At 39.3% G+C, this 72,089-nt stretch overlaps 3 protein-coding genes across 12 annotated transcripts in view; all 3 read right to left on the reverse strand.

The window, feature by feature from the left end:
* Window positions 1-2,776: 2,776 nt before the first annotated feature.
* PDCL2 (phosducin like 2) lies at window positions 2,777-19,065 on the reverse strand. Of its 2 annotated transcripts, none has more exons than XM_042470150.1 (6): window positions 18,970-19,065; window positions 11,364-11,484; window positions 7,187-7,277; window positions 5,620-5,763; window positions 4,396-4,604; window positions 2,777-3,007 (listed from the first exon to the last, which is right to left on the reverse strand). In XM_042470150.1, exons 1-6 carry the CDS (start codon window positions 18,973-18,975, stop codon window positions 2,886-2,888), a joined length of 693 nt encoding a protein of 230 aa, XP_042326084.1. In that variant the 5' UTR covers window positions 18,976-19,065; the 3' UTR covers window positions 2,777-2,885. The 2 variants fall into 2 exon arrangements, with proteins under 2 accessions (XP_042326084.1, XP_042326083.1); XM_042470149.1 differs by having other exon boundaries at window positions 18,937-19,061.
* Window positions 19,066-20,109: 1,044 nt separating this feature from the next.
* NMU (neuromedin U) lies at window positions 20,110-42,993 on the reverse strand. Of its 3 annotated transcripts, XM_042469458.1 has the most exons (10): window positions 42,719-42,993; window positions 38,599-38,657; window positions 36,730-36,777; window positions 36,563-36,622; window positions 34,719-34,748; window positions 34,562-34,612; window positions 32,500-32,571; window positions 25,837-25,890; window positions 22,858-22,897; window positions 20,110-20,391 (listed from the first exon to the last, which is right to left on the reverse strand). In XM_042469458.1, the coding sequence occupies exons 1-9, from the start codon at window positions 42,921-42,923 to the stop codon at window positions 22,862-22,864; spliced, it is 615 nt and encodes a 204-aa protein (XP_042325392.1). In that variant the 5' UTR covers window positions 42,924-42,993; the 3' UTR covers window positions 20,110-20,391; window positions 22,858-22,861. The 3 variants fall into 3 exon arrangements, with proteins under 3 accessions (XP_042325392.1, XP_042325393.1, XP_042325394.1); XM_042469459.1 differs by lacking the exon at window positions 34,562-34,612; XM_042469460.1 differs by lacking the exon at window positions 32,500-32,571.
* Window positions 42,994-62,450: 19,457 nt separating this feature from the next.
* LOC121931065 (cyclic nucleotide-binding domain-containing protein 2-like) overlaps window positions 62,451-72,089 on the reverse strand; it is a 61,582-nt gene continuing 51,943 nt past the window's right edge. For 6 of the 7 annotated variants that reach the window (XM_042468311.1, XM_042468310.1, XM_042468314.1 and 3 more), the window contains 4 exons: window positions 69,689-69,738; window positions 68,233-68,292; window positions 66,216-66,263; window positions 62,451-64,329 (listed from right to left, as the gene is read on the reverse strand). In XM_042468311.1, coding sequence (XP_042324245.1) covers window positions 64,099-64,329; window positions 66,216-66,263; window positions 68,233-68,292; window positions 69,689-69,738 — 389 coding nt within the window. In that variant the 3' untranslated portion in view covers window positions 62,451-64,098. The remainder of the gene's footprint in view (window positions 64,330-66,215; window positions 66,264-68,232; window positions 68,293-69,688; window positions 69,739-72,089) is intronic. The other variant, XM_042468313.1, reaches the window with a different exon arrangement.

The following is a 72,089-nucleotide window of genomic DNA, read 5'->3' on the forward strand; positions in this document are numbered from 1 at the left end:
CACAATGTAGAAAACCTTAAGAAAGTGATCAGGAGCAGCCATCATGTAATAAATGCATCATCAAATAATGATTTTAAAAGAGAAAATAGCTTACAGTTAAAACTTTTGCACTGAGTACTTACTAGTGCATTCAGTCTTGCTTTGTTATATGCTATATTTTGTTCCTCCCTCCACACACAGACACACAGGTCATTGCCTTCCTTTACTTCTGCTTGTGAAGCATGGAAATGATTATACTCTGCACCACTAGTTATCATTATTGTTTCCTTGATTCTTTTGTCTTTTTTTTTTTAAAAAATCACTTTCACTCTTTTGCTGTTTATTTAAACTGGTACAGTATGTGGTTGCCTTCTGCACAGGACAGGGAACCTCTGGTGATAAAACGAGAATTTCAACAACAAATGAGGAACAAAACACACCGCAATGTTTTTAATAATACAAAAACATTGCAAAGCCTTTGAGATTGTCTAGTCAGATTAGAGGTCTAACAGGCATAAGCAAAGTTATCTGGTTCAATATGTTCTTTTGTGAATTGTTCTATAGCTATTTTAGAAACATTGGCTTGGACTCTGAGAACCAAGTTAATTGCAGTCTGTTTGTGGAACATATCTTTCTCACCTCCTTCCTTTGCCCCTGAAAAGCCTCTTTTGGTCTAGGACAGTGCTACTTAAAGTTCTCATCCATGAACTGGTGGTGCTGGGCCATGAGCCATCAGCTGCTGGTCCTGGAGAGTTTCCAGGAAAGAAATAAACAGTTCCACTGAGTGGGTTCAAATGCGGAACAATGAGGGGGAAAAGTTGTTGGTTCTGTTAGCATACCCAACACCCTACACAGGGACGTAGCCAGGATTTTGGGAATGGGGTTCCAGACTAAGTGCCACCATTATAATGGGACTCGAGTGCAGCAGCGCGGCAGCGCACACCATTCATTGTATCTAACAGAAGGAGGGTCCGTACCCCCCCTTGGCTACGTTCCTGCCCTACGCACTACATATGGAATTTCATATTTTTATATTTTGATATCTAGAGCCAGGCATGTTTTAAGAGGTCATGATGACCTTTAGAATACTAGGAAGATTTCCATGGGAAAGGCACATTGACCCAAAGACATATGGAGGATCTAGGTAATACCAAAATAAAAGATACATGGATTTGCTGATTGCTCCATTCTCCCCGTAGGCTTTCTGCATATCCTCTCAGAGTAGAGACTGAGCAAGGCTCATCACAAAATAGTTAAAGACTATATTTTCTTTTTAACCTGAGCTGTGTTCCTATTTTCCTCTTTCTATCCCACCATCCAGGGGTTGACTCAAATTCTATCAATGTTTTGTCACTCTAAAGTTAAATTCCATCAATTGTTCTGGAATTCTATTGTTGATTTACTGGGAAGACCAACAGATCTTCATTACACTGCAGGATAGCACCAAGTATCCTGCAAGGCTAGGAAAGCAAATATAAATATCGGCCCCACACATAGCTGATTTGCTACTACAGACTGTTACAGGCTGTTGCACACCAAGGCTCTGTCACACAGACTGGAGCTCCACTCTTTTTATAGCCCTCAGACACTATCTGAGTCTGGCTCCATTTCTGATGGAAATCCTGTTTCAGGACTGGTAATTATCACCCCCTCTAATTCCTGATTTCTTGCTATCCAGCCTTTCACACCATTCTTTCTGTTAGCTCGGTATGGTTCTTAAGGTTTCATTAAATTTGTGTGATTGTGTGCATATTTGCAAATTTCTAAATAAAACTCCTTTTATTCATCAAAACTGGAGTCTCTTTGATGTTAGTACTGGTATACATAGATGTAAAAGATTGCTAAAGTTACCCAACCTCTCACAGATCTCTGTTTAGCTAACAGAGTTCACCAAACTATCAGGAAGATGCTGTCGTTATTGGTGCGGACCCCAAGTCCCTCCCCACTTTTTGGGTAAAAGTCCTCCACATAAGATTGTTTAAACTGATTTAGGGGACTGAGGTGTTGCTGGGAGGCATTAAATCAGTGGAAAACTATTCCATAAGAGGAAGAGTCTCCCAGTTGTATGCTATACTCAGTTGTATCCTAGCCATTGTATACACAATAACCCTGTGTACCTCACTGCTGGAACAAAATTGTGTTTTGGAAAATGGATTTGATGTTAGATACACAACCTCAGAATTCTTCCTACTGGTCCAGAAAATGGACACCCTATCCCTAGCATGTGTACACACCCCTTTTTAGAGCATGCTGAATCATTTTTTCATATACCCAAACTAGAATGCTCCTTACATTAGAAACCAAAATCTTTTTTTCAAGTGGCTTTTGGAAGAACTGTAATTTCAAGGCTTTAAGAAAGTGTGAAACCTGGCTTTTCCAAAACATTCTTTGGGAGTGTGAGACCATGAAATTCACCTTCTTGGCTAACCTTGGAAAAATCTCCTTGGTTGAACTACTGCTCTCTGAATCCATTGGCCATTATGACTCTGCAATTGTGGAATTTCTAATCCAAAACAAACACAAAAACCTTTTCCAAGCTCTGCTTCTTGAGAACATTCTGTAAGTGAATGAATATATGTACTGGGGTGAAAGAACCCTGGAAGATAGCTGGACTAATGTCTGAACAGGTATGTACATCACTGTAGTACACTGACATTCTTGCAGGAGCTTCACATACACATTGGGAGGCACTGAGAACATCATGTTGATGCAGAAAATATTTATAACTTGGGTACTGATGATATAGCAAAGATATTCAGCGTTAATCAAGCTGTAATTTATTTGTTTAGCAGTGTAGATTAAATGCTATTTGACCCAATATAAATGATTGGTTGTCAGCTCCTTCTTTCAAGTATTTTTCCTGCATAAGCAGCATCTGTCTCATTGCAAGCCCTAGTACTTCTTGTCTAGTTATAATTTATAGAGGCCTTTCTGAGTGAAGAAGCCAGCATGTCCACAACATCCTTCTTGGGCTTTTCTTCTAAATCAGTTTTTACAGCACCAACCTCTGCCAACTTCCATTCAAGTTCTGTAGAGAGAAAACGTGTTCAGACAAATGGGAAAAATTGTTTACTTAATATATACATATTCCATTTTTTTATTTACAGAACCAAAATGTGTGTATATGCATGCAATGTGCTAGAATAGGGATGGAGAACCTTTGGTGCACCAAATGTTTTGGCCTACAGCATCTATCAGCCCCACCCAACTGTTCAGTGGCAAAGAATTATAGCAATTGCAGTCCAAAACACCAGGAGGGCCAGAGTTTCCTAAATAAGCAGAACTTCTAGTGCTATTTGGTCATATCCTCTAAACCAGGGTTGGGAATTATGTAGCCCTAAAGATATTGGGTGTATCTACACTGAAGAAATAATGATGCTACTTTAAGTGCTGTAATGCCATCCTATGGAATACAAGGTCTTTAGCCTTCTCTGCCAAAGAGTGCTGGTGCCTCATAAAATTACAAATCCAAGGATTCTGTAGGATGAAGCCAGAACAGTTAAAGTGGTGTCAGACTGTATTTGATACATCCATTGTTGGGCTGCAATTCCCACTATTCTTCACCACCGCCTGCACTGTCTAGGGCAGTGATGGTGAACCCCTTAGAGACCGAGTGCCCAAGCTGAAAGATGTTCCAACACTAGATGTTACCTAGTTCCAGGGGCAGGACTTCCAGGGGGGACTTCCAGGGCAGGACTTCTGCCCTTCTGTTATGGGACTTCTTCCCCCCTGCCTTCAGCTGCCTCTCTGGAGGTGTTCCTCCTTTCCCCCACCCTCCATGTGTCTTGAAAAATGGGTTTTTGTGCCATCTCTGGCACATGTGCCATAGGTTCACCACCATGGGTCTAGAGCTTCAAGGATTTGTAGTCCAACAATATTTGAAGGGTGATGTGATTCCCACACCCTCTCTAATTCCAAGAGTTGCTGGTTACCCTTGATTTGTGACCTAAGCTACATGGGTCTTAGAGAGGTTCAGAGCAGACAGAAGGCCATTATGACTACACAGCAGTGAGAGGAACTAAAGGGGCCCAGGAAAGTGTAAAGAAGAAAGAAACCTGAAGAAAAAAATGGGCAGAATTATAGGATCATAGAGTTGGAAGAGACCAGAAGAGTCATCCAGTCCAACTCCCTGCCATGCAGGAATACACAATCAAACTACCCCTGACAGATGGCCATCCAGCCACTGTTTAAAAACCTCCAAAGAAGGAAACTCCACCACACTCTGAGTCAGACTTTTCCACTGTCGAACAGCAGTTACCATAAGAAAGTTTAGGTGGAATATCTTTTTCTGTAGCTTGAATCCATTGCTCCGTATTAATGTTAACGTAGCCAAGAGAAGGCTGAAGTCCACATGGCTTTGAAATAACCAACAAGGTGTTTTTTTTGTTTGCAGTTCACTAATGTTTTGGATATTACCTTCAACTGTAAGTTGTGTTCCTCCACATTCTGCAATTCCAATAAACTTGGCCTTTACTTCTCCATTTTTATATACAAACAATGTGGGTAGGCATTTGTCATGGTAGTTTTCGATACAGCTGTTGGCAATGGCCTTCACAAACTTGGCTTCTGGAAACTTTGTGGCCAGCAAGCTGAGGTGTCTATTAACCAATAAACACGCTGGAATGCTAAAAATAAAAATGTTGAAAAGAGAAACTGTGTTTGATCATTAAACTGTGACACAGAGAAGAAAAGAGTAGAACATTAAATACTCCACTAAAGATTAGCCATAAATCCAAACATGCAGTTCCATATCAGAAGTACATCACATTAGCATCAACTTGACTGTTGGGCTTTACTTCAATTGTCTCCTTGTTAAGTTCAGCATATATCAAAGAGGATGGAAATGTTACTTTCTTGGGCTACAGCTCCCAGAAGTCAGTAGCCATGCTGGCTGGGGGAATTTTGGGTTTTGTAGTCCAACTACAAGAAGGACATTTCAAAGAAAGATGGAAAAGAATGGTTAAATTGGGATATTCTGTACATATTCAGAAATTATAATTTCTTAGCATACTACAAATATTTATACCTACAAGGTCTCATAACTACAATCTAAGTAAAGAATTCTCTTCACAGGATTCTCTAATACCAAGGAGATGGTAAAGAGGTTTATTGCTTTCACTGTACTACAGACCAGTTATTTGAAAGAGCTAGATTATTTTACACTACTCTTTCAAACCTGGATCACGATTTGCATCTTTTGATATCCTACAGTATTACATTCTGATCCCATTCCCACAGCTATGTAGCTGTACTTAAATACATGGGTTGTGATAGTATATTTCAGTGTGTCTGAAAGAGTGGATTAATATTCCTGAAAGCCTATGCTTAAATAAACAATCTATGACAGTCTAGCACAGCTATCTCTTTGGAAACTAGATGGATATATGTTCTGTGCATAGCACTGGCCCACTGAGCTGGGATTCCTTTAAACATTGACACCCATAATATCAGATGGATCCTTGGCAATCCATCTCTTGCATGTAGGAGAGTACCTTGTCTTCCTTCAGGACTGCTGATGAGAAATTTTGGACTCAAGTGTGCCTTAGTTATTCAGTACCCATTACAGGATGCATCCCTGCCTATATTTTAACGGACAATGTGCACGCACATGCATGTGTATTTTTAAAGTAACATTATTACCTTGATCTGTATAGATGGATGACAACCCATACGTCTTTTGGTGCATTTGTAACTTCTTTCACATACTGCTGTCCAGAAATTTCTATAAGTTCTCCATATCTTTGCCTCTTCTGTAAAGATTTTAATTCTTCTAAACGTTGTCTCCTAATTTGAAGAAAAACTTGAAGTAAAACTTCCTGCCATAATCATTAAAAAAAAAATTAGGAAGAAAATTTGGATAATGTTCAACGAAAGCCTATGTTATCAATGTGACCCATAATAATTGAACCACTCTCACTGCGGTGATCCATAATAATTGTACCATTCTTATTCAAGTGATCCATGGTAATTGTACTACTCTCATTCTTCAGGGATCTGGAGAAAGGAGAGTTGTGAGGTATGGGGAATATAAGCAGAGTGACATTCCTTTTTAAAAAAACAACTCTAAACTTTCAGAATCCCTCTGGAAAAATGGGATTCTGGAAGATGTTACCAAAAAGTAACTTCTCCAAGGTCTCAATGTGAATACCTTCAAATGTGTAGTTATCTAGATAGGCAATCATTTCACCACCACAGATCATTAGCTTATATTCTCTCCTATGCCTGAATTTCTAATACTTTGCTATTAATAATGACACCTCTCCTATTCCAAACATCAAGATTATAATTCTATTTATTTCTGAAGTTTAAATCTAAAACAAGAGTTCAGTACAACATACATGACCCTGCTATTATCTTACTAAATTGCTTTTTCTGCATCCTAAGTATGTGTGCCATGTTTTCCACAAGATTGTGGTAATTTAGGCCTGTTAGCAAAAGGTGTCCCCTGGAAATATTTTTATATCTTATTTTACTGTTTTCATTTATATAATTTAATGTCTTTATCTTGATAATATCTGTACAGAATTTCCATATAAGACAGAAAACCTATTGTTTTTTCCCCTCAGAAATATTGGGTTTGTGAAATGTAAAAAGATTTGAAACCACTTCCAAGTGTCATCCAACACATATATACCTGCAGCTCCACTGGGGCTTACTTCTGAGAATTCACTATTTCTATGACAGCAAAAGTTTAGAAACCATAAGGCATGTGAGATCCAAAAGAAGAAAGTAACAAAGTACAAACCATCAAGTACATGTTTGAGTAGATGGTGGAGAGAATATGAATTTGCAGAATTTGCAGAAACTGAGCAGAGCAGTGGAAGACAGGGAATTTTGGAGATGTCTCATCTACAAGGTCGCCATGGGTCAAGACTGAATCAAGGGTGGATAACAACAACAAATAGGGAGTTCTAGCCATATCTTTATTTATATCTATCTATCTATATATATGTACCACACACAGATACATATATGAATATGAATGAAAACACTAGATGGCACTAGTTGCCTATGAAGTTCGTATAAGTTTTAGAAACAAATGCTTTCCCAATGACTGAAAGATGTTAAATGCTTTGCTCATTAGCAAAGAAGTCAAATGTGAGTAAAGATCATCTAGTTATTCTACATTTAATCCTCATTTTGAGATCTTTGTCCTTCTCATGTAATATTGCTCTTGAATATGCTCACCATATTCAACTTGGCATACCTGTACTTTTCAACAGCTTTCCTATCTTCTTCATCAAAGTCATCTTCAGCTTCTTTGAGTTGTTTCAGATTCATTCTTTCATATGGCTTCACTGAGCAAGAAAATGAGTTGATCAAACATTAGAAGCTACAAAAAATGTTGTTTAACAAAAGGCTAAAACAAAATTCAACATCTGTATATTTTTGGAGCCTAATGAGTTGTTCTTGTTATTATTATTATTATTATTATTATTAACCTTTATTTATGAAGCGTTACTTTTCAGAAGAATTAATATAATGGCATGGTAAAGCCATCCTTAATGGAGAAGTAGGTTGATGTCACAGAGCATTTGTCTATCGTTGCTCTGTCATAGATGGCTTCAGCATGCCATTATTATGATCACTTGCCAGAATCCTATGTCACCTTTTACTTAATGTAACATTACATATACTAAGCTAAGTAGCAGAGGCACAAAATTCTGTGCAAAGGAATCTTGCAGCAGCTTTGAGACCAACTGAGAGTAAGACACTGAGTTCACTTTATCAGATGCATGGAGTGAAGTACCTAAGAACAGACACGAGTACCAATGAATGAATAGGTTGTATGTGTGTGAACAGCAACAGAAATGCAAAACTTGTGGATATGGTGATGAGGTGACAAGTTCAGTTTTATCTATGGTTGTTAGGGGACAAAGGCAGGAAGGAAAGATTTTGCCTAAAACTAAGCTGAGTAGATAATCATATGAGTGTGGTGGAGAGAGTTATTGGAATACAGTATGATGTTGTCAGGGAAAAAGAAAGGATATGTAATAAAATAGGCAAGTGAACCCTCATGAGACTGGGGTTTTAACAAGTTTTAGAATATGTATAATGTTCTAGTGGGTGTCTGTTTAACAGTTTGTGAATATATTCCAAATCTATTTTTCTCTTTCCAATCTTCCTTTGTGTTGTTGTTGTTGTTGTTGTTGTTGTTGTTGTTGTTGTTCAAGGGCTGCTGGATGAAATGTCCAAGAACACTGAAGTGTTCTGCAACTAGTTTTTGTGTATTTCAATTCCTAATGTCTGATTTATGTCTATGTATACTTCGGTGAAGAAATTGGCCTGCTTGTCCAATATACAGTGCTGAAGGGCAGTTGACAGAGGAAGGCATATATCACATTAGAGGATGAGCAAGTAAATGTACCTCTAATGTTGTGGGTGATGTAATTAGGTCTTGTGATGACATTTCTCAAATAGATGTATGGGCAGAGTTGGCGCCTGGGTTTGTGGCAAGGTTTTGGACATGTCTACGCATCTCTGTTGTGTGTCGTCCTGTAGGCAAGTAAAAGGTCTGCTTGTTTGTCCCTAGGCACTTCACGCCATGTATCTGATGAAGCAGACTTTGTCTACGAAAAGTTATTCTCCCAATTTCTTTCTCTCAGTTAGTCTCAAAGATGCTACAAGATCCCTTTGCATACTGATCCAGACAACACAGCTATATCTTTGAATACTAAGAAGCCCTGGTAATGAATTGAAAACATGTGTATTGGGACACCGGCAAGAGTGCCCAATGTACATTGGGACCAACACATATTGGAAACCGGGCACTTTGCTGGCTCTGCTACATAATAATGTAACAGCAGCCCTCTGCTGGATATGGACATCACAAAACTGACCAATTTTAATTCCTACATACATAAGTCGTCTTACAAAGATGTAACTCCAGTACAGAATTCTGGCCATTAAAAAAAACTTCCAAGATCTATTTCTGGGGAAACAGTGACTCATGAGTACAAAGGAAAACTTGGCAATCAACACCACGTCAGTGGCTACAAGTGTAAGTCGACAGCCAAGGATAACCAAGTCAAATCTCACTTATCCAACCCTCTCCTTTCCAGTTCCATTTGCCACAGAATAAAATAGTCATCAGAATCTTATTCTAGAAGCAGGGAGATTTGGATTTCAATATCTATGGCCACAAAGCATGTTGAGTGACCTAGACCAATCTTTAATCTATCCTACCCACAAGGTTGCTGTGCAAACAAGATAGTGGGAGAGAATCTTGTTTACCACAGGATTCCTTGAAGCAAACAAACAAACAAACAAACAAATAAATAATGTTTTATTTATATGCTGCCTTTCTTGTAGGATCAATAAATGCATAAGTAAAAAATCTTGTGTGTGTGTGTGTGTATGTATGTATGTACTTAAGTGGTGCATGCCAGTCACCCCTGAAAAAGGATGTTATAGAACTGAAAAGATGAAAGAAGGACATCCAAAATGGCCAAGTAGCTGTAGAAAGTCCCTTGAGGAAAGGTTACAATGTCTGGTGATTTTAACTAGCAATAGCAATAGCAATAGCAATGGCAAGTTCATTTCTATACCGCTTACCAATGTACTAAGCAGTTTACAAAGTGTAAGCTAATTGCCTCCAACAAGCTGAGTACTCATTTTAGCAACCTCGTAAGGATGCCAGACTGAGTCGAGCCCTGGCTGATACTGAACTCACAACCTTGTGGTTTGTGAGTGAGTGGCTCCAGTACAAGCATTTAATCACTGCGCCACCAGACCTCCTTGAGCTCAGAAAATGGCAACTAAGAAACAATACAATTAAGTTAGACAATCTGTAACAAATTTAAATTAAGGAATTAATAATAATATGTTTAATTAAAATTCATATATGAATAAGGAGAAACAAAAAATAAAAGAAAACCCTTATATGTGCTATTAATCAGTAATTGGTGCAAAGTGACATTCAGCTCTCATATACAGCAAGTCAAATGCTTTTGAAGTCACTTTTACATTTATACTTGCATTTCAGCTATGTTTAAAGATAATGTTATGGACAATATCAGAAGTGAAATGAGTTAACATCATTTACCCTATATAGAAAGTGGAAGATTTGGAGGTCAGAGAGAAGAAAAAAAAATCAAATTTATATGTAAAGGAAGCAACGAGATGTTGAAGTAGAAGTGAAATTTTATTCACTTTGGAAATTTTGAATAAAAATATATTTTTTTTAAAAAAGAAAGTAACAAGTAAGTGAAGATACGACAGACATATATATGTAAAATTATGCGCCGTGAGGGGAAAGAAGGCAAGGCAAAGGTTTACTTTCTTCCTCATAAATCTAGAAGCTGGCATAATACAGGGAAGCTAAAGGGTGGGAGAGTCAGTGTAGATAAATGAATTTCTTTACACAGTGCATAGTTAAACTGTGGAATTCACTGCCACAAAATGTTGTGATGATTGCTAGTTTGAACAGCTTGAAACTGGAATTGGAAAGATTCATGGATCTTAAGGCTATGACTGGGAACTAGTCAAGACACCTACAGTATATACCACCTACAGTATCAGATGGAGCATGCTCCTGTTTATCAATTGCTGAAAACATGACTGCGGTTGCAGTTGTGTTTGTGTCCTGCTTGGGGAACTTCCCTTTATGACAACTGGTTTTCCCACCATGAGAACAGATTCTTGAACTAGATTGGCCTTTGCTCTGATCCAGCATTGCTTTTCTTATAGTCTTGCGTAGAAGCAACACAGTAAGGTCTAGGTTATTCATTGTGTTTTTATATGGATTTATTCACAAGCCATCTTGAGGCACTTACTGAAATGCAGGATATACATGATGTAAACGAAAACAAAAAATTAAATTAAATTTAAAATTAATTTCTCCAAGATATGTCCAACGCTAATTCTAAATAAAAGCCCTGTGTTTACAGAATTCTTTTTCATAGCTATTAAGTGTAATAATCCTCTGCCAGATGTTATTTCCAGATGTGGTCTAATTATGTCAGCGTTTGAGCTGATCTGCTAATTCAGAGTTTAGAAAATATGGTTTCTCATTTTTCTGTGATCAGACTATTTTAAAACATAGTGGTAAAATATATTGTGTGGGTGTTTTCTTTGTATTAAAAATTGCAAGCTTGCATAAATCAGAGGAAGGAAAAGTTGGGCTTGAACCCAGCCACTTTCTCCAAAGCATTTTTAAATTTTTGATGAATTCATGCATATGGTTTTTCTCATTTGAAATGTCAAGTACTATACTGTCCAGGAAAGCTATACAGCGCTCCTTTTTTGAATGTACAGATCAGCCTTAGTATCCTTCTGAAGACATACAGTGAGACAGGATTGTATTATTGTGCTTAGTTAGTATATGCCAAAATGAAATTATCTTAATTTTAATAATTGACAGCACTATGTTAGCAACCCCTTACCTTCAGCTTCTTTTTGTAAACGTAAAACCATTTCTTCGACTTCATCCTTAACCTCTTCTTTTGGGGGCAGAATCCCAAAATCTCTTAAAATGTCATTCCATTCTGTATCTTCATTTGGATCCTTTTAAAACAGAAGTCCAACGTATCACTAAAATTAAGTATGCTGCCTTGGATCCAAACAAGTGCAGCCAGCATTGTGATCAAACAACATAGCTGTCAGTCTGTCCCAACATGGCACTGCTCAAGCCAAAGAAGAGATGTTTCACCTGATTTCGTACTTTGAACCAACAATATTCCATGTTCATGTTTTCACATATCAAGATATGACAGATTTCAGAACATTTCTATTACTATATGTGTGCTAAAGAGTGTAATGACATGAAGGCTAGACTGGGATTTCAAAAGACCAGGGTTCAAATCCCTGCTCAGATATGGAAACTCACTGGATGACTTTCAGCAAACTCTGAAAATGTTGACACCCTGAGACATCCTTAATCTCATAGTAAGTACATCAGGGGCCCATTTTGCTAATGGAATTTAAGTTTCCTGGACTTTAAAATGTTTTCTTTCCCAGTACCACATGGGCAGAAGGAGGAATGGCCTGCCTGCATAGATATCCCTCCATACTCAGAACACAAACATCTTGACAAAATGCAGGCTTGTGACTAACATCATGATTTTTCCCTATATTATTTTTAACATCTTTGCTTGATGAAGAAGCCAGTGGAGCTTTGAAAGCTTGCAACATCTATTTTATCCATTTTGGTTGTCCCAATAAAGGTATCACTGTTTTGTGGAGTTTCCTACAAAGCCAAGTCACACTCTGTTAGCTATAGAAAAAGAAATAGCAAACCTCCTCTGAATAAACCTTGCTAAGAAAACCCTACGATAGGATTACCATAAGCCAAAGTCAAAGGTACATAACAACATGTGTAGTAGGCACATAACAACATGTTATCGTAAATAGAAATACTAGGCTGAACTCTCTTGAACTGTCCTAGGATATTTCTCTTCAAATTCCTCTTAAGAGATTCCTAATACATTTAATTCTTCCCCTTGCCTCTTTCCCCACCCCCAAAGATACTCATGTACAGCATCAATGAAAGCTGTTGGCTGGAATTAACAGATAATGAGCAAATATAATATAAAGGCCTTCCCCCCCCCCAAAAAAATAACAACAACAAAACCCACCTTATTCACTTCAAGGCATGGATCTGCATGCCTGTGATACCAGTGGCAAGGGGCTTTTCAAGTGATTAGGGAAAAGATTAATTTGTTGACATTCGGTTTCCATACGGAGACTTGGCTTTCTTATATTAACTGATTGTAGCATTATTGTGTGCTCATGTCAAATGGGCTTGAAAGGAGTACAGTTTTTCTGACCATTTAAAGCAGAGATGAGCTCTTTTGGGGGGCTGTCTTGAACTCACTGCATAATTTCCCAGGTTTTTCCATTAAAAATACAATTTTGTGTGTTCCTTTTCATTATTATTATTATTATTAACCTTTATTTATAAAGCGCTGTAAGTTTACACAGCGCTGTACATAATTTTTTTTTTAGTCAGACGGTTCCCTGCCCTCAGGCTTACAATCTAAAAGACACGACACAAAAGGAGAAGGGAGTGGTGGTGGGGAATAGGATCAGGTCCAGCAGATCTTTTCCACCTCCGAGGCCTGGACCAAGGCAGATGGACTGGAGGAAGGGCTTGGCTTCTTGATGGATGATTAGAAGGAGGCTTCCTGGGTCGGAGAGGGGCTCACCTCTGGGAATGCTTCTCTAAACAATATAGTCTTTAATTCAGTTTTGAAACTGGGCAGAGAAGTGATGAGGTGTGCATGTGGGGGAAGAAGGTTCCAGGAGTAAGGGGCAGCAAACGAGAAGGGACGAATTCGGGAGGGGGCAGTGGTAGTCCTACATTGTGACAGGAGACCCTGACTACCAGAGCGGAGGGTGCGAGTAGGAATGTAAGGAGAAAGAAGGTCAGATAAGTAAGGAGGGGCCAACCCATGGAGGGCTTTGAAAGTCAGTAACAAAAGCTTGTACCGGATGCGAAAGGGGAAGGGGAGCCAATGAAGGGAGGATAAAAGAGGAGAAACATGGTCAAAGCGGCGAGCCGATGTGACAATACGGGCAGCTGAATACTGAACAGATATTAAAGGATGGAGGTGTGAAAGAGGAAGCCCTGTTAGAAGGAGGTTACAATAATCTAGTCGCGAAACCACTAGGGCATGGACTAGAGTCTTGGCAGTAGATATTGAGAGGAATGGACGGATCTTGGCAATGTTGTGGAGAAAGAATCTACAGGTCTTTGCAGTGGCCTGGATCTGGGGAATAAATGACAGAGAAGAGTCAAAAATGAAGCCAAGACTGCGGGCTTGATGAACCGGTTGAATAGAAGTGTCGTCGACAGAAACAGAAAAGGAATAATGAAGGGTGGGTTTAGGTGGAAAGACGAGAAGCTCAGTCTTAGACATGTTGAGCTTCAAGCGCCGAAGCCGCATCCACTGAGAGATGGCAGTCAGACAAGAAGAAACTTGCTGTTCAAGCCCCGTCGAAAGGTCAGGGGTGGAGAGATACAGCTGAGTGTCGTCGGCATACAAATGATAGGAGAAACCAAAAGAACTGATGAGTTTACCTAGAGACAGTGTGTATAGAGAGAACAGAAGGGGACCCAAGACAGAGCCCTGGGGAACTCCAACAGATAGCGGAACAGAGGATGAAGTCTGACCACCCGTGACCACTGCAAAAGATCTATCTGACAAGTAAGATTTAAACCAGTCGAGAGCAGAGTCGGCGAACCTAAGGTCAGAAAGTAAATCAACCAGGAGACAGTGATCAACAGTGTCAAAGGCTGCAGACAAATCGAGAAGAATGAGAATAGAGTAGAGGCCGTTTGCCTTGGCCCGTAAGAGATCATTTGAGATCTTGGTGAGGGCTGTCTCTGTAGAGTGCCGTGGGCGGAAGCCAGATTGGAAGGGGTCTAGGATGGAGTTGGCTTCAAGAAACTTAATACAGCGAGAATAAACGACCCGTTCTAGGACCTTAGAAAGAAAAGGAAGAAGAGAAATTGGACGATAGCTAGACAAAGAAGAGGGGTCGAGAGAGGGTTTCTTCAGAATTGGGGAAACGAGAGCATGTTTGAAGTCAGAAGGGAAGGAACCCAAAGAGAGAGAGAGATTAAAGATATAGAGGAGCGAGGGCAGAAGAGAAGGGGCTATAGAGATTAGGAGACGGGAGGGAATAGGATCAAGAGAACAGGTAGTAGGTTTGGAAGAATTTAGCAGCTTAGAGAGTTCATCCAGAGAAACAGGGGGAAACACAGAGAGTTTATCAGTAGAAGGTACCAGGAGGTTAGTGGTAGGGGGCAAGTCGGGAGGAACTATTTCAGATCGAATAGTAGTGACTTTTGTGATGAAGTAGTTGGCGAAGTCAGTGGGGGAAAAAGATGAGAAGACAGGGGGAGAGGAAGGTTTGAGTAGTGTATTGAAGCAGGAGAACAAACGCTGCGGACGCCTCTCATTAGCGCAGATCAGTGATTTAAAATAGTTCTGTTTTGCCATAGACAGAGCGTGTGAAAAAGATAAAAGGATGAATTTATAATGAATGAAATCGGCCGGTTCCCTAGACTTTTTCAAAGACGTTCAGCCGCTCGAGAGCAGGACCGGAGGTACCTGATAGTGGGAGTGAGCCAGGGCTGAGGCCTAGTCATGGGGGAAGACACACGTACAGATATAGGAGCAAAGCTATCAAGAGTTGAAGAAAGAGTGGAATTAAATAAAGTCATTGCTGAATCAGCAGAGTCCCCAAGATCAAGAGAAGAGAGAGATGAATTCAAAGTCTGACTGAGATGGTCAGAGTTAACAGACTTTTGTCAGGCCATGTGACCCAGTTCCCATCTGTGAAATGCTGAAGGAGATGAGGCAGTAGAAATATAGCAGAATGCTAAAAATGAGGCCCAGCAGACAGGACAGAATAGCATGGGCAAATCTGTGCTAGCCTGACCCAGGTTGGTGGGAAGACAAATGAGTTTTTACACACCCTTAGGCCTGCCGCCATACCATAAACCTGCTACTGCCACACGCCACTTACCTTCCTCCACTGTCACCTCTATTGAGAAGATCCCCATTGTGGCCTCTAACATGGAAACAGGGAGCCTGGCTATACCCACATGGCCAGGCACACCATTTCCATTTCAGAGGTCATGATGGGGGTCTTCTCAGTAGAGGGGATATCTGAGGAAGGTAAGAGGCATACAAGGCCATCCAGTCTGCTGGGTATTGCAGCAGAGTTTCCTAGAAACTCCGTGATAAACAGTAGGTCCTTTTGATCTGCGCTAAGGTCCCTTTGAGTCTGGAATGGACTGGGAATGCCTGCTTGGAATCCAGTCTGCCCAATCCTGGCCTGGGATATCAGCCTGCATTGTTTGAACATGATGTGATGCTGGGGGGGAACATGGGCCTTTTGGCCCATGCATGCAGCTCTTGTTTCCTACTGTAAAATTTAATGGCAAAAAGTTTCTTTTTAATATGTAAAGTTGAAGGCTTTCATGGCCGACATCCATAGTTTTTTGTGGGTTTTTCGGGCTATGAGGCCGTGTTCTAGAAGATTTTTTTCCTGACGTTTCTCCAGTAGCTGTGGTTGGCATCTTCAAAGAATGCTGGCATGGAAGTGCATGGGGTATATCTTTTTAATAGTTTCAGTATGAATGACTCTCAATGCTAGCTGTAATCCCACAACCTCTCCTTCTCTAGACTCTTACACTCCTTTGAAACAAGGTTTGTGGAGGAAAATGTTGGAAGCCATGCCCATTAGCAGGAGAGCTTTTTACTGTATGTTTCTACCTTATGCAGGAATAGAGCATGCGTTCCTTCAGATGTTGTTGGACTGCAGCTCCCAGCATTCATCAACATTAATTATGTTGGCTAGGGCTGATAGGAGCTGCAGGCTAACAATATCTGTGGATTGGGTATTACAAATGCAAATTGGTCTTGCAACAAAAATGTTGCTGGGGAGACCATTCCTATGAGGGATGCAGTGGCTTAGTGGTTAAGATGCCAATTCTGATGATTGGAAGGCTGGCAGTTTGAGTCCCAAGTGCTGCATGATGGGGTGAGCTCCCATCACTAGTCCCACTTTCTGCCAACCTAGCATCTAAAGCAGGAGTAGGCAATCTTTTTGAGCCGGGGGCCGGGTTGCTGTCCCCCTCAGACAACTGGGGGGCCGAAGCCAAAAAATAAATAATTTTTAAAAATTTTAAAAATTAAATATATAAATAAACCAGGACAAATGTAGGACAAAATTTTCAAATGGAAGACACTTTTTTTTAAAAAATGGAGGACACGTGAAAAAAAATGCTGATTTTTTAAAAAATGTTAATATAAATGCATGTTTCTGAGGCTTCTATAGACAATTGCCCCCCAAAGGCCCTGGCGGCAATCGGCGGCAGGACCGGGCTGGGGCCGGTCCCAAGGCCTCGCCGGGCCGCATTCGGCCTGCGGGCCGCAGGTTGCCTACCCCTGATCTAAAGCATGCAAATGCAAGTAGATAAATAGGTACTTCTTCAGGAGGAAGGTAAAAGCATTCTGTGCAGTCATGACCACATGACCACCAGATTCATCTCTGGACAATGCTGGCTCTTCAGCTTAGTAACAGATGAGCACCGCTTCCTACAGTCAGTTATGAATAGACATTCATGTCAAGGGACTACCTTTACCTTTAGACCATTCCTGCTTAGCCATGACCTCTTTCAGAAACCTACTCCCATTTAGTGACTATTAAGTCTTCTCTGTTATCAATCTTTGTATCCACTGATTGCTAATTTGCTTGATAGGCATTTAGGCACAGAACATATTTATGGAGACTTGCTCTTTGTTTGCTTTTCTGTATCGGTTGTCTTCTATCACTCTAACTTGTTCTTCTCTCCTCCACAAAACCCAGCATTTGGTTTTGAACAAGAATTATGAATAAAGTTAATTTATGTTTTATAAAGGAGATTACTTCTTTTCTCTTCAACATCGTTGTGTGTGTGTGTATTGGTTGTTGTTCAGTTTCTGCCTTGCTGAATACTCTACTTGAGAGATAGCTCACATTTTCCAACATGTTCCCCCACCATTGGGAGAGTCCATCCATCTCTTTCAGATACCTTCACAGTGTCTGAATGTCTGTGAACCATGTAGTTCCTCCTAGTCTGCTGGTATCCCCATCCTATGTCTGTATTCTACCCTTTTAAGTAGATGAAGATCAACAGAGAATGAATTCACTATCTTTATAGAGATGTGTGTATGTCTATATGTGCTCTAAAGTGGAACAGTATAAATAAATGTATAACAATAAAGTGTACAACATCCCACATTTTAAACATCAACTGTCCTATTCAATGTTCTATGTAATGCTGTAAATGAAGTATCATAAACATGCACATTCCAATGAACTGAGCTAGTAAAAGTTACAACATTTAACATTTGAACATGTTAACTTGCAAATCAACTCTATATCTGCTCTGCGGTTTACATCTTTTAACTCTCTTTACCACATAGTTACTTGAATGTACTAGGGCTCTCTCACAGTGAATTGCAACATCCACACAAAAATGCATTTTCGAGAATTGTGGTGGAGACAGGAACTGGAATAAAGCTATGGACACATTACAGTGTTGATAGCATGCCCTAAATCTTTGCAGGTATTTTGCTTGCACAACTGTGTAATTTTTTAAATTGTCCCATGGTTCGTACTGTGCTTGATCCTGGACCATTTTATCTGTCCAGTGATCAGTGCAGAATATGTGAAGCATTAACAAGTATAGCATGATTAGTATCTCTCCTTCCATTCCTATATTCCTTTAGTCATACCTTCAAACACCCATCTACTCTTCTCCAAGCACCAACACTCACACAGCTTCTTCTTCACAAACTTTATTGCACCAGTTGAGTCAATGTTTGCTAGTAACAGTTTGTGATCTGAGCAGGGTTGGAGGGTGGTAGGAATTCCCTAGGGTGAGCTTTAACTTTGCCTCTCAGACCACAAGCTGCTGATATTGTCTGCACTGGCACTTTATTTCTGGTTGCTGGATATGTCCATTCCACATAATTCACATTGTACTAGAGGTACTAAATTCTCAAATAATTAAAGGCAGCTAATTCTTAAATTACTAATATTCCTTTTCTCCTCCTGAACAAGGGGCTATATGAATAGCAAGGTACTTCACAATCAGGATATAAAGCCGAGAGGAATAGCAGTAGTTAATCTATAGTTTTTTGTGGGTTTTTCGGGCTGTGGCCATGTTCTAGAAGAGTTTATTCCTGACATTTCGCCAGCATCTGTGGCTGGCATCTTTCTCTGAAGATGCCAGCCACAGATGCTGGTGAAACATTAGGAATAAACTCTTATAGAACATGGCCACATAGCCCGAAAAACCCACAAAAACTATGGATGCTGGCCATGAAAGCCTTCGACTTCACAGTAGATAATCTACTGCAGTAACAGTTTGAACAGCATTCATGACTGAAATTAACATAGGAATAAATTACTGCTGTCTGAAAATGCAGGTGTGAATACATCCTAAATTTCTTCCACCTCAGATATGTCATCTTGTTCAACTTCTCTGACCTGCATGTTAGCTTCCCTCGTAGGCAGCAAATGAAATTTCCCATTAACCGACTCTCTAGTGCTTTGAAAGATGAGACCTGACCTACATACAGCTGGTCCAGTAGGTAGAATGGCCAACAAACTGTTTCAGAATGTTGCCAGTTCTAGAGAACACATGGGATCATGTCTTCTCTCAGTCATAGAACAACTACATGATGCCAACTGCCAATCTGAGGACACCATCCTCTTTCAAGTAGCAGAGTTAGGTCTACAGTAGTAGAGTGAGAGGAGAAGTAGCTCTAAATATAAAAAAGTGAGCAAATGTTGGATGTAGGTAACTTATGTATGCTGATATCCTAGCCAATATCTTACCTGTCTCTCTTTTCCTTGTGTATGGTATGTTATCTCAACTGCTACTGTGCTTGATTTTAAAGGGTCATTTCGTTCCCTGATATATGGTGGAATATTGTAATTACTCAGTACTTACAAGAGAAACACAGAAGGCATACAAAGGCACTTTATTTTAACCATGTATTCCATAGCTAAACATCTGGGGATCCCAAGCACAAATTAAGTCCCAAGTGATGACAAATGGCTTAATATTTTTTGTTAGTCAAAGGGTGGCAGAATGTACTTTCTTTGGCTGTAATAATGTAACACAGGGACCCCTCTGCTATGAACAGATTTAGTTAGCTCAATAACTGGCTACTCTTTGCTGTGTTTTCTAAATACAATTTGCATTCATGGCACCCAGTTCTCCTCTTTGTAAGATTTTACACTGCTAAATCTCATTGACTATAGTTCCAATGCTTTGCACCTCTAACAGCAGAAATCTTGATGCAAGGATGGCCCATTTGATTCAAAGTTAGATATTAGCATATTAGTTATACTACAAAAACACTTAAGCCATAAATGCAAATCACAAGACCCACACCATGAAAAAGATGACACTAAAAACTGAAAAGTTCTCATTAAAATATTCTCATTAAGAACATTTCTCTAGTGAGTGCCTTTATTTACAAGAAAATGCGAACAGAACCCTATATATAGTAATACTGCTATTGACAAAGTCTTTTGCATGCAATTATCTCAACACTGACTATATATATATATATATATATATATATATATATATATATATATAGTTTTATTACACAGTTACAAAGAACATAACATGAGGAAACAGAATTATTTCAATATGCTTCAAGAAAGAAACATGTGTGCCTTAGGCTACAGTCCTGCACACTATTACTTGGGAGTAAGCTCCACTAAACTTAATGTGACTTACTGGCAAGTAAACATGTATAGGATTATACTGCACTTTTAATTATAAGAAATTTGCTTTTGAATGAAATATCTAAAATAAAACCCAGTTGTATATGTAATAAAAGATAGGATGCTCTTCTTATCTGTAGTCCTGTTGAGATTCAAGGATGAACAATTCTGAAAAAGATGAAAGGTTTAAATAAGGTGGGGGAGGGAGAAGAAGATAAAAGATGCTGATATGATGTTAAAATGTACATTATTCTAACTGTCCATTTTTGAAAAATATTTTTCCTGGTATTTTACAAAATGCTTAAAAGGTAACTATCAATGAACACACAAGGCAGTATAAAGGACAACTCAAGAGTTATTTCTTTACGCTAAACACTTTATTCTGCAAAGAAATTCTCCAGAGTATTTGTGGGATTTTTGGGCTATGTGGCCATGTTCTAGAAGAGTTTATTCCTGATGTTTCGCCAGCCACAGATGCTGATGAAATGTCAGGAATAAACTCTTCTAGAACATGGCTGCATAGCCTGAAAAACCCACAAAAAACTATGGATGCTGGCCATGAAAGCCTTCGAAATCCTACAGAGTTTGCTTAATATGGCCCAGTCCAGACGGGTCTATAGGGCGCGTTCGTCCCATGCTAGGGGTCGGCCGAGGGTGCTGTGCTCACGCATGGCTCAACCCTAGCATGTGATGAGGGCGTCAAAATGGCAGCACCCTGTACAGGTGGGCGCCGCCATTTTGACGTGACGGCCGCCTAGCGTCCGCATGTCATGGCGCCTTTTCACGGGTTCTTTTTGGGCGGTCTGTACCAGGCCAATATCTCTCCAAAGCTCTCCATGCAAGCATGTGATGGATCTATTATATTTCAGATAACCAGTAAAAAGAAACTATGGCCCGAAACAGATGGGTGAAAAAAGCCCACTTCCGGGCAGCATGGGGATGTGACGATCACGTGAGGCATGCCCCCAAGTTGCCCAGAAGCTACCACCAAGTCACCCCAATCCAGAAAAGCTGCCCTTAAAAGGAGCAGTAAAAAATAGCTCCTTTTCAGAGGGCCATTTGAAACTGTGGTGGTGGGCCAGATAGGGGCCACGAGTATGCAGTTGCCATGGCCTTGAGGTGAGCAGCTCCAGGGCGACCCCAATCTGCCCTTTTTGGATGGCCTGTTTTGCCCCTTGTGTCATAAACAGGGTATTGATATCACTCATGGCTCAGATCTGCTGCATAGGCTTCTCCATAAGAACTAGGCGCCTGTCAGCTTTTTAGTGAAGTGACTTAAGAAATTATGATATACCTGATGTATACGTTTCCGATATTAGGTGATGAAGTATATCCTTTTTTTATTATTATTCTAGCACAAAATCACAAAAGTGACACTGCAACTGAAATTTTCTAAAAGACTCCTTCCTCTATCATGCCCAGAAATGTCAGAATTGTGGGTTCAGGAGCCTTATTTTTCTCTCCTCAGTTCACTAGTTTTTCACTGTAAGTATAAGAGCTCACACTATGTACAGTAATCAAATGGAGGGGAAGAAAGCAAACTTTCTTCCACACTATTTTACCAGTGTTAAAGAAGTGACAAATGAAGCCTGACAAGCCTGTGAAAATCATGAACCATGAGCATGGATTTTTGAACCCTGTTTTCTCAGTCTCCAAGTTAAATCCATTCTTTACCCTCAGTGGTGGTAGAGGTACTGTGGTTCAATATGGCTTACAATTCAAAAGGGCTAAATCATTATGGAAGTTGAATTTTGATAGCCCATTTCTTAGAAGTCAATATCATAGTGGCAGCACAAGCACCACTACTACCAGAATGGGCTATATGAAACCAGTTCTACCAGATCCTGTGCTATTCTTATATCAACTAGGCAGCCACCAAGGGTGCAGACCTCAGAAGGGTACAGTACTGACCTTTGAGGGTGCACAGTTTTATATAGATTAGCTTTTTAACCTTTATAAAAAATGCAACTGACTTTTTAAAACAATTAAGATAAATACCACAACACTGCTATGGACTATAATCAATTATAAAGTCAAAGATTGCTGTATTTTTAATTTAAAATAATTTAACAGTTTAAAAAAAATTCCATTTTTTAAACAAGGCATCTATTTTTGAAAAGTATAGTTAGCAATTTGAAGTGTGCATGTGTCCAAGTAGTAAGCCTTGCCCAATAGCCTTGCACCAGCACTGTATGCTGGTTGTCCAACTGCTTAATACAACATATGGAATGTATGGAGTTATTCTGCAACACCAGCTGCATTCTGTAATCTATGCTACAATTTTGACAGCTACAAATTTCCCAATAGCATGTATGTTAGTGATGAAAATTTCTGGCGCCATATCGCGTACTTACTCTGTTCTCTCTGCATAATACTACAGATTGTTTATGACCCATTCAGTATGCAATGAATAATAAATCAGCAATCCATCCTTAAGTTTCACCCTGAAAAATTAGCTCCTCAAAGTGCTGAGCACATAGGTATACTTTGAGTCTAATCAAGTATCATTCATACCAAATACATATTTTCTTGGCATGACAATTCTATAGCCTTTTTTACAAAGTAGATGTTGGCATGTGTGTCGGTATAGAACAGACTTTAGATATTAATTCTGAGTGAAAAATCAGTCAATACCATTTTAAGGAAGTGTGGCAGATCTCCTTCCATTGCGTGGCTGGAAAAGAAATAATGGTGGATAAATAAGTGAGTAACTTAAAAACAAGTGGATAACCTTAAAATAAAGAAAACAAAAATAATGATCATGGAAGAAATACATAAATTCAACCTAGACAACAAAGACATTTAAATAGTTAAAGAGTTCCCATGCCTAAGATCAAGCATCAATCAGAATGGAAACTACAGCCAAGAAATAAAAAGACTAGGGATGAGAAGGGCAGCTATGAAAGAACTAGATGAGATACAAGAGTAAAGACACTAAAGTCAGGATCATCCAAGCCATAGTATTCCCCCTCACCATGTACAGATGTGAGAGCTGGACAGTGAAAAAAACAGATAGGGAAAAAAAATCAACTGGTTTGAGATGTGGCATTGGAGAAGAGTGCTGAGGATACCATGGACAGCCAAAAAGACAAACAAATGGGGCCTTGAACAGATCAAACCAGAAATTTCCATGGAGGCCAAGATGATGAAACTAAGGCTGTCTTACTTTGGTGACATTGTGAGAAGGCATGGCTCATTAGAAAAGACAATAATGCCAGGAAAGGTAGAGGACAGAAAAAACAGAAGACCACATGCCAGATAGCTAGACTCAATTAGGGAAGTCATGGGTATGAATTTGCAGGACCTAAGCAGAGCAGTGGAGGACAGGGTGTCTCATCCATAGGTTCAGCATGAGTTGTAGCCAACTTGAGGACAGTTAACAACAACAATCTAAAATGCTTCTAGAAGAAATTTAAAGTGTGTTTTTTAAAAAAAAAAAATAGGATTCTAAATGTAGGAAAACGTGGCATGAGTTTCAAAATGTTTTTCAAACTAATTTTATTTGAAAACTTTCCACTGATAAACAGTGAAATTCAGAATCGCAACTTTCTGTATGAGCTCAAAGAAGAGCAGAAAAAGACTTCAGTTCAGTCCCCAGTTTGATTATATCTGACCTGTGATTTAGGTTACATCTGCACTGCATAAATAAATAAATAAATAATAATAAATAAAATTTTTATTTATACCCCGCCCTTCCAAACGATCAGGGCGGCTTACAAAATGCACCGAAGTGGAAACAGCATACAGATTAAAAACACATATAAACAACAATCCTTAAAAACAATAAAAAACAATAAAAAACCCCTAGCCCAACCTCACGGCCACGAGAGAGGAGGGAGGCCCACAGGATATTTAGTCGGGGAATGCCTGATTAAATAGGAAGGTTTTGAGACCCTTCCTAAATTGGGCCAGGGTGGTAGATGAGCGGAGCTCCATGGGCAGCGTATTCCAAAGGGCTGGGGCAGCTGTGGAAAAGGATCTTCTGGCAGTAACAGCCAACCTAGCCCCAGGCACCTTTAGGAGTTGCTGCCCAGATGTTCTGAGGGTGCGAGGCGGAATGTATGGGGAGAGGCGGTCCTTCAGGAATCCTGGGCCCAAGCCATTTAGGGCTTTATATGCAGTTTGGCATTACTTTAACAGCTGTGACTCAATGCTATGGATTCTGTGATTTGTAGTTTATTGTGGCAACAGAGCTCTCTGACAGAGAAGGCTAAATATCTTATAAAACTACAAATTCCAGAATTCCATAGCATTGAGCCATTGCAGTTAAGGTGGTATCATAAAAAATAAAAATAAAACCTGTATTTATATACTGCTTTTCTGTTAGAAAACAACCAAAGCAGCTTACATATTAAAATTTTATACAGCATACAATACAGTGTATTATCCCCCACTTCCACCCCAAAAGAATTAAACATGTTATAGTTAAAACAATCAATTAAGATAAACAGTTTAGACATTAAATTAAATTAAATCAAACTGCATTATTCCGGCAGTGCAGATGCAGCCTTAAGCTAGTCTCTATTCACTGGCCTCTACACACACACACAAAGAAACTCTGTCTAATTAATTTCTCATGTGAAAGGATGTTTAGGGCTAAATCATGAAATCTTGACTTTCTATTGGAGCAGAAATAAAACTGGTGGGTTGCCTACTTATTTGCTGTCAAAAGTAAGGCTCCTGGTAGGTATCAGGCAGGTCCTATCAATTACCTTTGTTTATCAGTGCTCTCTTCAGCAATTGTTTCTGTCAGGCCAGAAGGACAGCATTTCATTACTGCACTCTCAAGAAGTTTTACTGAGTCTAATCTCTCATGGAAAGGCTTCATTTGCTTCAGCTTATTCCTCCTGATCCACTGCCTATATCAGGTAATGGGGAAGTTTTTTTCACTTGGAAAATTCTTTTGGTTCAAGAACCACATTCCATTTTGGAAAGGGTCTTAGTGCTTGCCTTTCAATGGTGTGTGGGTCTAAGGACACAATACCAGCATGGGCAGGGCCAGATGTGATTTTTACCATGCTGTATATTTTCCCACAAATCAAGTAAAGCACAAGTCAATTCCAGGCATGCTTACACAGGAGTAAGCTCCTTTGTAACAACTTTCAGGTATGCAAAGCACAGCTCGGTTTTATATGCATCTACTGAAAGATTTATATTACAAGTTCTTTACAATTTTGTATTACTTTGAGGATCTTTTGTGTTCCAGGCAAACTTTTCGAAAGCTAAACGCAGACTTCAATTTCAATTTTATCTGGGTTGCAACTGTTTTCAATTGGGTGGTGAATATGCTTCAGGGTTGAGTCAGAATCCAAATTAGGACCAAATTTGGATATCTCATTTAAATTTGGACAGAAACCCAGAGTGGATTCACTGCCCCACCAATACAGAAATCTTCCTGGAACAAGATGTTCACCCTAGATGTTTTTGCACTATAAATCAGAACATGTGCATTAAGATGATATATCTGGTTTTATCATTTATTATCCTCCTGTTAGTGACTATAATGTATTAATCATCCCAAGGACTACTAAAGCAAATTTATCCTAAATCCTGACAATGCTATCATGTTTTGTAATGCAGCAGTGAACTTGAAAGAAACAAAAATTTACTTACTCTGAAAATAAAGTATCCCCTACTTTGAATTCCTCCAGGTATTCGAAGTTCGTCCTGAAAAGAGAATAAACTTTACACCACAAATTTCTATATTTTTAAAGACAGTTTAGAAACTTCAATTAGTGCAGAATACCAGAAAGGATGAAAGTTGGTATAATATACTGATGTGATACTCTGTCAGCTATGCAGACTACCTGTACATTAACAAGGTCATGTTGGTGCCCAGTTCTAATATTTAATGTCTTAAATTGTTTTTAGCCAAGAGCCTTCTTATTTCCCTACTGCAAACATCATTTGGCTGGAAATTACTAGTAAGAGAGCCTTTTCATTATTTATTTATTTATTTATTTATAGCGCTGTAGGTTTGCACGGCGCCCACATCCCTGGAACTGACTCCCATCAATTGTCCTGAGGTCTTCAAAAAGTTCTGAAGATTCATTTCATTTTATTGATTTTCTTTAGTTTTATGGTATGATGCCTTTCTGGTAATTTCTGTTGATTGTTTATAATACTGCATTTGTTGTGTATTGTTTCCATCTTGTGCACCACCTTGGGCCTAGAAGTAACTAAATAAATTACATATTTTGCAAAGTCTGCCACAATTTGCCTCAATGTATCAAAGTTTTAAAAGTATATCTAAATTCATCTTGAAATAACGTACTAACGCAAGTAATAATATGAGCAATATTGATCTATAATAAATATAGATCAATATTGAAAAGCAAACCACACTTTAATAGCCTGGTAAGCTGTCACATCTGGAGGTTAACACCAAATGAAGGGCTGAGCCAGCTTTTCATTGTTTTGTGTCCACAACACAAAAGGATGAGAGGTTTCCCTCTGCAGCTTCGGTCCCAATAAACAACATCCCACTCGTGCATGCAATAATCTAACTGAAGGGGACAAAATTGCTGTGAATTTTGCTATGCCAGAACAGGGTAAGGATTTTCATCAGATTCATATAAATTATAAATTATAAACAAATGGGAAAAGTTTTCACTTGTTGAAAATTCAATTCTCCAAGTTTTGCCCTGAAGAAAACCCCATTATTTTCTCAGATCTGTTTTAACATCTTTGAAAGCACCGCTTATAAGAACACATAGGAGTTGTAGGCCAACCAAAAAAAGTTTTACAAACTATGTTTTGATCAGAAAACACTCTAGAATAGCCAAGTGTATATGTAATAACCTGAAACCTATTGGTTTTCCCCAGCTAGAGTAGATTTTATGGTAAGTTAATATATAGGTCAGTTCAATAGCCCAACACTTAGTTGAGGCTACCCACAGGATTCATGCTGAATGTGCATACTGTATATACTCATGTATAAGTCTAGAAATTTAGGTCAAAAAATGACCCCCAAAACCTGAGTAGACTTATCCACAGGTCAATGTAAGTACTGTATCTTAATGCTTATTGAAAAGAAGGAACCATCTCCTGGTGAAAATCAAGAGTATAATATGTGAAGCTCTTTGTGTTTACTCATCCATCCAGTTCTAAGAGTAAGCACAAAGAGCTATGTCTGCTGGAATTTTATAAGTTCTTTGGCATTGTTTTGCTTTGCTTCATCCTTTAGATCCTTTGCTATATGTCCCTAAATTTTACCCTTAACTTATCCACGGGTCATAGCAAAATCTATGGCCCCCAAACTTGCCCTCGACTTATACATGAGGTCGATTTATAGTTGAGTATATACGGTATATATTTCAAGACAGTGCTCTTGCCCTGATATTTTCCCCTTGCCCTGTGGACTGGAAAAGAGGAACTAGGTCCTCAGTCTTGTTAAACCTATCTCCTCCCTGCTTCAGACAATGTCTCAGGCCCCCAACAAAGGACCTTCACTTAAGTAGCTGGAAAGAAAAGTGCTGGTTTCCAGCCATTTCACTCTCATTTATTCATTTTCCTAAAATGGCTCTGAGTCTCACACTGCTTACAGAACGGCTGCATGTCTTGAAAGCAGAACATTACCTTCTAGCTGTCCTCCCCATTGCCTTTCCCCTAAACAGAGTTCTGGGAAAGGGGCCTGAGGCTGGTGCTTTGCTTCCCAGCACACCCAACCAGCATGTCAGCCATATGCTTTCTTTTAAAAACAAAGAAAAGGGGCCTAGCACTGTCTGCTAACTTTTGGGTTGGATGTGTGGGGGAGTAGTAATAGGAGCTATTTTGTCTGCTGATTGTGTATGAAACCACACCAGGAGCATACAGTCCTGCAGGCTGAAGCCCCCAAATTCTGAAGGAGCCAATCTTCCATCTGTATCAGCCCCCCATATTAGCCAAAAGCTCCCTAGACACTAAGAAAGTGAGTAGCTGGGAAAGGTACAGTCAAGAAGCTTAAGAGTATTTGAAGTGTACTTTTATAACCCTCAGTCACTGTGATACTGATAAGTATGGATGTATGTGCAAATCCTTTTGTTCTGAAATATTTATTAACATCTTCTGATCGCGATCTCTCTCTTTGCCCTTAAAGGCAAATGTAGAGGTGTTGGATAGTTTATCTTTAATCATCTATCTAGTACCTCATGGGACAGGCCTAACTGAATCAGATGGCTTGAAAAGGAAAGGAAAAGGAGAAAAATTATCCTTTTTAAAAAAAAATGGTGAAATTCAATATAAATGAGATGCACTTGTGAAATAAGGAGTAGACTTATTTTTTGGCCCCCAACTTTGATTTACATTAGTTACTTGCTTGTCTTGAAGCTCAATTTAAGATGTTCATATCAATCTTGGAAATACTAAACATCACGAGACACAGATAACTGGGAATCCCTTCTTTCATATGCATTCATCCTTGTCCTTCAGTTATCATCCATATCCTCCAACTGTATCTGGCATGGACAGTTCTGATCAATGCTCCAGTTTTCTCTCTCCTCCTTCCACTTCCCTCTGTATCTTCTCCTTACTTCAATTGCTGCAAGCTGAGCTCAAAGTGTAAAAGTTGTTTGCACTCAGTTAACTCCCTAGTGGGAAGGGGAGAGGGCTGAATCTTGCCCCTTCCAATAGGCGGAAGTAAAATCAAACTGCTGCACTTTCTCCTAGGTTGTGCGTTTTTCCTCATTAGTAAATCTTGCCAGCTTGACCACACTTTGATGTTGCGTGGTCTCATGTGTCCCAATTTTCATCTGTGAAATGCTGGAGGATATGAATCATCTTCCAAGACCTTGCTCTGAGTGCCCCTACTAATTTGTATTGCTAATTTGAACGTTGCATCTCTTAGTTATGTTAGCTGCTTTGGGTTATTTTGGAAGAAAAAGTGAGCTACAAACTTTAAAACATAATGAGAGGGAACCAAAATGTGTCATAGTAGATCAGTAGGGATTCCCTTTCTAAAGAAATGCACATATTACAAAGTAGAAAACTAAATCTGAGAATTAAATCAAGTTTGTCAGAAACTGTTTTTTAAACCAATGAAACCAATAGTTTACCATTAATGTTTTTAAAATCCCTACCGTGCCCAATGCCCTACAGTATGTTTTCCACATAACCTGTGATACAGCAAGAGAGTTTCTTTCAAGTTAGTATATTGCTCAAGGAGATCTGGTATTCAGAGTTGTCGTAGAGAGGCCTAATTAGTGCAGAAACATTGAGAGGATACTGACAAAACATTTTGCTATTTAAAAAAAGCTTGGTGATGGATGCAATCCTTATCTACTTATATAGCAGAATGCCTCATTAAAGTGAGTAAAGGACTGAACAGATTTTATAGCTACTGAGCAGTTTACAATATATAAGCTAATTGCCTCCAATAAGCTGGGTTCTCATTTTAGCGACCTCGGAAGGATGCCAGGCTGAGTCAACCCTGAGCCCCTGGCTGGTATTGAACTTACAACCTTGTGGTTTATGAGTGAATGGCTGCAACATAAGTATTTAGTCTCTGTGCTACCAGGGCTCCTGGTGCTTAGGTTAACTAAGGGGCTAAACCAGGGGTTCCCAACCTGGGGGTCGCCAGGTTGGGAATTCCCCCCGCCTCCCCCGTCCCCTTCTCCCCATGGGTGCTGGCGCTGGAGCAGGCATTGCACGGGGAGAAGGGGGCGGGGCTCCCTCCTTTCCCTTCTCCCTGCGAGTGTCCGCGCTGGCGCAGGCACTCGCAAGGAGGAAGGGAATGGGGGCGGGGGTCCCTCCTCTTCTCCCTGCCTTCCCCCGGGTGCAGGCACCCACGGGGAGGCAGGGAATGGGGGCTGAGGTCCTTCCTCCCCTTTCCCTCCCTTCCCGCGGCTGCCAGACAACCACGGGGAGGAAGGGACGGTGGAGGCTGCCTCCTCCTCTTCTCTCCGCGGTTGCCAGGCAACCACGGGGAGAAGGAGACGGGACTACAAGCCCCAGAGGCCTTTGCGGCCTGAAGTCCTGCCCCTTCTCCCCTGGAGGCCTCCCTAATTGGTTGGGAGGCTGGGAAGGGGCGGGACTTCCGGCCACAAAGCCTGCTGGGGCTTGTATGCAGCCAAAAATCCCGCCCCTTCCTGGCCTCCCAACCTATCAGGGGGGCCACGGGCAGGACTTTCATCCCCAATGGGGGTCACGGCCCAACAAAGGTTGGGAACCGCTGGGCTAAACAGACAGCCCCAAAGGAGTGACTTGCCACCGTCCCTTTGAGCACTGGATCGGGGCTGCAGAAACTACATGCCAGGGCCCCGACCTAGTGATTTGCCAGCTCCAAAAGAAGCAGCAGAAAGCTTCTCCTTTTAAAGCCAGCAAAAAGCCACCCTTGCCGCCCTTGTGGCAGCTTTCCCCCATTTCTTCAGTGCAGCATGTCTGAACACTGCGCCAAAGAAACTTTGTGATGCTGCCTGCTGCCTGGTTGGGTAGACGATATGATGCTAGCATCAAAGTGGAGTTGGGGCATGTAGCATGTGGTCATCACACCCCCACTCCACCTGATGCAGCATTTCTTGTCGGTCTGTATAGCCTGCAAAATCGTTTAAGAAGAAAGACCCCACCTCCATTATAATATAAAAGAATGGTTCACAATCTTTGTCTTTCCACATGTTTTGGACTTTAACTTCTAGAAGTCCCAGTCAGCATGGCCAATGGTCAAGGATGATGGGAATTGTAATCCAAAATATCTGGAAGGCCCAAGGTTTAGAACCATATTGTCCTGAGACAAGTAAACAGATAATTTAAACTCAGTTAATGGTATCCTTAGTTCTGCCACCTGAGAGAAGTTTTCCACCTTTACAGACATCTGTACTACTGGGACATAAGTTTAGATCCACCAGCTGTTTATGGGGAGATATATAACATGTAAGATTGGTGGAAAACTCACTATGCTACAGAATTAAAGCACAGCAACTATGGAGTAAAACTCAATGAATCCAGTAGGACTTAGCTCTGACCTAAGCATGTCTGGAACTGAGTTACTACAGAGCTTCAAGAATCCAGATTAATCATTACCTTTCCAGTTCCTCAATGTGATTTTTTTTAAAAAAAATTACTGAAATAAAATTGAAGGTTTGTACAGACTTATGACTTTTTCTCTCCCCTCAATAAATCTCAAAACACTGTGATGAGTAAAACACTGGTTATTCTCAAATTATAAAAAGCTGACTCTTAATTTGAACACTCTAGTTTCATCACATGCATGTCCTATTCCCTGTAGCATTCGTATATTCTGGCAGGGGTCAACCAGGGTGTATGTTTGAGGATTCTTTTGGACAGCAATAGCCAGCATTCTTAAAGTTGTAATCAAAGTGTAAAGAGAGGAGTTTGGCAAACATGTGAGTGGACAATGTGGAAGGAGTTCAGGGGAAAACGTTACTTTGCTTTAATTAAGTTGTTGCATTGTGTTGCATTGAACTGTGTGCTAGCATAATATTAGTAATTTTTTCAAAAGAAAATATTATCATTCTTTACTGTTTTATTCTCTACATCTCTGTCTTGATATATCTTAATTTAAGAATTAATGAACTGGCCACACATTTCCAAATTGAACCTAAAGGTGGAATTGTGGGGGCCAACCTGGAAGGAGTATCTGTCAGAAAAGGTACCATAGGCACAGCAGTGGTACCATTGACACTGCTATTATTACATCAATGATCAGTTCACAGATCAGTGTCATGATTATAAGCCTTATCTTACATGGCATCTGTGCCAACATGGTAGATGATATAACTGGGCCTCTGGACAATATTATTCAAATATTTAACTTTAGCCAGGAAACCTAACACCAGACATAACCACATAAAAGGAAAGATGTTACACACACACACACACACACACACATATATAAGTTCAGATTTTTCTTATTATGTAACTTTTTCAAAAAATCAATATATGCATAACTGTTGTGGAGAAAAAAAGGTATGTAGAATATCAAAGCTTCAAAACCATGAAAATGCAATAGTATGATACATATTAAAAGAAAAACACATTGGAGCCAGGCTAAGTGAGCCATTCTTTAAGACCACAAAAGGATAATGGGGCACGTTAATAATAACTAATTTAAGTCCCATTGATTAGTATTGAACCAAGAAGTAAACCTCACTGAACACAATGGAACTTCTCCGTTCATGAACATGATTGTACCCAGTAAAATTAACAATTAAGGATAAATAAACTGTGTTTTTAAAAGAAAAGAAAGAAAGAAAGAAAGAAAGGAAAAGAAAAAGGGGATGCGTAAATATTTAAGCTGCACATTTTTATGCAATTGCATAAAATGCATAAAAAGTTACATACGTCTTCTTTGTATCTCTTCAGTCTCCTCTCAAGTTGGGGAACAAGTTGCAGCAAAGGATGCAGGACAGAGGACTAAGAGAGCATGAATATAGACACATGAGCAACAATGAAATCCTGGCTTCAGGATGTAAAAACAAAACAGAAACTCTTTACACCAGCACTGAGTCATAAATACAGCATGCAAAGCAAAAGACAGACCATTCTTGACGGGACATACTGTATTTTTAAACATTCTGTGGGCTGCTTCTGAAGTAGCAGCTTCCTTCACAGGTGAACATCATGAATCTTATTCATGATGGAAATAATACTGCCAGACAGTCTTCATACCTGTGTGATTGTTTGCATGGTTGAGATGGTATACATGCAGAGCTGAGATCATTTGGTCCAGCCTTCTGCTTAATGCATCCCTGACAGATGCCTGGCTACCATATGCTTAAATATCCCTACCAAAGTAGAATCTACCACCTTCTGGGGAAATCTGTTCCATTGCCAGATATCTTTCACTGCTAGGACGACTCTGGCAATGCTTATCCTACACCTGTAGTATCTACCCACTGGCTCTGCTACTGATCTGTGGAGCAACAGGGAACAGGTGATCATAGCCTGTCTCCCATTGTAGCAGAACTAGCATGAAAACAATGAACAGTCATGAGATAAAAGCCAATTCTTAGATCATAGGACTGCAAATTTCACAAACCTAGACCAGGAAGAAGCAACAGTGTATTTCTTAGTATCTAGACATCATTTGGTCACAAAGAAGAATGAACTACCACTAATCAAAATACAGTTTAGCAAGGCTGCATCCACACTGGAGAAATAACTGGGTTTGGTACTGCTTTAACTGCCTGCCCTGGCTCAAGGCTATGGAATTCTGGGAGTTGGAGTTTGTTGTGGGGCTCAGAGACATGGTAGCTGTATCATGAGATGGACATAAAAGAATATACAATCACAAAGGGAACTTGATTTCTCAAATCACAAAGCAGTTATAAGGTGCTTGACAAATTCAGGACTACAAGATACTATTTTGACAAGATTCTACATTATCTTCAGCAACATTCTTTTCTAAATTTATACCATTCCAATATTATACAACACTCTGGAGCAAAGATTCATTCTACTGTATATACTCATGTATAAGTCTAGAAATTTTAATAAAAAATTTGACCCAAAAAACTGAGTCGACTTATCCATGGGTCAATGTAAGTATTGTACTTTAACTTTTATTAAATAAGGAACCATCCACTGGTGAAAAGCAAGATGTAATGCATCCTGGAAGCACTGATCCACCTCTATATAATCCATCCAGCCTGTAGTATAGGCACAAATTAGTATGCCTTTGGCACCATTTTCCTTTGCTTCCTCCTTGAGATCTTTTGTTACATGAGCCTAAGTTTTACCCTCAACTTGTACAAAAGTAATATCAAAATCCATAATTTTCGCCCCCATACCTGTCCTCGACTTATACACAAAGTCAACTTATAGTCGAGTATATACGGTATTTTCCATTGGTACCCAAAGATTTAGACAGCAATGGCCACAAACATGGAACACTAACAAAGCAGAGGACACAGATGTACATGTATAGCATGCACTTTAAAGCTGGACCTGATTAATCCATGTTTTATTCCTTTACACAACATATCCCATCTATTACTTATGATGAAATCCAAAACAGAAATTATTATACCCTGTAGCTTCTAAAGACAAGTGTATTACAAAATTAACCAACAATTTTAATTTAAAATCTTAATAGTTATGCATTGGGACTTTAGAAGCATTTGTATTTACTTGATATTATCTTTATTATTAACTTGAAAACATGTAGGTGGTCCTAGATATTTCTTAGTAGCTGAGATGATCTTCACCCATTTCCTTTTATAAATAGGTAAAATGTTTTACATTTTGTTTTAGTTATATAATCAAAATATTTAAAACCCTTTCATGGATTATGAACTTGATATCTACTTGGAGGGATTAAATTACGTGAAAATAATAATGACATTATGCTGTTTTTGGGTGCAGACACATGTTCACTCACAGGGAGAGGGGCATTTCAACTTACCAGAGTTTTTGAGTTGCCTGTATCATGGGTCTTAGAATAATGAAATAAGAACTGTTCAAAGAAATTAAAAGTGAATTTTATTTTGGGACAGATTACTGTTACAACTTTCTAGACGGATATTATACACATTAAAAAAGACTGGGGGGAAATAACTTACTCTTTTGGTGATGTCCTTTTCATCTAACTCCTGTGGAAATAATGGCGTAAAGTCATTTAATGATGCAGCATGGATCATTTATATGAGAGGACAAAAATGTGGTACAATGGACACTATTGTTACTTATATATTTGTAATTGTTGATTTGAGGCTGCAGACCTAGGTACAAGTGAGACCTGTTCAACTGGCTGTGCTTTTCTTATCAGTAAACATACAATTTGCTCACCAGTAATATAAATACATTCATTATTAATACAAATTTATTATTGAAATTATTCATATTCATATGGAATGTTGCAGCTAATTAGTAGAGATAATTAATCAAATTAGATCACTGTTCTTCAAAACACATCTGGACTGTTAAGCCAGCTTCATTTTAAGAAAGCATTGCTGAATCACAATACTTAAAGCAGATGCGTTGCTAACATTTTAGTACATCCTACACATTCAAGGAAGCGTGTGATAGCTGGAGGATGGCATCCTTCCTCAGAGAGTTGTACTGCTACCCATAACAGTTATGAGACAACATGGAATTATAACATGTGGGGGGCAGAGTCCAAGAACCTTTGCAAAATACATTTTAGAACAGTGGAAGATTTGGTTTTAGTAATAACAGACTTCCCAGGCAGTCAAAAGAAAGTGTTAGGGAGCTTTTGCTTTTAGTTTACCATGCTTTCCTGTGCTGTCTTCACTGGAAACTACTCTGGTTTATTTAACGTAACTCCAATAATTCCCAGTCAGCACAGGAATAATGGTTCCCCCATAAAAATTGAGACTGCAGGAAACTGCTCTGTTCTGGTGTTGCAGTTACAAGAGATAGGAGTTTATCACACGGGAGGCAACATGCCCAAATCCTGTGGATAAACAAGGTTTAAATCCCGGGAATATCCCGCAAAAGCAGGATTGTTTTCAGATACATCAGGCTAATTGAGCATTAACGCGACATTAACCTGTGCAGAAAGTGGGCAAAATTGTGCTGCTTTTTACTTTTGGAATTTTCCCGAAAGTAAAAAGCGGCACGATTTTGCGACTTTCTGCATGGGTTAATGGGGTTAATATTGCACTAATGTTCAATTAGCCCAATGTTGTCTGAAAGCAATCCCACTTTTGCAGGATGTTCCCAGATTTAAAACCCGTTTATTATTGCGATTTGTGAACTTCCTTCCCATGTGATGAACTCCATAGAAACTTTTAAAGGAACATATGTAACTAGAGATAATAAGTTGGAAAGAAGTGAAAGCAGAATGTGACTCTCAGTGATATGAGCAAACTGCATAAATGTTTCCATTGATGGCTGTTCTGCTACTTTTACAAGCAGAGAATTTTTCTAAGTTACATCTGAAGGTAATATTTAAATTCCTCTATACAGATTAGAAATAACTTATTCTGATCTACTAGTTATGAGAATGGCAGATTGCTTCACTTGTACATCCAAAATCCATGAAACAGTAATACCTTTATTCAGTCAATTAAAATGCACAAAATGCCTGATAAAGAAGCTGGTGAAGCTTCCAAAGCTTGGATCATGTATTTTGTGCATTGTGGTTGTCCGCATAAAGATATCACTGTTTTGTGGATTTTGGATGATACTGTACTTTGATATATGGCCAGAACAGTTGCTCCTGAATATGACTTTTAGATCAGTTATTCTACTCTGAGCAGTAATGCTAACCATATAAATCTGGAGGTCTATGGATGTCCCTAGAGCAATAGCTGATGGGGAACCACACAAGTGAGAAAATAATTTGTGCTTAATATCTGCATGGGTATTAATTATAATACATTATACAAGGTGTACTGGCAATCATGTTTCAGAAATACAGTATCATGTTAACTGCCATTACCTGAGCTTTTTGCAGAAATTCCAGAACCATAAAGCAAATCTCTTCGAATGAATTTGATGACTAAAAGCAAGGAAAACATAATATCAGGGATGTGTTTACTGAACTAATAGCACTTGCTTTGAGAAATTCAGCATTATTGAACTGATATATTTTTTAATTGGACTGACCTGATGTGGAGATTCCCCAGTCAGATAAGAAGAACACACATCATCTATCTATAAATATTGACAAGAGAACAAAGACAAGTCAGCAAAAGGTTGAATTGAGAAAAGAAAGGGGAAATTGAGCTTCAAGTAAGGCTCAAAAAAAGTAACAGCCAGAAAACCTGATACTACTTTCTGAAAAGGGGTTTCCACCAAGGGTTATGATATACATTCAGAAAACAACAACTAAGGGTTGCCTCAAATATATGGGCAAAACAGATGAAGACAGGATTCCACGGATATCAAGAAAAAGGGAAAGAACCAGTTAATCAGTGGAAAAGTGAATGAATAATGGACAGTAAAATAAGCTAATTTTAGGCAGGTTATATAAACACTAAATACATTTAGAATAATGTATTAAAAGATACATTATTGAAAGACAATTATCATATAATAAGAAAATGAAAATAATGAATTTACAAATACTTATACTAAGGAGTAATAACATGAAAAGCCTAGGTGTATCAGAAGAGGGGGAAATTATAATAGAAGCAGAAAGATCTCAGAGGACCCTGAAAAATATCTGTCTCTAGTATGGAGTAACTTGGTCTTTTCTACTAGTTCAAACAACAACACCCCATCAAGTAGTTTACATGGGTTCATGCAGTCCTCCACATCAGCATATCTCAAACTGTTCAAGACATAAAGGCCAAAACCTGCATCTGAAACTGAGCCCAGGAATAAATGTATCACCGAGGCAGATTACAAAGGGCTTGTATAATACAAGTAGGGCTTGTGTGATGGATATCTAGCCCCTACAAGCATCCTACCAACTATAGTGTCCTGTCTGTATAAAAAATCTTCTGGAATGATTATAATCTGGTACCCAACCCCTTGAGAGCCAGTGCAGTGTAGTGGTTTGAGTGTTGGACTATGACTCTGAAGACCAGGGTTCAGATCCCTGGTCAGCCAGGGAAACCCATTGGGAGACCTTGGGCAAGTCATACTCTCTCAGCCTCAGAGGAAAGTAAAGGCAAACTTCCTCTGAATAAACCTTGCCAAGAAATCCCTATGATATGTTTGCCTTAGGGTCAACATAAACTGGAAATGACTTGAAGGTACTCAGCAACAACAAAAACCCAACCCCTCACTCTCAATAATTGACCTGCTTCTTCATGACCAGGTATGTGACCTTGAAAGCACATACATTCCTGGGAGACTTGGTAGAAAACTAAGCTGTAATGCTCACACATACGGTCCCCACCAGAACTTAAAGAGGAGATTACCAATTCCGTAGAAACTTTTTGCTGTTCTGAACCTCATATCCCCCTAACTGTGGCTACTGGTACGATGTACTGGGAAAGTCCACCAACCCATGTCCCCCTAAGTATTCTTTCTCTGTCAGCCTTATAAACTTCTTGTCACAACAGGTTGAACCTGAACTGCAGAGACATTCCATTCCACAAATGTAATGACAGGTATTTTCAAAAGGTCTCTGTGTCTCTATAAGCACAACAGCATTCTTTGATTTTGGACAATGTTAGTCGTTGCACAAACCAATACAACCCTTACTTAATTTTCTTGATGTTTCTTTCTTTCTTTCTGATGTTTTTTTTTAAAAAATGCTCCCAACCTATTTTCAAACACCTCACTACCTTTATGGGCTTAGAAAAATTCTTCATGTAAGTGGAAAATATACTCACATGAATACATACAAAATCAAATTTTCTTTGGATGCTAGCAAAAAAAGTGTGTATCATCACACTTATGTGCCCCACTAGAATCCTTTCTGTGAATCACTTGAATCCTTAACAAGTATGACCTTTTATTTACACAATGTCATAAACAACAGCAAAATTAAAAACAAGCAGTATAGGAGAAATATCTTTCTACCTCATTCCACAACTGCAAATCTTGTGCTCCTTGTAGAACATGGGATGCCACTGGTGCACCTGAAAATAAGAAAACATTTCCTTTTCTTAAAGCCATAAAATGTCCTATTTTTAATATTTTTCATCATATAGAAATCTCTGTGAGTAAATGTGAAAGTGAAAATGAAAGAGTTAACATAATCAAGAAAATGGCATTCTTTATTTTACACATTTGCACCAAAACCAAGCTAGAGGCTGAATATCACATATATATCAACTTCAATAACATTCTTATTGATAGTGGACATAATTCACCAAGGACTGCGATTGTATTGTGAAATGAAACAACTGTACAGGATCCTAATAGTACTTTGGCAGTACTTCAATTTATTCTAGTGGTTTTTATGCAAGAAATTATTTCAATAAACTGTTTCCACAGATTGCAGTCCAGTAGATTGGTCTATGCACTACAGTGTGCAATACATATCTACTCAGATGTAAGGACCACCGAGTTCAGTGGTCCTTATTCCCACTGAAGTGTGAATAGGATTAAACCCTGAGCTCCACTGAAATCAATAGAACATTATCATGCCTGCACTGCCATTATTTCCAATTAGTCATAAAATATTGGCCGTTAGAAATAAAATATCAGTACGTACTTGGTTTTTAATCCTGAAATACATCATTGTAATATAAAATTTAAAAAGAATTGCTTGTCTACAACTTACAGCATCACCTTTCCATAAATGATGTGCATTCTCCTTTCCATCTCTTATACTGTTTTTGGACACTTTCAAAAGAGTAAAACTAATTTGCCACCCAAGTGAAGAAGGTAGATGAATTTTAGTCTAAAGCTTCTGTTCCTCTTGTGATGATCTTGTGACAAGCAGCAAGGATTTATAATAACAGAATTTCTTTCTGCATACTCTAGAGGACTAAACACCACCATGTAGATATATTACAAGATGCACACTACGTATTTAAATTCTGGTTCATTTATATAGTTGTGATTAACTAGTTATTTAGCTACATTAAAAATTCAAGAATTTTGATACAGGGCAAGACACTTTGCTTTCAGATCATTACATTCCAGATGTCAACCTTCTCTAAAATCCCTCTAAGCATGAGGAAAGTTTCCTTATAAGAAATGATATTTGTTAAGAGAGGAGATGTATTGGCTCAAAACAAAAGGGAAAGGGGTTTAATAGGACTGAAACCATGTCTCAGATATAATAAGGGTTTCACACATGATTTAATAAAAATAAAAAATCAGTAAGGAATTTCATGTTCCAGAGAAATTCATGGGACAATTCTGATTCAAAGTATCGACCAATCATTTTCTTTTTGCTTAATTTGTTTAGCTTAAATCAGATAAGAAAACCAAGATAAAAGAAAACAACATTTACACTTAAGATACTTACTTAAAATACTTAAGTGGAGAATGTTTGGAATTAATTTGATATTCATTTACATTGCCCACATTATTATTGCCATACAAAGTGCTGTATCCTGCAAGCATCCCTAGTGAATCCTATGAAATTATTATTTTATATATAGTGTCATTAACGTATGCTGAATATTGAAACCACTTCACATATGTATACATGTTTCCTTTATCAAACAAACATTATATTTTGTCTGTAGGAGTTTTAAAGTTGATTCAAATGGTCGATAGATGCTAACTTTTTTTTCCAAATGTGCCGATCCTTAGCATTTTGTCTCCTTCTACAGTGCAGTCCTATATGTGTTTACTTAGAAATATATAACCCACTGTGGTTAGTGAAGCTTGTTCTCAGGCAAGTGTATACAAGATTGAAGAAGCCAGCGCTCCTTTACTCTTGCAAAACACAATCATATCCTAAAGTGAAGGACAAACATAAAACTTTCACAGTCCCATTTCCCAAAGGTTCTGTAATGCATGGGATCCATGCCTCCAACTACATTCAGTCACAAAAATTACCCCGTAATAACTATCCCCCCCTCACTACACTTAATCACATTTTAAACCTCTAACTAGACTAGAGACTGAAACCACAAAATAGATTGTGAAGAGAAAAAACTCTCCTTGTGTGTGTTTGTGTGTATGTGCATGTGTGTAGCATTTCATAAACAAATAAACAAATCTCCAAAAGTGTCTCACAACAATCAAAATTGCACTGAACATCAATGTGATACAATGGTAACTGCTGTAACATCACCAACTTGAAGTAAATGACAGTAAATTAGTTAATAATTTTTATTCCAGTGCACAGATGGTAAAATGTAGGTGGATTTCTATTACACAGCAGAACTCTTACAACCACAGAATGAGATCTTACAATAGTCAAAGAACATACTTATTATTACTTAAGTGTTTTATTCAAACTTTTAAATTGGTACCTGAAAATTGCAGGCTTGAAAATATTTGGACAATACAGTTTGCCATAAAGAACTATTGGAAGACCAGCCTCAGATTATAGTATAAAAAGGAATTATCATTTCCATTTGGTACCTCTGTAACTACAGCAGAAATGGCAGGAGAATAATGTTCTGTACCAAATAGGTATTCCTACTGAACTCATGATATTATTTAACCTTTTAACATCATTCCATTGTATTGACCTTTTCTGATGCATGAGAACATACAATATGAGAACACGGCAGACAATGACTTTATAACTCTCAATCTACCTCCAATGATCCTGAATGGGGCTGGATTCTAAAGCTTTATATTCATCCTAAAGTGGAATCCATTAACAGGGGCTACCAGATTTGACCCTTGGGGCTGTTTACCTGTATGTGGCTGATTTCTTTCTTTCTTAAGACTGAGAATACATTTTTAAAAGGTCAACATATGACATGATTAGGGGAAACAGAAAGATAAAATGTTCTCCTTTACTGGATCAAGCTAGATCAGTGTACAACGTTGCAAGTCTCTGTGGTTGATCAGGATCAACAAAAGAAGAGCAGTGGGTCACCAAAGTTAGAGAGAGATCGAGGAAAGATGTTAGGCTGTATCTGCACCACAGAAATAATTCAGTTTGACACCACTTTAACTCCCATGGCTCAATGCTGTGAAATTCTGGGAATTGTAGTTTGTGAGACATTTAGCCTCCTCTCTCAGAGAGCTCTGGTGCCACAACAAACTACATTTCCCAGAATTCCACAGCCTTGAGCCATGGTATTTAAAATGGTGTCAACCTGGATTATTTCTGCCATGTGGATGCAGCTGTAGATCTGTTTCAAAATACCAAGCACCCAAGCTTTTAATATTTTTCAGACACCAGAAGCAAGCCAGGGAAAACCCCTGGGTGACCTGGAGCAAGCCTCACTCTCTCAGCCTCAGGGGAAGGCAATGGCAACCCACCTCTGAAGAAACTTTCCAGAGTCCAAAACACAATATGGAAATAATCCAGTTTGAGGCCACTTTAACTGCTCTGACTCGGTGCTAAGGAATCCTGGGAATTGGGGTTTATTGTGGCAAAAGAGCTCTCTGACAGAGAAGGCTCAATGTCTCACAAAAGTACAGTTCCTGGAATTTCTTAGCACTGAGCCAGGGCAGTTAAAGCGGTCTCAAAGTGGATTATTTCTGCATTGAGAGCCAAAATGACCCCTATGCTAGGGCCATGGCCTGAGGGTAGCCCTAAGTCGGAAAGGAATTCAATGCACACAAGAAGAAGAGGAGGAGGAGGAAGATGAAGTGGAGGAGGAAGGAGAAGAAAGAAAGAAAGAAAGAAAGAAAGAGGAGGAGGAGGAGGAGGAGGAAGAAGACGGAGAAGGAAGAAAAAGGAGGAGGAGGAAGATGAAAAGGAGGAGGATGAGGAAGGAAGAAAGGAGAAGAAAGAAGAAGAAGAAAGGAAGGAAGGAGGAGAGGAGGAGAGGAGGAGGAAGAAGGAGAAGGAGAAGAAGAGGAGGGAAGAAGGAGAAAGAGAAGGAAGGAGAAAAAGAAGGAAGGAGAAGGAGTGGCGGAGGGAGAAGGAGAAGAAGGGAGAAGAGGAAGAGGAGGAGGAGGAGGAGGAAAAAGAAGAAGAAGCAGGGTACCTACCTAGCTAGCTAGCTCAGGAAGAAAGATAAAGCGGAGTGATCTCGCTGCAGCCCCAGCGCAGGAGGCAGCACCCTTGAGAGGAGGAATGGGGGGAAAGGGGCAGTCATCCCAGTCTTACCTTTGGAGGCGCTCACCCAAAAGGCGAGGAGGAAGAAGAGCAGCCCCCAAGGGGTGCCTTGGAAGCCCGCCGGCTGCAGCCTCCTGGGGCTGGGGGACCAAGGGTCGTCCCTGCCCTGCTCCTCCTCCTCCTCCTCCTGGGGCTGCCAGGGGTCTGCTGCCGCTGCCAGGGCATTCTGGGGGTGAAGGCTCCTGGGGCTTGGCATGGCGCCCTCCTCCTCCTCTGCCTTCCTCCTCCAGTCTTTGAAAGCCCTGGTCTCTGGGAGCGCAGACTTTTAAATCTCCCGGACCTCAGCAAGGCGGAACAGGCTGAGTCAGGGAGTGTCACGTCAGAACCCTCCCTCGCAGACACGTGTCCACTTTGGTGACGCAAAGAAAAGGCTCCTTTCTCACTGGGGAACTATGTTTTGGTTTGAGAGTGCTTTCACTGCCCTTGCTCCATGCTATGGAATTCTGGGGAATGGTGGTACAACAAACCACCATTTCCCAGAATTCCATAGCATGGAGCCAGGGCAGTGAAAGCACTCTCAAACCAAAACATAGTTCCCCATTGAAGAGATAGTCTTTCAACCATTTGCCAAGTGAGGAAGAGAGCCTCAAGGAGTGTGAAACCCTGAGGTAAAAGCTGGCCGGTTTCAGAAGTTACATTTTTCACCCAAAGTTGCCTCACCAACATGGTCAGAAAGGAAACTCTCACATATATAGTCCAAACAATAACAGGTCCCAACTCTTGTGGTTGTTGTTGTGTGCCTTCCGGTCATTTCCAACTCATGCCAACCCTAAGGCTTTTCTTGGCCAGTTGGGCTTCCACTAGATCCGTGGTTCTCAACAGAGATGTTCCATTTCTATTTCTACGTATATGCATTTGCTTCAGGAACCTCCAGATGCTGTTAGACTTCATTGAAGGTCCACCCTACTTGTGGGAGCGTTTTCCCCCATACAATCCACCCCCACACGCAAGTCCTTTGGGGAGTTTATCAGACAAGGGAAATTGGAAGTATAATCCAATGGCAATCCAAGTGCAATCATGGGGTTTCACATTATTGCGTGATAGTCTACCACACGCAATTTTGGGCAATGGCAAGCTATCTTGGGGCAATGGGAAGTCAGTTCTAATGCCATTCGAATTCACGTGAATGCGTTCTGGCCCCACTTTCTTTTCATTCGAAATTAAGAGAAATTCCTCCCGTGTGATAAACTCCTGGGAGTAACTTGTTACAGCTAAGGAAGACCACACTTGCTGTAGTTACCCAGAGGACCTTCTCATCAGCCGCTCCCAAACTTTGGAATGACCTGCCGGAAGAGATCTGTCATATTACAACTCTTGATGCCTTCAAGAAGGCTATTAAAATGGATCTCTTCCCAGATTGATAGAGGGGCTCTCCCATTGTCCCATAGTTGTGCTTCATAACTGTGGTTGCTTTACTCATCCCACAATGCCTCATTTTAATGAGGGTTGATTTTAGATTGATTTTAGTATATTGGTTGTATTTTATGATGTTTTGTCTTTTAGGGAATTATGTTTAATTAATATTATAGTGATATTTTATGGTTGTTACCCGCCTCGATTCTTTTGGGAGAAGCGGGCTATAAATAAATCAACATCATCATCATCATCATCATCATCATCATCATCATATCAGTTGCCCTCCAGATTTCTTGGAGTAGAACTTCCCTAAGTTCCCAGCCATCTCTTCCCTGTTATAAAGATTCTACTAGTGTTTGTGAGTGACTATACAGCAGATTGGGCATTGGGATTTTAATTGGGGAAAGGGTGAGGAAGAAGACTGGAATCCCTTGCGCAGCTGCACAGTCTGTCCTAGAATTCTCCCTGCCCCATTTCACAGCTGCTGCTAAACATTTTTAAAAATCTGTTTGTAGGTCTTTTGATGTCATATCTAGTTTAGCCCTAAGCAAGTGGTGGGTGTAGGTTCCAATAACATAGTGAGACATGCTTCTAAATAGCAGGCATAAGTTTGAGACTCATGCAAAATGTCTTGGGGAAATCATTTTGCAAAGAAGGAGGAAAGCCCCTCGCTGGTAAAGCACTAAAGTGGCACATTCAGCCCACCAACAGTGAATCGTCTGTTAAAGACAAAACTAAAGAAGCAACATAGGGAAAGATAATTTCTTTAGAACCCAGAGAGTCATTACTAATCACAGTAGATATTACTGTCCTGGGCAAACAGAGCAAATTTTCAAGAATTAGCCCAAATAACGATGTTGTTGTGACCCTTCGTCTTTGCAAAATGAATTCCCCAAGCTTAGCAGTGACACAGAGGGGCCAAACCTGAGCACAGACGCACAGAATCCCATGCCTAAAATGCCCAAGACTCCTAAATCTGGGATGATTTAGGACCCGAACAGACAGGCCAATATAAAGCTGCTTCGAGTCACTTTGGAGGTATGCTGTTTAAATGCTGCAGACCGGAAGCCGCACCAAAGCCATGCTCCAGTCTTATTGAGGGGCCAGCATACTACTAAGGATGACACGCAAATTCGTGAAGCGTTCCATATTTTTGCTATTTGATATTCTTTTGTTGTCTGTTTTATTTAATCATTTCCTGTATTGCTATGTATTTTATATGTATTATCCTACTAGAGAGGCCCCTTCCCCACCACCACTCCCTTTGTGTCATGTGTTTTTAGATTGTAAGCCTGAGGGCAGGGAACCGTCCAATTAAAAAGATTGTATGTACAGCGCTGTGTAAATTTACAGCGCTTTATAAATAAAGGTTAATATAATTATAATAATAAGCCAATGTGGCAAAATGAGCAGGCTATGTTCCCCTGCTAAACGGTGCAGTAAAATCCAGTGACTGGGGAAGAATTTCTGTTGGTGCAGTTGTATGCACTGTAGACTCTGTCCAGGGTCCTGAAATACTTTCTGCTCTGTTTTCTTGGGAATCCAATGGCTAACGAAGCCCTGCTAGTCTGTTTCCTGCCTGACATCCTAACCATACTCTCTGCTTGGCCAGATGGCAAGCACTGCTGTAACAACCAGGAATATACAAATATAAAGCCATCATTACAAAACAAAAAATGTGCACAAATATCATAAGACTCTGAATAATAACACATAGCTTTCATTCCAATGTATACTGGAAAACAAAATATTCTTTTTAGCTGAAATCTCTTGTGAATATGTTGGGGAGGCACATATTTTATTTTACACAATCCTCTTCCACATATGGTAATTAATAACTTTTTGAGGCATTTACATAATTTTATACAAACCTAAACAAAAATAGATTTTAATCTATTTTTCTTGATCCTAGTGCATTTTCAGCCCAACAGGAAAACATCTTAATGCATTAGGAATCATTTTAGAATAATGGAAAAGAATATGGAAAGCAGCACAACAACCCACAAGGGGGGAAACTAGAGGGAACAAGAAAAATGAGGGAATAGTGAATGGAAGTAAATTTCTGTAAATATGTACATACCCTAAAGAGAGGCTAAATACCCTAAAGGCAACAGATCCTATCTCATCTTGGAAGCTAAGCAAAGTCAGTCCTGGTTAGTACAGTGGACTCTTGTTATTCACTGAGGTTTGGTTCCAGAAACCCCCGTGAATAACAAAATCCGTGTATGCTCAAGTCCCATTAAATACAATGGCATAGCAAAATGGTGTTCCTTATATAAAATGGAAAAATCAAGGTTTGATACTTGAAATTTATATTTTTAAAAAATATTTTCAAGTCGTGGATGTTTGAATCCGTGTATATATAAAAAGTCAGTGGATAAGGAGGGCCAACTGTACTTGGATGTGAGGCTAACATTGAGTACCAGGTGCTGTTGACTGTTTTTCAGAGGAAGGAAATGGCAAAACCACCCCTGAGTATTCCTTGCTTAAGAAAATGCTATAGGATTCATGGGTCTCCAATTATTATTATTAATAATTTATTTATACCCTGCTCTTCAGCCAAAAGGCTATCGGTCAACAGGCAACTTGAAGGCCCACATACACATGTCCATACTTATATAAGTATGAATCACTTTTAATTTTACTAGTATTTATTTTAAGTTAATTAATTTTTTTTGGGGGGGGAGTCACCATAAATTGAAGCTGACACGATATTACCTAACAACAACAACAACAACAACAGTTAATTGTGTAAGCATATATAGTTCAGTGTCCATAGTCTGATTCTTGTTTTTTGAAGGTCAGATTCATTAAGGGATGTGTGCTACAATTTACCATTATTTGATTACTCATGGGTCATTTCCCAGTGTAAACTCATATGGAAAACATGTACACCAGATATGAGCTTGGCTCTGGGGTAGCACTGCATCCTTTCAAGCTCTTACAGAGCTTCATTGGGCTGCAGAACCATTTTGGGAGACTGGAAATGATGTCATGCCTCTTCTAGTCACTTTTTTGACCATTATGAATGCTGTGGTTTATTAGCTGATACTTCTAAAGACCTATTTTTAAAAACTTCCCTTCTGATTTTACTAGAATTCTTCTTCATGCCTTTCCCCTACCCCCTTATTACTGTTCAGGCTCTTATTCGTCTTTCTTTTTAGTCAACTCAAAATATCTCTGCTCATATTAGAAGTTTAGTTTCAACAGCAAGTGCATGGCTTATACTTGTAACAACTACAATAGTACTCAGTCAGTGGCACTTGGACAAAAATATGTGCATACGAAAATCCCTATCCACCTCCCCTCCCATCAAAAGCAAATCAGTATTGTTAAAATTATTTAAATGATCAAAAGAACCAATGCATGCGGTTAGTAAGGCAAAAAAACATGCTTTCTAAGTAAACAAATAAGAAATATTTAAAAAAAAAACACCTTTAAATCATCTTGTATGACACAAAGGCAAGCTGAGAACCACAGAGAGGTTTCAAGGATGACAAGAGCACATGGTTCATTGTGTTTTTCTGCCCTTTGTAAGGTACATTATAATAATTTTCGCAACTCCAGTAACCACAAAACTGACACAGAGAGTCGGTAGAAGCTTCATGGTCTTGCATTTGCAATATTTATTTCTGTCTGTGGCAGACTTTCATTGACAGGGCAGACGCAACTCATTACTTCAAAGTTTTTAAGGCTTCATTGTAGTTCTCAAGGAAGTAAATGCCTTAAAATGTCATGACCTTTTATAGGAGAGGAAGACATGCCACCCAGAAGATGGGAAGTAAAGGGGTGGGGACACAAGGGGGAAAGAAAAAGGTTTTAACCACTGCATTCCCCCCCCCCCAGCAATAGCCGCTTGTTTTCATATGTGAGTATTACTAAAATATGGGGGTGGATGAGTGTTTTGCAAAATATTGGGCCAAGGGAAAAGCACTTAGTGCCTTGTTTTTAACAAATTGTTACTTGGAGCTAGATAAGAACTGAATTTCTTTTGCATATGAAAAGAAGAAGAAGAAAAATCTGAAGTCTTAACATTCTTATTGGCTTTAATGTCAGAATTTTCACCTATAGACATGCAGGATATATGGACGCTCATGGTTTTAGACAATAAACTTCATACAAATTACTTCAGAATATTGTCATGGGAACTAAGAGAAGGAGCCTATGTATATTTACCTAAACTATTCTGGGCTGTCAGAAAACTGTGGGTACAGCCACACTGCAGCATTAAAGCAGTTTGATATCATTTTAATTGCCATGGCTCTATCCTTTGGAATCCTGGGATTTGTATTGTTGAGGTATTCAGCTTATGTGTCAGAGAGCTCTGGTGCCTCATCAAACTGCAAATCCTAGGATTACATGGGACAGAGTCATGGCAATTAAAGTGGTGTCAAACTACTTTAATTCTGCAGTGTAGCTGTGTCTTGCATCTCCCTATACAAGCCCATCCCAGTTTCAAGATCTCCAGGAGAGGGCTTTCTCTCAGTCCCACCACCATCACAGGTACGGCTAGTGAGGATCCTAGAGAAAACCTACTCCCAGGCTATGGCTTTCCAGCCAAAAGAGGCTCATTTGGCCCCTTCCTTTCTCTCTTTTCACTGGCAGGCAAAGGCCATCTTACTTAAATAGACCTTCTCCTTTTATTGGTTGGGGTAGTGCAATGGGTAGGTTTTAATGTGCTCTTAACTGTTTTAAATTAATATTTTTAAAAAGGATTGTTTTATTTATTTATTTATTTATTACAAAAAATAGTTGTATTTCAGACTGTTTGCTGTATTGTTTTCATGTATGGTGAATGCTACTTTGAGTCCCATATGGGAAAAAGCAAATATAAAATAAATAAATAAATAAAATAATTTTACTATAATCAATGGGATGACTTCAGACTGAGGAATGGATTAAATGATTGCATTTTGTTGTTATTGTTGTTATTTCCTGCCTTTTCCCCAGTTCAGGACTCAAGATGCCTTTGTTGTTATTGTTGTGTGCCTTCAAGTAATTTCCGACTTCTGGTGATTCTTAGGTGACTTTATCATGGAGCTTTCTTGGCAAGATTTGTTCAGAGGCGGTTTGCCATTGCCTTCCCCTGAGCAGCAGCTAAAACAAGCTCAGGTATAAATTCATAGACTACAAAAGTTAAGAAATGATTAAAATATGAAAAAGAAAACTGGTTAAAACCAGTTATAATTAAAAGCAAACAACAAATTAAAAAACCCAGTGCCATATGCAAAGCTTGCCACCTTGCCCCCAAATTAAATTCACATGGAGAGTAAATATCAGGAAGAAAATCCTTAGTTTTCACTTCCCTCCATTTGCTATTTTGGAAAATTATGGCTTCTTAGATTCTAAGCCAATAAAGAGGGATATCCCCCCACCCTGCTGCTATCTGTTCTAGTGGTGGTGCTGTTGCTGTTAAACCATTGCAATCATTTAATTCTTTTTGCCATAGAATCTTTATGTGCTGTTAGATAGGCACACACTCCTACTAAAATGTAAAAGTTTAACAACCTTTCATTTCTAGGGAAATGGCTGAAATAATGGATGCTCAGGCTTTATGCTGCAGGGCATGTAAATGAGCTACTGGTCCATTTGACAGAGGCTGGAGGTTGTCTTATCCTTCAGCTTAACATGGGAACACATGAAATCCTGTAAATCCTCACGTCCCACTGTGGTAAGTTGATAGAGCTGAAATTGCCAACTGTAAAGGATGTCCAGAACAATCCAGGCCCTTTCCAGTTGCCTCGGTAGCCTTGGTAGCTGAAAACAGAAGGAAACAATAGAAGGAAACAGGAGGGACAGTGTTTGACCATAATGGGAGCAGAAATGAATTATATCTCACGTCACCTAATGGGCCAGGAGCCCATCTGAGTGACAACACAGGGGGGTAACAGAGCTGTAAGCTGCCTAAGTAAGGTCACTGGTCTCCGATTACCAGGAATAACCCATACTTTCTCCTATCTATCCTTTGTGAATTGTCCTCTCTTTTGTTTCTCCCTTTTAAACTGTTGGGGTGATTTGGAGACAGTCTTTTAAAAAGTGTGTGTGTGAATTGGCCCTGGGTATAAGGCCTCAGTTGGTCTTTAGAGCTGGTTAAAGCAAGTGGGCCATTTCCTGAAATTTATGGGATCTGCTTAGAACTCCTGTTTCTTAGAACTCCATTTACCAGCAATTGGCTACTTGCTCATATTGTAAACTGTCAGCTTTCTGTCAGTATGCCAGCTATACAGTGGACCCTTGTTATACTCTGGGGTTTGGTTCCAGGATCCCCCATGGATAACAAAATCCATGGATGCTCAAGTCCCATTAAATATAATGACATAGCAAAATGGTGTTCCTTATACAAATGGAAAATCAAGGTTTGATATTTGAAATTTATTCTTTTTTTGAACATTTTCAAACCGTGGATGCATAAATCCATGTATAAAAAATCAGTGTATAAGAAGGGCCGACTGTACTTGTAAGTCTATCCACCTAGTGTTCCTGGGATTCAGCTCACAGAAATAAGTATAGCTGAGTTGTTTTTTTCCAAAGGGGATAAAAAAATGTATGGCCAACACAATGGCTATGATAACTAAACGGAATCTTAATTTTTGGAGACATTATATTTCTGATTGCTAGTGGCACTATACTTCTGATGCAGATGAAAAATGGAGAAGGCCATCAAGTCTTCTTCAAGTGCTTTCAGAAGTATCTGCCTGGCTACTGTAGGAAATGGCATACTGGAACAGATTGACGTAATGAGATCCTACTGAAGTTGCTTCCATGTAATCTCTTATGTGGGCTATCTGTGTAGGTTGAAAATACTTCACTCATCCTGGAAAGTAGCAGAAAAAAACTTCATATTGGAGCTGACTGAAAGTTTTAACAGATTATAGATCCAAACTGCAGTACCAAGGGGTCTCCCTTCAGAGGGAGAAAAGAACTTATATAGTACTGATGATTTCTGTGGTTGTTGTGGTTGTTGTTGTTGTTGTTGTTGTAACTTTTGTGGTTTTCCTCCCCTCACCCACTCTTAGAGGAAGTGAAAATACATATGGTTGGATGCATATAGCAATTTATCCCTGTGTTTAAATATATGGTTTGCCTGATTTTGGTGTGTTTTTAAAAAGCTTTTCGAGCCACAGAAAGTAAAGATGTGGAACTATATAATATGTGCACTGTGTTTTGGCAGGTTATGTTTAGTCTGACCCATCAATCTTGTGTTTTCACATCTGAAGTAGCTGTGTTTTTTAAAAAAATACATTTTCTGAAGGCACTGTAAATAGCTTGTGTATTCAAAATTGGAAAAAACAGAAGGAAAAACAACCACCAAGAAAACAAACAAGAAAACACAAACAAAAATATTGGAAAAATACAAAAGGTGCAAAAGTCTTTATTCCATGTGACAGTGCACCAACTTATCTTTGGGATAGCAACAGGTGCTTTGCTCTGTAGTGTAACAATAAGCCAGTTAAGTTGTTTCTCTTGACATAGAACTTGCCATGCGCTAAATTTGTTAGGATGATTTGATATGTTGCAGTAAGAAATAAAAAAAATTACACTTTTAGATTTCCAAAACATTTTTGGTTGGTCTGAACTGCATATATACCTTTCAAGAAAAGGGTTAAAACAAAAGAAGTGGAGCAGAATAGTTCTGGTACAGATCTATCTCATGTTTCTTACTGGAAAACATGAATTCTAATCAAGCAAACAATGCATTATTATCAGGATTTGCATTTAGTTTGCAAACCTAATACTGGCAGGAGAACTTTAAGCTGGAAACTTAACCAGCCTGCAAATGTATGGTGAATCAGTTTAAATGTTCTCCAGCTTTTGTGTACAAGATTAATAAGTGAGGCCAACTTTCCTTGGTGCATGGGCTAATTTTAAAGTCTCTTTAAAGTGCACTTCAACCCACAACCAGATCTTTTTTTAAAAAATGAGAGTAGAACAAAGTACCCCCTCCAAAAGAAACTGCAACCTAAAGTAATCAGTCATCTCCTATAAGTAGGAAAGTAGTATTATCCACTTGATAGTCTCTTTGAAATTTTCTGTAAGTGCTTTTTTGCACTTTGTCATGATGAAAGCAGATGAAGAGCATTGCAGTTCACTAGGAAGTTGTCCTGGGCAAGTTTCATCGAAATTAACAGGAGCTGCGCAATAGAATAATAATATATTGCTTGCACTGAGCTTGCAATTTCCATTCCATTCCTATTGTCTCCTGTGTGGACCATTAGGGAATCAATGAAGACTGTCCATAGACTAGGAATATTTTGCATGTGTGTGTGCGTGTACGCATGCTAAATAAGTATATCATATCTTTAAAAGAGAAACAGCAATGTGAAGTTACACCCTCAGTGTGTTTAGGACCGGGCTGTCAGACAAACATTGCTAATGGGCCTTCTGCTAAGGTAATTTCCCCCCTTTCTTAGACATGCTGTATCCAAAAAAGCGCTGAACTGTGCTCTGAAGAGAAAAACAAATAATTACGTTCCGTCTGGTTATATCAGAATCTGCACAGACCTAGTTCATTATTTGTAAACTTGATGTACCATACTATGCTCTTGCATTCTTCACTGATGGCAATGTAGTTTTCTAAATTGTTGTAGTGCAGCCCATTAAAAAAGTATAGTGGAATATCCTCCGGTATTACTAGATTTTTTTAACCCTTTACCCATAATTGGTGGACACTGTGGATTTTTTATAGAGATTAACAGGAAAGTAGTGGATACAAGAATCTCAGACATTGCCCAGTCATACCAACTTTGTGTAGTTAGGCACCCATTTTGTGCTGCCTCAAGATTCCCCCAAATTTCAAACACCTTCACATACACCTCAGCTTAAAATGTTGTAGAAAATGCTGAAGTTTGGTTCCCACAACCTCCACAAACCTCACAAACCTTTAAAATAAAATAAAATAACCCCCAAATTGAGTGAACTCTAGTGGAAAACAAACCCAGAAGTGGTGTGTTATCATTTCTGGTTGAGCCGGGTGTGCAATGCACCCTCCAGGAGTGGTGTGACAGTGACAATAGGCCCTTATGCTATTACCCACCCCTGAATTAATGTGACTTATATGAATATTGACTTAGCAAGTTCTCATTGGTTTCATGTGTTTATTCTTGTTGGGAATAACAATTGGATTAACGTGCATGATATTGAAAAGGGATAGCGAGAGAGAGTATTTATTAATAAAGATACTTACAGGTCATTTTTCTCTCCCACTCATCCCAAGGCCCGCAAAAGTTATATACATTTACACACAATCTTTGTAGGGTTTTTTAAAAAAGAAACCAAAGATATCTTCTAATATCATTGACAATTGTCACACTATGGCCCCTTGTAAGCTTCAGGGACAAGTTCTGGAATGTGAAAATGAGCAATAATGATTTTGTTGAATATTTCTGAATATCTTCTGCAATTTTGTGAATGCTTATGTACTTCCAAGTTTAGACATTATGCTGTTGTTATAATTACAACATGATGCTAAAAAATAATTCAAGACTCTAGGGAGGCCTTTAGAGATCAGCAGTCCCTGCTTTTATTGTGCTTGACTTGTTTGGCAAATGCATATTACAAAGCAAGAAAAGAATATTGAACATAATTTATTTTCATCCGTTTCAACTCCCTGTCCTGCTTGCAAAAGGCACAAAAATGTGCAGCAATGTTTTGCTAATATTTTTGTAGGCTTCCCAAAATCTATGTATAATCTGCACAAATTTGGGGGAGATGCCTGTACACCTCTTCATCATGTGTGCAATATATTTAGAACAGTGAAAAGCAATAGATTTAATAGCAAGACACAGCAAGACACAGTTGATCATGGATAGTACCTGTGTTAAGCAAAAGTAGAAGACCAGAAATTAACATGCCAACACTTCATTTGGAACACCTGAGAAGAGGAGAAACAGTTTGAATGAGTCTGTACCACACTTTTGAGCATCCCCTTTTGACTCTTTAATATTGCTATTCAGAAATAACCCATGTATTACTTTGGGGGTAGAGAACATGCCACATCCCTGCTTTGGGATGCTTTGGGATGTGGTGTCACCTTTTGCCAGCAATTTGGCTCTTCAGCTGAAAAAAGATTCCCCTCAACCCTGGTTTTATTTATTTATTTATTTATTTACTTACTTATCAACTTAATTACAGTTTTAAACTTCCCGCTAAACAAAGTTCCTCCTGGTGTACAATCTGTTAAAAATAGAGAATGCAACAATAAGACAATGGAGTAATGGCCAAAGAAGCAGAATTTTTAAAAAAAAAACAACACAGGATAAGCCCACCAACAGAGAATAAAACATTTCAGTATATAAAAAATAAAAATGAGCAGCAAAATCCCCAACCAGAATACATAAACATTTCAAGTTTGCCTTATTCCATGATTACTTTACCCCTATTGTATATCCAGATAATATGCAGAACTCAAGAACTCATTATCCAATATCTAGTACCTATATGTTAAGAAGTTGTTGTTGTTGTTGTTGTTGTTGTTGTTGTGTGTCTCCAAGTTGTTTCTGATTTATGTTGAGTCCAAGGTGAATCCATCATTGGGTTTTCTTGGCAAGATTTATTATTCAGAGCAAGTTTGCCATTGACTTTCTCTGAGGCTGAGAGAGAGTGACCTCCCTGAAGTCACTCAGTGAGATTTCTGGCCAAGCTGGGATTCAGATCCATGTCTCCCAGACTCCTAATCCATCACTCAGACCATTGCTCTCAAGTTAACCAAAGCCTGTGAAATTAATGCAATTGCAGCGATGTTATGAACCAGTCCTAAATGTTCCAAATGTCCCTTTCATGTGGGCAGTAGGAAAATGGTTTAGGAAGAGGAAGAGAAATCATATGCTTTTGCTGGGAAAGAAGATAAGAGTGGCTGAATTTCATGTGTAAAGCCAATATTTATGCCTTCAGTTTATTACTGAAATCTGAGGCTTCTGTGATTTGACTGTAGCTATAGTTGTCAGATTTGTCACTTTAACAATGGAAGAGAGAGGAAAGATTCTGGGAATTAGGGAGAAATAAAATGAAAAGGCAGAGCAATAAACAGAGGGCACTACAGATATTCTGTTAGGGAAACCAGGCACTGAAACAGATTGCCAAAGGCTTCTGGACAGCACATTACACTCCACAGATCAGGGTATGCCAGAACTTACTGGCTAGGTGTGATAATACAGGAAGCTGTCATCCTTTTGCTGTAACCTGTCATCCTTCTGCTGTAACCCTGATAAGCTTAACACAAATATGCATAGTATCCATGTGTAAGGTAATAAATAGTCAACCTAGCAGAGCAAGAACAGAAAATCTTCCTTTTGGCTGCTTCACCAGCTTGTTGTTGTTGTTGTTGTGTGCTTCAAGTCATTTCCAACTTATGGTGATCCTAAGACCCTTTGCAAGTTTCTTCAGAGGAGGTTTGCCATAGCCCTCCTCTGAAGGTGAAAGAGTGTGGCTTGTCAAAGGTCACCCAGTAGGTTTCCATTTCCATGGCCAAGCCAGGATTCAAACCCTGCTCTCCCAGTGCTCAAACCATTACACCACACTCCAGCAGCTATATGAACACAGTTCATAGCACTGGTTTTAACCTATATAACTTGGGTTTAGACTACCTAAAGGACCTTTTCCCATATGAATCTGTTCCAGTCTTAATTTATTCAGGGGATGCCTTTCTCCCAGTCCCATCACCTTAACAGGTGAGGAACATGAGAAGAGGGATTTCTCAGTGACTGTTCCCTGGCTGTGGGACAGAAACCTAACACTTTTTTTGGGTCTGGCCAGATGGCAGTCAGGAAGAGGGGGCAGGAAAGAGAAGAAGCAGGAGGTGGAGAAGTGAGCATGACCCTTTCAGATTCGCTGCTGCCCAGGTCTCCTCAGAAGAAAGCCAATGAGGTGATGGTGGTGGTGGAGGGCCAAATGTGCCATTTCTATTTTCCCACTGCCTGGTGAAAATACTGAAAGGACATGAAAAGCTTTTTTTAAAAAGAGTGGAAATAAGCAACTGACAATCTTTTTAAATCTGCTTGGATTTAGAAAACCTCCTCTCTGTCATTCCTTTCCTTTCAGTACAAGTGAGGCACAATTTAATCCAAGCATGAACTAGGCAGACAGGAGCAAGTTCCCTTCTTTCTGGCTAGGATCAGAGGCAGGGGGCAGGTTTGGCATTTCTGCCCTTCCAGTGTCCTTTCCACTTAATCTTAGATAAGAGGATAGCATTAATTTTTATGCTGAAAAACACTTTGAGATAAGGGTAATTGTTGGAGCAGAATTCCCAGAAACCTAACAGTGGATGGGCCAGCTACTACAGATCGAGGTACCTTAGAGAAGCCAGGAATGATGTCTCTTCTCCCTTACTAAGACAACTTAGTGGTTGTAGGGAAGAAGTGGCAAACATTTCAGCATTTCTTTTCTTTCCAAAGTTTTCTAGTTCAGTATGGGAGAATGTACTTTATCACCTTTACAGGATCTGAATAAGTGGTCAATTTAGAGTCAGGACCAAAATTTAGAGACAAAAATGATGACAAAGGCCTTGCCCAGTGTGTTCTGCTCTTAATGGACTCAGCAATGCTTTGAAAAATTCTTTGGACTTAAATACCCAGATCCCTGCAGCTAATACAACCACTGGATGTGCTGTTTATATATAGCTGTTATATAAAAAGTAACTTTTTGAATCTCAAGAATTCAATTACAGGTGGGCAAAGAATGATACAGAAGAGCTACTCTTTACTTCCCAACTTTTCATAGTCCTATCCCTCACTGAGGCATTGCTCTTGTAACAGATAACTCAAGGATTTAACCTGGAGTTGTACAGGTGAGAGGAAGTGGAAAGAGTGGTATACAGATTGTGATAAAGGTAAAAGTTGCCTTCATTCCCAGCACTTCAGCAGAGATCCCCTAAAATGAGTGTAAAGGATGAATCCTTCCTACCTTCTCACAGTGCCATGATGGCATTTTGCTAGTAAACTAATAATGCTCAAGTACACTTTGTTCCAAGAAGCTCCGAAGTTCCTGTCAAATTCATAATGAGCCTGTGGAAAACCAGATTCTCTGTGTGTCATAAGCCTGATGTTTGGTTTCTTGTTTTTGTCATCTTTACTAACCAATTATAAACCATTTTATGGACTATATGACAGGTAGCACATTCAAATTGTTAATTTCTTTGCTTATTACTTTTGGCCAGCACTTGCTTATTTCTGCACTGCCCTCATCACAATTAATCAGATGGGAGAATGTAAATGAAAGCTCTGAAAGACTAGAAGGTTACAATATGTACAGAAAAGGAGGCTGAGAAAACCTGAAGGCCAAACTAGGAGAGAGACTGGAAATATGTTACTGAACCTCACAAATGTCTTACAGAATGCAGCTAAAGAATGGTGGGTCAGGACCATAGTGCTGGTGCTTGGGTGAGAATTAAACCTTTTCCTTGTACCATTTCCCCCAGTGGAAATCATCCACCACCACAGCTATTTGCTTCATTAAGGAAACAATCAACTATACCATATTATTGAGCATACTTTTCTTGAACATCATCTTGAAATGACAGGCAGTAATAAATAACTGTTTTTAAAGGAGACTTTATAATGATCTATGTTTAGGTTGTAAGACAAGCCTAGGCCCTGAAGACTGTCTGGAATTCTAATTCCCATCAGCTCTAGCCAGCAGAGACAGTAGTCAGGGAAGAGGGAAATTACATTATAAGAACATCTAGAAGACTATAAGTTCTCAACATCTACTATACAGTGTATGCCAATGTATAAGTCTTGGGAATAATCCTATTTTTTCTTTATGCTTCGGTTTTTCTGCAGCTTTAAAATGTAGTATCTACAGTTTATTATGAACTTCACTAATACATAATAGATTTTTAATGTTGGAGTTGAATCCCTAGAGAAAAACCCAGTTTAAAACATAAATTGAAAGCTGCTGGCTAATTATTATAATCCATTTTCATTATATAGAATAAGAAACATTGAAGTTAGCCAAATTTGTTCATTTTGAGTCCATAACACTTAGGTGTTGATGGTCTTCTATGTATATTACATTATACTGTAACTAATACTGTAGCAAACTTCATAAATGATGCAAACAAAACACTGAAGCATTTACCAAGAAGACTTTGCTAGGCAAAGGACGCTCCTCAGAATGGGGACGGCTTGGTGTCAGGTGACGGAATCGGGCCATTTTGAGGACATTTTGAGGTGCGGTAAAATGTGTTTTTGCTCAGACTCGTGTGGCCCCGAGCGGCCCCTTCCTGTGCCCATAATGGCAGGAAAAATGGGTGCAATAAACTTCCAGGATAAACCTATTATTGAAACAGACCACGCCAAAGGAATGGCTTCTGGCTGCCCCTTTGCTTGCCAGGTTGGGGCTGTGGCACCCACACACCACACCCCCAGCCCAGCCTTTCCCTGGCACAAAAGGGAGCAGCAGAAAGCAACTCCTTTTTGCACCAGGGAAACGGTGCCTTTGCCGCTACTGCAGCATTTCTTCAGAGTTTCTACAGTGCAGCATGTGTAAACGCTCTGCTGGCGAAATGCCATGGATCCCCACATGTACAATTGGTCGTGCGGCTTCCTGGTGGACTGAGAGCATGCTGCTGTCTGAACACCATGACCCCAGTCTGCCAGGAAGCTGGCTCTTTTTGACCATCGGTTTCACCCTCTAGTTTTGGTATTTTGTCCAGGATTTTAGAAACAGATGTAGGGGCAAAAGTTGTTCAGACTCAACAGGACCAATATGTGGCTTGCTTGGTACATTCTGCTTTGTGGGTCTTAAATTTTGTAGATCTTGCTAAAAGTCTATCCAGCCAAAGAATTCTTTGAAATCACATCAACAAACAGGATGTTGTATGCTAAGTCACTGATACTCTTGTGCAGAGAAGCATATGATCCTGTTAGCTTGTAGTATTGGGATTTAAATTGATTAGGACACATTGATTTCCAACCATCACAATATAAATACTCTCTGTGGTGGGTTATACTCAAGATCACTACTCATGTTATTATTTGCCTGAACTCTGAAGGGACAGCTGAAGAAAAACAACCCTCCAGGCAAAATAATAATTTGAATCATGGATATTGCTCTTAACCTCCATCTTCGTGTCATTCCAAGAACCATTCTCCCATTGGGTCATAAAACTTGTAAAACCAAAGTAGCCTGTAGTTAGTAACTTTCTCTCTTTTTGATTCTTATTGTACTGGTGCATTCTGTGTATAGAATGATTCTTTCTCTATGCTAGATTTTTGTTTTCCAAAGTTTAGATTCCTAGTCAAGATAGGACTGAAAGCCACCATCCATAAACCCCTCGGGGGTGGAAGACCCATTACAATGGTCCGCCCTCGAAGGCTGATGGAACCCAAAAGGTTCCAAGACGCCCTAGAGGGTGCTATGTTTGGGAACGATGGCGACACTGTCGAAACCCTGGTTAACAACTGGGACAGGAACCTTACCGGGGCTATAGACAGTATCGCTCCCGAGCGTCCTTGCCGGCCCGCTCCAAAGAAAAGACCCTGGTACACAGAAGATCTTTGCCAGATGAAGCGGGCGGCGCAACGACTAGAGCACTACTGGCAGAAACATCAGAATTTATCCGACAGAACACTCCATGAGAACATGTTACGTTCCTACGGAGTGGCAGTCAGTGCAGCAAGGAATTCGTTCTGCGCTGCACGGATTGCATCAGCAGAGTCCCGTCCAGCAGAGCTGTTCAGGGTGGTCAGGGAATTAACTCAAACCCCGGCCACCCAGAACCCTCTATTAGAACCAACAATTGCCTGCTGTGACGCTTTTAACTCCTTTGCTGATAAAGTCTCTCAGATACGAGCTGATCTTGATGCCAGTTTTCAAGCAGAACCGTTAGCAGAGGTATCCAGTGACTCTGGTAACAAGGTTATTCTGGATCAATTTGAGTTTGTGAGTACCGAGGACGTAGACAAGCTCCTTGGATGTGTGAAAAGGACGACTGGCCCTCTTGACTTTTGTCCTTCTTGGCTGACCGTGCAGGGAGGAGATATTATAAAAACTGCTCTCCATCTGATAATTAATACATCTCTTCGGGAAGGAGTTGTTCCATCATCCTTGAAACAGGTAATTGTAAAGCCTCTTCTGAAGAAACCTTCCCTTGATCCCCTAGCTATGTGTAATTATAGACCGGTCTCCTTGTTACCTTTCTTGGGCAAGGTGATTGAGAGGGCAGTCGCCTTTCAGCTCCAATCGGTCTTGGATGAAACCGATTATCTAGACCCATTTCAAACTGGCTTCAGGGCGGGATATGGAGTTGAGACTGCCATGGTCGCCTTAGTTGATGACCTCCGTGTGGCCACCAACAGGGGAGATATAACTCTGTTGGTGCTCTTGGACATCTCAGCGGCCTTCGATACCATCAACCATGGTATCCTTCTGGAACGCCTGAGAGATTTGGGTATCGAGGGCACTGTGCTCCAGTGGTTCCGGTCCTATCTCTCAGGAAGGTTCCAGATGGTGAGACTGGGGGACAGTTGCTCTCGTAAAAGAGAGCTTACATCCAGCGTCCCTCAAGGCGCCATTCTGTTCCCCCATGCTATTTAACATTTACATGAAGCCGCTGGGAGAGATCATCCGGAGCCATGGAGCGCGGTGTTATCAGTACGCTGATGACACCCAGATCTATCTCTCCATGTCTCCGACTGATACAGTGATTAAGGATGGCACCTCTCCTCTCGATGCCTGCCTGGAAGCAGTAATGGGCTGGATGAGGAAAAACAAACTCAGATTGAATCCAGAGAAAACAGAGGTGCTCATGATAGGTTCCCCAAGTCTGGGCAGGGAAATTTGTCATCCTGTCCTAGACGGGGTTAAACTTCCCCTAAAGGATACAGTTTGTAGTTTGGGAGTACTCCTGGATCCATCTCTACAATTATCATCTCAAGTAGATGCAATGGCCAGGAGTGCTTGGTACCAGCTTCGGCTGATATGCCAACTACGTCCCTGTCTGGACCGAAAGGACCTAGAAAATGTAGTACATGCACTGGTAACCTCTCGTTTGAATTTCTGCAATGCGCTCTACATGGGGCTACCTTTATATCAGGTTTGCAAACTTCAATTGATTCAGAACGCTGCAGCCAGATTAATTACGGGGGGCAGCCAGATCTGACCACATAACACTCGTATTAAAATCTCTTCACTGGCTGCCAATTTGTTTCCGGTCCCAGTACAAAGTGTTGGCCATTACCTTTAAAGCCCTAAATGGCTTGGGCCCGAGTTACTTGAGGGAACGCCTCTCCCTACATAATCCTCCCCGCACACTCAGAACATCAGGAAAACTATTACTTAACTATCCTAAGGTGAGACTGGCGACTACTCATCAAAGGGCTTTGTCAGCAGTAGCGCCTTCTCTCTGGAATGCTTTACCAGAAGAGATCCACCTTAGAGGAACAGTGGAAGCCTTTAAAAAGGCATTAAAAACCTATCTCTTCCTACAAGCTTACCCTCCCAACTCTTTGTAATAAAAGCCTTCCCCTATTGACTACGATCTATATATACCCTTGTTTTTAAGACCCTTGAATGTATGTTTTTAGATAATGTTACTGGTTTTTAAAATGTATGATGTATGCTAATTTATGTCTTAATGTGTTATTTTATCTTTTAGTGTATTCATTCCTTTGATTGTAAACCGCTTTGATCTATTGGGAAAGTGGTCTATAAATAAACAATTTATTATTATTATTATTTAGATTTGTTTTATATTGCAATTACTTTACAATATTCAAAGGAAGTATGTTGTTGAGAGAAGCCCGACCCTTAAAGCTCTAGATCACACTGGCTCTTTATTCTAGTAATATTAATAAAATATGTCCATACAATATATACACACTAGATGTAATCCAAGCTAAATATGTCCATGCTATAATGTAGATCAGATATGTACATACTAGAGGAAGTATATCATGAAAGTAAGAGTGTAGTGTAAGAGGACAACCAAGAGGAAGCATTACCTGGTTTCCTTTCCAGTCATCGCTTTGAGTTGAGGGATAAAGGGGAAGGGTTCTGTTGTGAATAATTCCTCTTCCTCCATTTCTGAAGCTGAAAGTGGTGACTGTAAAGGTGACTTGAGAGGGGGTCTATCTCAGATGCCCACTCCCTGCACAGATATAAACTGAAACTGAACATGGGCTCAAATTACACAGATACAAGAGGAAATGGGGGTTCGAGACAAATTATGCACAGTTTTTTTCTGTGTCCTCAATGATTCCAGGCCTACCAAAACTCCACCATCTTTCTTGCTGTCATCTGGATCCATTCCAGTTCTGCAGCACCCTTGCTAAAGATCAGACATTAGTAACAGATTATGAATTTGTTCTTCATTTCTTTTATTTGCAGAGAAAAGGATACAACACATGATCCAATTTTTTGCAGTTTTCAATCCATATTTGAGATAAAAGTTTTAATTTATTTAGAAAGTATACTACCATAAATATAATATGTTTAATTATATTCATAGCAATATATATTTATAACAGTAATTGTATGTTTTTGCCATTGGTAATTTTTACAATTCCCCCTTTTTCCCTTTTATCACCAATTATGAAACATGTTTGATAAACCCAGAAGACATCAAGCAGCTGTTGATAAAATGCAGCATATTATTTACCAGATAGAACAGAAAGGCCATCTAACGAGGATTGTTTAAAACGTAACCTTTTAAATTACTATATTTATATTTTGATCAAATTTTAAAGGGGGAAAATGGGAAGCGAAATTATGAATAGTGACTCTCCAGATGGAGCTAATTGGTCAGAGAATGTGTCCTGGAAGCATTATAAATTACGGAAACAGATTCACAATTTAGTATTAGGGCCACAACACTGTGAGTCAGTGGGTAACAAAATCTGGGCCGGGGGTGAGAGTCTTTGAACAACAACAATAATCCCAGACCCAGGACTTCACTTTTGGAGGAAATTCAATAACTATGCACAAGGGAAACAGGCATCCAAACCTACATATTGGGGAAAGCCAGCAAAATGTCACACAAATAATCACTCAAATTAAAGGTTTCTGCAAAGAGGCAGAGGAGAAAGCTACCACATATGCTAAAGTGCTTGGAAAAGTTACTTTTGGGGACTCCAGACCCCACAAACCCTCAGCCACTGCAGCCACTGTGGGATCCTGTGGATTGTTGTTCCTAAAATTAATCTTTCAGAGCTCTATATTCAGTTTAAGAGCCAATGTCTTTGTATATTTAAGCATTTATATATGTTCCTGTATCATTTCTGAGCTGGATGCTGATTAAACTTGATTCTCTCTCAAGTAAGAGCTCCCATTGAATGTTGTTCACACATATCCGATTGGCCTGTGGGCTCATGACAGTATTCAAATTGAGGGAATTATAGCAGAGAATATTCTCAAACCCCTCAAAAAGATAAAAATAGAGGATTCATGACAATTAAATTGCTACATAACCACTAATGTGCTGTAATATACCGTACAAAGAACAATCCTCTGTTTGGAGAGCTGTTTGGTCAACATTTCTTTAAAGAAGCACAAGAGAGCAACATGGCACCTGAAGTTGCTTATCAAGAGTTTGCACTTGGAGAGCATTCTGAGCAAGCATATTGGTTACCATCATTCCCACACAGCAACCAATGAATTTTCTACTAAGCCAATAATAGTATTCCTAATCATGTCTTGAACAGGTCAAACTACTGTGGTAGCACCTAAAACATGCATGCCAAACTTTCTTGTCTTTCATAATCAATAAGCCTGCCCTGTGCCTCATCCCTCCCATCATTTTGGATCTAGTCAAAGAACTCACAAATCTCCTGAGTGAGGAAGAGTTCACTGCTCCCAAGACGTTCTTTGCTTATATATATTTAATGCAATTGAATGACTTTGTATAATGTGTTTTGACCAGTATCTCAAGCAGAAAAAATAAGGTAAAACAAATCAATGACAAACACAGAACCACCATACAAAATATAAAAGGGGCTGAATTGTACTGTGAATAACTATGTTCAAAAATAAATCAGTATTTCTTATCCATGCAGAAACTAGTGGTGGTCTACCAAGCATACCTACCAGCCACCAATACTTGCTAAACCTGGCCTAGCATGCTTTTCAAGATGTAATCCAATAAGTTTGGTTCTGTAAGTGCTCCATGCTTGTTGCATATTGTAGCTTTCCTGGATGGTCCTCTTTGTGGGATACCTGCTCAGCATTTCTAGTGCTATCAGCCTCGATTTTGCAGGTGCTGCTTCTAGAAAAAGTCTTTTGGGAATAAATATGCATGTTGCACCTTCACTGATCTGAGGGAAGGAGAAAATAACCAAGCTGAATTTAGAAGAAGCTTCACACTGCTATTATAAACCATACTTTTTATTATTTTTCTTACTCTGTTGTGTTATGAAAAATATAAATCTGAGTTCTGCAGAAAAAAACAGCAAATGCATATTCTATTCTGTATGTTTACAACATGCTTAAATAACAAGGTTTATTTAAATTTAATTCACAATGGAAGCAAGGAAGATATTTTAAATCAAAGAATAATAATAACATAATGGTTGCTTTGAAATAATATATATTCTGTGTTCAAATAAAATCACAAGCCTATGCAATCAATCAATCAATCAATCAATCTTTATTGATTAGCCCATAGGCCATCTCAGAGTACCACAATACAAAATAGAAAAATAAGATAAAATTATATATAAAACTCTGTGTAGAACTCTAAATAAGAGTTATATAAGAGAACATGAGAGTAAAATATATAAAAATAAGAATAAAAATAAGAAGCCTATGCAGGAGAAATTTTATGTACTTCGGAAGTGCCCATAGTAGCATGCAGTCTTCCAAGTTGTTTCCTTTTCATGACTCCCTCTGGATACTCCTAACCACAGCCTTTGTAACAGGTAACACTAACCAGCATCATCTTTTAAGCAAAGATCTGAAACTGTCTTCAAATTCTGGTTTCAAACAGTGGTTGTTAAATCCTGGTTAAAATTTAACAATTATAATGAATCAACCCGAAGCATAATTCAAGTACTCTGATTCATCTGCTTTGTATATTGGGCAAGCAAATACACTAGTGATCCTTGCTACAGACACATCCTTTTGTTTGCTATGTATCAATGTGTTGTAGCAATGCATTCGCTAGAGCTATAGGCATAGTTCATCATCAACATGGATAAATACATTTCATTAGGGAAGCCACAAGCATACTTGGTACTGAAGCTTAGTATGTTCTCTATAGTTTTAATGTACTGTACCATTTTCTTCTCCTGTATGATTTTTAACAAATTTGCCTGATAAAGAAGCCAGTGAAGCTTTGAAGCTTGCATGATATATTTTCTACATTTTTCTTGGCCAATAAACATATTGCTCTTTTGTGGATTTTGAATTTTGTTGTATTTAGGACAAATATAACTGCTGTCATTGTAACTAACAGTGGCTTCTCTACTCTAATTGAGTGTAGAGGAGATAATCGGCACCAGAGATGCAGTGCAGAAGTACTTAAGTGCCACTCCATTGTGCTTTTCCCTAAAAGTTTCCACTGCTTCAGCCATCTTTACTGCCAATATGTTACTAAGGTTTACCTTGCAAACATTGGTAGGGAAGGAGCATTCAAAGAGGGGAGGGGTAGGCTACAGTTCCTCTCGTATCTATTAGGTATCAGTGAAGTCCTTGACTAAATACAGTATGTATTTGGAATGGGGGAGAGTATGAGGTGATGTAAGAAATCATTTGTCTGCAATTCTTCATGATGCTCTATTCATATGAACTGAACCGAAACATTTCACCTTTTATCCCTCTCATTACAGTGAACCCTTGTTATACACTGGGGTTTGGTTCCAAGATCCCCCGTGTATAACAAAATCCATGTATGCTCAAGTACCATTAAATATAATGACATAGCAAAATGGTGTCCCTAATAAAAAATGGAACATCAAAGTTTGATATTTGAAAATTATACTTTTTTTGGAACATTTTCAAACCGTGGATGCTTGAATCTGTGTATAAAAAATCCGTGTATATGAAGGGCCGACTGTACTTACATTCTCCCACCCTTTCCTGGCGGATACAATCTCCTTTTTGAATTGGAGGCTGTGGCAACTGGCTCCCAGACCCCAAATTAATATTATTTTAAAAACCTCAATAAGGCGGATAAAAAAATTAGTTCAGAATATTTTCTTACCAAACTTAGCTGAAGGGTACCATCTTTATCCATTATGTCTGCCAATCCCTATAATGGAAAGATACAGTTTAAAAAGATAGATTGGTTAATACTCTAGACCAGTGGTCCCCAAACTGTGCCCTTTAAGAGATTTTGGACTTCCACACCCACAAGCCTCAGCCGTGTTAGCCAATAGTCCAATATGATGAAACCATTATGATGAGACAAGAGCCAGAAGAGTCAACTCTCAGGTTGGATGGCACTCACAGAACTATTGGGGTACAGCAGAGGACAACTACAAGTAAGTACAGTGGCCTATGATGCAATTGGACTCAAGCCAAAAGGATTTTCAGCTGCTGATGTACTTAGAGGTGAAAGCAAAGTCTTGAAGCTGTACAACTCATATTATAGGAACATGGAATATGAGAAGCATGAATGAGGGGAAGCTAGACATATGCCTGAAACACACGGGCCAAATGACACAGATTCCGGCTGCATTCAGGGCATGGCATTTATATGATGCACACCCTGAATGCAGCTGAAAGCTGCACCAAGCCCACAGTATTCAGGAAGAACTAGGCAAAGAAGGAGCAGAAATAATTGGTTTCCAATTTTCAAAGAGTTTAGATGAGGTTGCATTTTACAATTCTATCTGTTTAACCTGTAAGCAGAACATATCATATGTAAAGCAGGATTAGACTTGGATGAAAGAGGTGTAAAACTGGAAGCAGTAACTCAAACAACTCAAACTGGAAGAAGTAACTCAAAACAGATATGCAGATGGCATCATGCTACTAGCAGAAAATAGCAAAGGCTGGGAATCACTACAGAAAAAAGTCAAGGAAGAAAGTGCAAAGGTTTACAGCTGAACATTAAGATAACAAAAGTAATTACCATAGACATAAAATAGTAAACAATGAAGTCATTGAGACAGTGATCAATTTCCTATGCCTTGGTTGAATCAGAATGGAGACTACAGTCAAGAAATCAGAAGAAGACTAGGACATGGAAAGACAGCTATGAAGGACCTAGACAAGATCCTGAATTATAAAGATATACAATTGAATACCAATGTCAGGATTTTCCATGTCATTGTATTTCTAATTTCTATGCATCATTGTGAAAGCTGGACAGTGAAGAAGGCTGATAGGAAGGGAATCAACTCATTTTAAATGTATTGTAAGAGAAGATACCCTGGACTGCCAAAAGGACAAATAAATGAGTCCTAGAGCAAACAAAGCATGACTTCTCACTAGAAGCCAAGATGACTAAACTGAGACTGTCATACTTGGGATGTATCATGAGAAGACATGACTCACTGGGGAAAACAATAATGCTTGGTAAGGTAGAAGGCAGTAAGAAAAGGCGAAGACCACATTCTGGATGGATTGACTCAGTCAAGCAAGCCATTGCCCTGAGTCTGCCCTGAGTAAGGCTGTTGATGACAGGATGATCCTCCAAGACTGGAAATAAGTATGACTGGGGATATAAGTATAACTGGGAGCCAGTGTGGTGTAGTGGTTTGAGTGTTGGACTATGACTTTGGAGACCAGGATTTGAATCCTGGCTTGGCCATGAAACCCACAAGGTGACCTTGGGCAAGCCACACTCTCTCAGACTCATAGGAATGTAATGGCAAACCTCCTCTGAACAAATCTTGCCAAGAAACCTCATGGGTTTGCCTTGGAAAATGACTTGAAAGCACACACCCAATAGTAACAAAGGAGAAAACAGAGTGGTTTTTGCAAGGGTACTGCAGTAGCTATGGGAAGCATAACACACAGTCAGGGGCAGGATAGATGGGAAGGATAATACAAGACAGATTCTTTTCTACAAATCCATTCTTCTCCTAATTGTTTACCTTGGAAAAATGCAACATGGGGAACACACTTTCATACATTCATGAGACATGTCTAGTTCACATGAACACAACAGGCACCTTATGCCTACCATTTTCTTCTATAGAAACCTTCAGACTTGCTGGACTAGAACAATTTAAAATATACATTAGACAGGCTTGTGCATCTCTGATACTCACAAAAATATCACTTTGTTCAAGAGTCCTAATTTTCAGGAACTGTGGAGTTAATGAAGCTTCCTGTGATGAAAAGCAAAATACAGTATGGCAAATGTAGCAACAGGCAGGCAATTGCCAAGCCAGGGAAGGTTAACAACTCAAGGCTTCATTTTTACTATACTGGAAGAGCAGGAAATGTACTATAACTGAAAACACTGGCGCAAAATTTGTGTTAATTTATATTAGTCAAAATAATTAATAGGAAGGAAATGCCTTATGGAGAAAACAGAGTCATCTAATTTAAGTAGCAGCCCCTCTGGGGAAATATACCGTTATAAATAAGTAAGACTTACCACATATGTTTTCAGTGCTTTAAAAATGAATTCTGTTGCAAAGTAATTCAAATCCTTCACACACACACACACACACACACACACACACACCCCTGAACTGGATAATTTTTTAATAATTAAAGTTAAACAGAATAAGGCTGCAGTTGAATACACACTTCCCTGGAAATCAGTTCCACTGAAGTCAATGGGGCTTTAGAGGGGATTTGTAGAGCGAAAGTGCATAACCTAAAACTGATATGCTTATCTGAGCTTTTGCATATTTATTCTTGTTGGGATGGTGGCAAGACACAATGAAAGTCTATTAGAAACAGACTATTACAAATCTTGTGTTTTTCATTTGTGGTGTTACTCCCAAAGGTGGGGGGACTTAGGGTCTCTGCCAGCAGTGTCAATGCCTCCTTTGAATATTCGGGAATTAATTAGCTCAAAAGGAGGCATGTGAGAGGTGGATAATAACTAGGATCTTTTTACACCTATTTATACTAGCACTAACCATAAAAACTCCAGTTCTGAGTAAATAATGGATTTTTATTAGAAAATGTGCAAAGAGGCACACAAACACACAAGAACTGATTGAGCAATAAGATTCACACAAGGCTACATAAACAGAAGGTTGAAAAGTTGGGTAGCAGAAGATTAAGGGTTAAGAAGGGGGTATATTTACTGATATATAAGAGCTCTAGGACTCATGTTTAGAATAACCCATGGCGCTTGTCTTTTGCTCTTATCTAGGCTGGGCATGCTGTAAGTCAAGTGACCCTGCTACTGGTGCCTTTTGCTTCCTTGGGTCATTGTGCTCCCCAAAAATAAGTACCAGGTCATCATGACTTTCAGTGCTCCTCTATTCTCGATATTAATTATAAAAATCTCATATTCAGCTGGAGAGGTGATAGGGCATGCTAACACTGGTTAATTCTATGGATCAGTTTAAGTGCCTCTTAAACTGGTTATTGCTGCATGCTTAGGGGTACCATATGATACCAACTAGTAGGATTTTTTTCTAAATAAATACAAATAAAAACAGTTATTTTTGATATAGGAAACATTGGCTTTCTCTCTCTCCTTTCACCCTCAGGCATAAAATATCTGCTCTTATAAACAAACAATGCAGACTGTTGTCCTACCTGTAGCTTCTGTTTTTCAGACTTGTAGTGAGGTGTCCTTTTCCATGTGGCTGAAGTCATACATTTGTAAAAATACAAATAATCATAATAAAAAGGCTAGCTTTTTACATACTACATTTTAAATATTAAATTTTATTTCAAATTCTCAAATTTTTGAAAATGTATAAAGCTTATTATATTTCTAGGATAGATAATTCATTGCTACAAATTATATGACCACTTGACTTTTTAAAAACAAATTGTTCTCCTGTTGCAAAATTACTCCGCTTTTTATTTTTGGGAAAACCCCAAAAGTAAAAAGCGGTGCAATTTTGCCCACTTTCTGCATGTGTTAATGTTGCGTTAATGCTGACATGTCTGAAAACAATCCCGCTTTTGCGGGATATTCCTGGGATCTAAACCCTGTTTATCCATGGGATTGGGGGCACTTTGCCTCCCATGTGATAAGGCCCATAACTGTGTTAGTCTGGATCAGTAAGCAAAGGCATCTTGTAGTGCCTATGAGACTAAGGAGATTATCACACTGCCAGGATAGATGCAGGATCTAAAACTCAAAGCCAGATCCTATCTAATTGCTCCATGGCCAGGCAGTAGGCATCCCGTATGCAACCTGGGCTTCTCCAAGCTTCTCCTGCAGCCTTTCATGAATGGGATTTCCAGAGAAGCCCAGAAAAACCGGGGTTGCATACAGGCTGCCTACTGCCTTGCCAGGGAGCAATGCAATAGGATTTGGCTTTGAGTTTTAGATCCCACATCTATCACAGCAGGACTTTGCTATGTGATACTCTCCTAAATAAGAGAAATAAATTGGCAGCATAACCTTTCATAGAATTAAGTTTGTGTCCTCAGATGCATAGAGACAACTTCATTAGAAAAATCCATACATCTGATGAAGTACATTTAAGTCTATGAACACTTCTGCTATCAGTTTCTTTCTCTCAGTCTCAAAGCTGCTACAAGATCCTTTTGTATTTTGCTACTAGATTTGTTTTATATGCCTAAACAAATAATTTGTTGGTTCCATGTAATGTGCTTTTAATCAGTTTGGGGATGTTTGCCAAACTTGGCTTAATTAAAAATACAAAATAAATCAAGCAGGAAACAGAGCTGGCTCATTCAGGTTGCATTACTATGCCAATTAGGGTAATGCATGTACAACTTGCTTCCTGTTCTTTGAAGGGGAATTTATTCCTCAAGTCATTAATATCCTCATGTCTTTCCACACAAACTTGAAGTGCTTTGGTGGTGAAGTGGTGGTACGGTGGTTAAATGCAGCCACTCACTCACAAACCACAAGGTTGCGAGTTCAATACCAGCCAGGGCTCAAGCTCAACTCAGGCTTACATCCTTCCAAGGTCACTAAAATGAGTACCCAGATTGTTGGGGGCAATTAGCTTACACTTTGTAAACCGCTTAGGGAGTGCTTAAGTGCACTGGTAAGTGGTATAGACATGTACTTGCTATTGCTATTGCTATCACAGTAATTGCTTCATGTTTTCAAGTTTTAGATTGAACCACATGGAGTATATGTGTGAATGGCGCAAGGACTGCTACAACAACAGTTCTGACACAAGGGCTTTTTTTTAAAAAAATCTATACAGACATTTGCCATTGCTTTTGGCTACGAGTGCATGATTTGCTCAAGGCCAACCGGTAGGTTTTCATTGCTGAGCAGAGATTTGAACCCTGGTCTCCCAGAGTCCGTCCAACATTCAGTCCACTACACCATGCTTGCTCCACTTCTGCATATATCAAGCAGTTATTCCTAAAGTAGAATATATATCTGATTTAACACTAGTGTATACATGACACTAGGATGGTATAATGCATAGATATGATACAACAGCTATTTAGAAGCAAATCCAAGAAACGCCATACCTGTCAGCATAACCGGTGAAGAAGCAGCCCAGGTGCCATTAAAAAAATTGGTATATACTTTTAAGGTTTTTAAAAAATTTTATATTTATGTATTTTTATATTTTGTATTGTTTTAAATTTTATTGTTTTATACTTGTTTGTCACCTTGAGTCCCTATATTGAGAGAAAGGCAGAATATAAGAAAATAAAATAATAATAACAATAATTAAGAATGTGTTTTGTCTTCACAGATTCAGAGGAGTAAGTTAACACTGCTGTTATTTTCTTTGAAAAATTAAAATAGTAGTTGCAATAACTGCTGAAGAAGTTAAAGAAAGGGACATACCAAAGACAAAAACCAAAATATGCTGTATCCATTGCTTTCTCTCTTTCAAACAAAATAGTTTTATTTCTATTTTGTTTGGTTGTTTTAAAACACAAAATGTAAGACAGAATATCAGTGGACAATGAAAAGAAAACCTCTTCTCAGTGTTTCCCACTAGGAAACTGGCAGCCTAAATTCCCAATGAGCCAATCAGTTCTG

This window comes from Sceloporus undulatus, chromosome 5, assembly GCF_019175285.1.
Source record: "Sceloporus undulatus isolate JIND9_A2432 ecotype Alabama chromosome 5, SceUnd_v1.1, whole genome shotgun sequence".
NCBI classification, from domain to species: Eukaryota; Metazoa; Chordata; class Lepidosauria; order Squamata; family Phrynosomatidae; genus Sceloporus; species Sceloporus undulatus.

What these genes read in the sequence shown, in the direction of transcription:
- PDCL2 (XM_042470149.1), bottom strand. Translation starts at nt 18,975, where the DNA reads ATGCAGGTCAGAGAAGTTGAACAAGATGACATATCTGAG. An exon ending in TTTACAAAAAGAAGCTGAAG is followed by an intron (nt 7,278 to 11,363) that starts GTAAGGGGTTGC and finishes TTTCTTGCTCAG; the next exon opens with TGAAGCCATATGAAAGAATG. An exon ending in AACACAACTTACAGTTGAAG is followed by an intron (nt 3,008 to 4,395) that starts GTAATATCCAAA and finishes TTCTCTCTACAG; the next exon opens with AACTTGAATGGAAGTTGGCA.
- NMU (XM_042469458.1), bottom strand. Translation starts at nt 42,923, where the DNA reads ATGCCAAGCCCCAGGAGCCTTCACCCCCAGAATGCCCTGGCAGCGGCA. An exon ending in ATTTGCAGTTGTGGAATGAG is followed by an intron (nt 36,778 to 38,598) that starts GTAGAAAGATAT and finishes CAATATTTATAG; the next exon opens with ATAGATGATGTGTGTTCTTC. An exon ending in GGGGATACTTTATTTTCAGA is followed by an intron (nt 22,898 to 25,836) that starts GTAAGTAAATTT and finishes TTTCTTTTCCAG; the next exon opens with CCACGCAATGGAAGGAGATC.